General features: G+C 37.6%; 2 protein-coding genes and 3 pseudogenes across 5 annotated transcripts; 2 read left to right on the top strand and 3 right to left on the bottom strand.

The window, feature by feature from the left end:
* The first annotated feature begins 10,587 nt into the window (after positions 1–10,587).
* LOC148854278 (uncharacterized) lies at positions 10,588–12,961 on the top strand. The gene is made up of 3 exons (XM_088982665.1): positions 10,588–11,376; positions 11,522–12,064; positions 12,399–12,961. The coding sequence occupies exons 1-3, from the start codon at positions 10,782–10,784 to the stop codon at positions 12,686–12,688; spliced, it is 1,428 nt and encodes a 475-aa protein (XP_088838791.1). The 5' UTR covers positions 10,588–10,781; the 3' UTR covers positions 12,689–12,961.
* A 2,491-nt stretch (positions 12,962–15,452) lies between these two features.
* On the bottom strand, positions 15,453–29,905 carry LOC148854277 (uncharacterized). Of its 4 annotated transcripts, none has more exons than XM_088982669.1 (7): positions 29,666–29,789; positions 29,508–29,578; positions 29,285–29,339; positions 23,657–23,875; positions 22,114–22,352; positions 20,120–20,268; positions 15,453–16,182 (listed from the first exon to the last, which is right to left on the bottom strand). In XM_088982669.1, the coding sequence occupies exons 4-7, from the start codon at positions 23,836–23,838 to the stop codon at positions 15,946–15,948; spliced, it is 807 nt and encodes a 268-aa protein (XP_088838795.1). In that variant the 5' UTR covers positions 23,839–23,875; positions 29,285–29,339; positions 29,508–29,578; positions 29,666–29,789; the 3' UTR covers positions 15,453–15,945. The 4 variants fall into 4 exon arrangements, with proteins under 4 accessions (XP_088838795.1, XP_088838793.1, XP_088838792.1 ...); XM_088982667.1 differs by having other exon boundaries at positions 23,657–23,872; positions 29,666–29,788; XM_088982666.1 differs by lacking the exon at positions 29,508–29,578 and having other exon boundaries at positions 23,657–23,872; positions 29,666–29,905.
* Positions 29,906–35,769: 5,864 nt separating this feature from the next.
* On the bottom strand, positions 35,770–38,084 carry LOC148854276 (pentatricopeptide repeat-containing protein At2g40720-like; annotated as a pseudogene).
* A 746-nt stretch (positions 38,085–38,830) lies between these two features.
* On the bottom strand, positions 38,831–39,442 carry LOC148854275 (putative calcium-binding protein CML46 pseudogene; annotated as a pseudogene).
* Positions 39,443–42,906: 3,464 nt separating this feature from the next.
* On the top strand, positions 42,907–54,048 carry LOC148854274 (THO complex subunit 5B pseudogene; annotated as a pseudogene).
* The last annotated feature ends 732 nt before the right edge of the window (positions 54,049–54,780 follow it).

Here is a 54,780-nt window from a genome sequence, read left to right as displayed (position 1 = left end):
TGGCGCTATCCAAACGTCCCTGTCTAATCTAATGCATGAGCCCTTCCCATCACCCCTATGGCATTAGACACCCCCTCCCCCCCAACCAGTTCCTTTTCCTCTTCCTAGAGTTGAGTTGCTTGCTTCCATGTTCCATCCAAATCTGAATATCATGTATGTTCCTTGTTTGTTACTTGTTAGTACTCATAGTGAGTGAGTTAGTACTCGTAGTTGAAGAAGATAATTCAGATTGTCAGAACTTGATATCGTTTGGCTTTAAATCTCTTGATGGAATGTGATAGATAATCAGCTAATGAGGAAAATAATAAATCACTTCAGTTGATTGGTATGGATTGGGTAGGCCAACTTGTGTTTGATGCAACACCAAACGCTCCCTATTTCTATTTTTTTTTTAACTTTTTCTTGGCTTTTTGATTTTGATGACCAAGACCCAAGCTTAGCTGGATATTGATGGACCGTGGATGGTTGATTTGATAATTGATACTTTCCTTTCTCCTAAGAACAGGGAATGATGTGAAGGTTTTAACACATAGAAGTGTCAGCCCTTGATTTCATACCACAAGAAGACAGGACGGGGAAAAAATGGGTGGGTGTAGGTGCTGGAAGGTTGGAACTCATCCTTAAAACAAAGAGGAAATAAGAAAGTCGGACAAATTAGTTCTTCATGACCAAAATTTGGCTCTGGATTGGAAGGGAAGAGAGGTTAAAAGATTCTTTTGGCAGATTTGTGGGTGACATCCAAAAATGACTAAATGATTGAATTGTGACTAGCTAGGGAAAAATCAGTGATTTTGATGGGTTTGGAGAATAACTGATTCCTCCAAGAAAACATGTTTGGTGGAAATTATGTTGGGTAGGGCTCTAAATCCAGCCACATCTGAATCCAATCAAATTTAAATTTATATCCAATTGAATCTAGGTTCTTAAGAAATAAAAAGTTAATTACTTTTGAACTTATGTAGATAGAACACATTTATATCAAACACTAAATTTATATAATCATAGTTTTTATATAGTTGAACTCCAATCTTAATGGATGTCAAACCAGGACTTTCGGATTTTGTTGACGCCCTAAATTGCTGACAGGGCAATTTCTAAAAAACATGCAATAGTTACAATATCATTGGTCTGCCATGTCATAAATCAATATGAAATGAACCTCTGATTTGTGAATATGTATCTAAAGCTTTGGCATCACATCTACATCTACAGCCACACATAGAGAACATCTTGATCTATTTATTGTTGTTCAATGTTCTCAATGTGCAGACATGGTGTTATGTGCATACAGGTGTGGCCAGTGTTCTATGGTCAGCAAGTCCACACTTGAATCTTGAAGAATTGGTCAAGTTAAATGGGGCCTTTTATACAGTTTGTACAAATAGCGGATGCCACAAATATATGAGTTAGAATAGACAGAACAGTTCTTCCAAAAACACCCCAGGAATTGTTGCTACTTATTAGGGGGTGTTCTTTTTTCGGATTTTGAAAGGGGGGAAAGTTGGTCAATGGGATTTTGGTTCTCATTGACCAAGAATCTCAATTTTTTTCCTGGTTTATGTGGGGACTATGGAAAGTTTATTTTATTGGGTATCACTTACCTCATTTCCTAGGTAGATAAATAACTTTCTCACATAGGGGGGAAGTTGACAACATTTGAATGGAACAAAAATGCCATTTTTAATAATGGATTTTTGTGGCTAAAATGGTCATTGACTTATTTACATGACAAATAAAAGAACATGAGGAAAAACTTACCCAAATAACTGCATTTACCTAGGTAATTAAATTACCCATTCAACTACATTTATCCAAGTAATTTACAGAAAAACGAACGAGGCCTTATATTAAATAAAAATTAACACATTCAACTATGATGCCGAAAAACCTATAACCAATCAACCAGTATTATCAAAGTGGTAACCAATCAGGTGGTATTCATCAAAATTCGCAAGGGGTTTTAATTGGTGAAAGCTTTTTTTTTTTTTTCTTTTTATCTAATACCCCAATGGCATTTTAATCATTTCTATACATGCTTGGCTTCACGTCTAGATGACTATGCAAGAAATCTAATAATCTAATAATCTGATGAAACCCCACTCTACTTAATGAGATGAACTTTACTATCATGGAGTCTAAAATGAATCAAACCCTAAGTTTCGTTATAAATTTTGAAATCCTGCAGGTTATTTTGGTTATCATGTAGACCTGAACCTGACACGGTAAGGCTCTGAGTCTTTAGTTCAGTTTAAAATGACAATAAAATCAATAAAATAATTAGACAATAAGAGTAAATGTGAATAAATTGAGTGGGATTTGATTGGACAAGCGTCAGATGCTTCCGTGTGAATGGCTTCAGGTGGAGTTAATACAACACTATTTGACTCCTGAAACAAATGTGAAAGGTGCCAAATGACTAGTTGGTAACGTCTCCAGCTGGTTGCAGCGGAGAATTGGGATCGAATCTCGCATGTATCAGAGTTGGGCTGTTGGGAAGGTCATGGGTTTGGAGTTGGGTTAGCCCCAGTTGTGTAGTATTTTAGGGATTTAGGCGTTTAAACCTTGAAGTCTATGGCTTAAAATTTAAGAAATAGATACAAAAGTGAAGAGGTGATACATCTTTCTTTGAAATAACCAAAATGATGAAAGCTTAGGTCTGTGACAATGTGCAAGATGCCAATCAGCTGCTGATAAGATATCCTGTAGGTGATAGCGGAGACTTGGGATCTAATCCTGACTGTACCTAGGTTAGGGATTATAGGTGGGGGTTGGGCTACTCCCATTGTGTAGCTCTTCAAATAATAATAGAAAAAAATCTGTGCCAAGGGATCAAAGCATGACGTGGTTGGAATATTGAGCTTCAAGCTTATTTATAATCTCTTATAATGTCCATGGTTTTTAAAATTATATCAGACCGGATGGTTGGATCAGAAAAACTCGAATCAGTCATTTGTCCAGTTTTATTTTACCCTAAAATAATTTTTTGACTAAAAACTGTTGATTTGGTCAGTGAACTGTTGATTCAGGCGGTTGGCGGTTGAATGGTTGACTCAGACAACAATATTTGGCTATTTTCATTCTTTTACATTTTATTTTTTAAGCAAGATCTCAATGGCGTAAACATTAAATAAAGTATAAAAATATTTTTTAAATGTAATTTGTGTTTATGAGCCTCTTTTATTGGGTATGGCACTAAACTAAAATAATGAAATTATGCAATAGATCACATGTGGTTATAACAAGATTTAGATGATAATGATAATAATAATATTTTCACATAATTAGGATTTATTCCTCACACTCACCTTATCATGCTGCAGCTGCACAAGTTGTACATCAATAACATCTTTCGTACTTGTATGCTTTCATTCATTGGGAAATGTTCCTCTACACGCTGCAGGTGTGGGGCGGAAATCATTACTCATTTTTTGGTAAACGTTATTATCAAAAAAAAAAAATCGATTATTACCAAAAATAATCACTCCCACTGTTTTTGGCACAAGTATATTTCAGCCCTGCTTTAGACTTAATAGTCTTAAATGGGTCTAATACTATTATGCCATCAAAACATTTTAGTCACATTTTAAAAATTGAAAAACCCAAATACATGCTTGGTTTGATTTGGGTAGAGAAAAACCAAAATCAACGAAATTGAAATAACCAAATATCGGTGGCAGACGTGGATAGGTTTGGATTTTATGGAGTTTCACATCAACAGCGACCGACCAACGGGTGAAGTGTTTGTTTGTTGGGTTCCGAACGTGTCTACCTCTTATTGGATCGTCTGAGAATATATGGTCCTGAAACCAGTGTCATTGTTAATTGTTTAGGGGGGATATCGGATTTGTGAACTGCTTGGGAATAATTGATGCTCACTCTTTCCATACTGATTTTTCAAATCCTCTCAGTCTCAGACTGAGAATATGAAAAAAAAAAGAGAAGTATTAGTTAAAGTAATATAACAGTTTAGGTCCATTGCCAGCAATAAGCCCCATAACTATCTTTGGCAACTGCTGACAATATGACCATATTCCTGAATCCTGAATCCTGAAGCTGAGTCGGTAGGGAAGCCACATCTACTGTTATAGCCTAAAAAAGCTCACTCTGACTGTAACCGTGAAGCTCTAAGTCAGTCAGACTGAAACAGTGAAGTTCAGTTGGTAGGGAGCCCTACTACTCTTCATCAGTCTTCTCTAACCACCGCACTCCCTGCCCTCCGACAGTAGTAGGACGGACTGAAACCGGGAGGCTTTACTACTGATTTAGCCTTTAGCTAGCTCAACTGCCGAAAATTATAAAATTAAGATGATGCACTGATCAGCCCCACCACCACCGCATGGATCATCACGATGATGGAACTCCGGTCCGGTGAATTTCCAATCTGTATCAAATAGCTACCTACCTTTGAGCTTGTGATTTTTTTTGTGCAGTGTGCCAATCGCGCTCTCTCTCTCAGAGACTCGAACCCCACCCGCACCTTCCTGTCCATTGAATAGGAACCACGCATAGGATAACTTTGGTTAAATCACATCTTATCATGTAATAATTATACTTGTTACTTTCATTAAAAGCCAAGTAGTAGTAGTCCATCCAGCCAGTACTGGTGTTCAAAGATCGTGTAACCGTTGGCCCTGCTTTGTTTGTTCTCAACATCACAAACACATGGACGGACACATTCGCTTTTCAGCTTACATGCATACAGATGCTGAGATGCGAGAGAGAAAGATAGAGAGAGAGAGAGCTATTCCCTTTGTGTTAGCAAAAGTTCTGTCCCTTCCCCAATCAATGCTAGCATATCTCAACAAAATCAATACTGTCCTTCCACTTTCATCCTCCACCATCTCTGTTTCCTCCTGCCACCATCTGTACAGTTATATAACTTCTTACATCTCCATTATATTGTACAGCAGAGTTTAAAATTCTACACCATTTTCACCACTTTGGTTTTTGACCTTTATTGGTCTCTGATTTTTTTACCTGGCATAAGTACTGTGGAAGACACACGGAGAGATATGATTGATAGTTGTTGCTTATCAGCTAAAAGATGAGTACGGGTTTGGCTAACTTTTCAATCTAATTCCAATTTGGGAGTTGGGACAGAATACTATTTTAAATGTTTGTATGAATTCTATAGATACAACTGGCTCGCTTCTTCTCAAAGTATATATTTCTATAATATATGGCTTTCCCCTTAATTAAAATTAGGGCAATATCTTTTTTTTTTTTATGTTGATTTCCCTTGAGTGACATCAGTTTATAAAAGATCGCCCTTGAAAAAAAAAAAAGAAATTCTACTTTTCCCAATTTTTTTTTGCTGATGGACAGACCAGACCTTATTGTTCAGATACGTGTTGTTTACATCCTGGTAAGTGTAAAACATCATCTTTATTGTCCATTTATAGCATTAAATATTAATGAGCTCATGACTATAGACTATCAAAAACTTAGCAGTGCAACCAACCCTCATTAGCTAGCTTTATGTGGTATGAGAAGTCGGTGCATGACTGCATGCAATTGCATCCCATCACGGAGTTCAGTATGAACTCATTTTATATACATTTTGTCCATCCTCTTTTTTTTTTTTTTGTTATTTAATTTCTGGGGTTTTCATCCAGTGAAAAGTCCACAAACAACATAAGGGAAAGGTTTCTTCTCTCAGATAGAAATCTGGTTGACAATCAGACCTCAGACACCAATCAGATGATTAAAAGCTCTTGTCATGTGAGGGGCTCATATTGAACCTGGACCCTTTTCTTTTCTATTTTTTTTAGTTTCCTGTTTTCTATTTCTAGCTGTCTGTACTATGTGTATTTCCTATGCATCGTAAGCTGTGACTTTATCTAGGTCTTGTATAGGGTTGTAGCTGCTGTTGTTGTGTATATACATACCTGTGCCATGTACTGCACTGTGACTTCATCCTCCTACTCTCCTAAGTATACCTGCACCTGCTACTAGTCTCACTTCATTTCATCATCTACTTATTGTTTGTTTCCTTCCAAACGTTTTCAGGAAACCAGTTTTTTGGTTTTGCTTTTTTTGGTTTTGGAGGAAAACCAATGTTTTACAGAAAAGGAAAAAAATTCTGTTAGATGAGGGGAATTTTTTATACACATGTCAACAACAACAACAACTATATATATATATATATGTAATCATCTCATGCATTTTTTTCTATCAGAAACAGAAAAGCATCACCAACCATGGATGACTGATGAAGGCATCATACATGATGAAGCAGGTTATTCTACCTCAGTCACGCATAGGGACCGGAGATGGGTCTTTATCTAGATGTCATTCCACTGTCTCCAAACAGGTAGTTGGGAAGATGGCATGCACTTCAATGCATGTCCATAGTCCACAGAAAGGGTGGGGGGGAGGGGGTGAAATTAGTAGCTACTACTAGGGTTTTGATGATAAGGGAGACGATCGCGAAACCCCAACAATGAATACACTGTGCAACATTGAAAGCATTGTTCTTGGTAGGTTATGTATCGTTCGCCATTAAATTTATATCGGTCTTAGGTTGTTAAATATGTCAATGCTGGAACATCAAGTACTACAAAGGGTGAAGGATTTAGTACTATTTCGGTTCCTCTTGCGACAAAATATTTAAGAGAGCAATGCTGAGATGACCGTCCATGATCAGTATGGTCCATGGGTCCCTCCATTTTCTATCTATATATCTTAAAAACAGTCTAATTAAGGGTGGAGGCCCATTAATCTTGGGTTATCAATGTTGCGTTATGCAGGCAATTTGGTGTTTTGTTTGAGGTGGTTTAATTTGTTGGAAGCTAAAGCTTGAACATGGATTAGGTAAAGGCGGGCGGGTGGTTCACACCCCACACTGGTTGTGGTTGTGGACCTTTCCAAGAAAAGTTAATCGACTTTATACTTTGAAACGCAAACATGTGTGGTGGGGAAAGGCCAAAGCAATTGATCTTGTGTGTTTGTATGTGCAGTCCTATATTGTTAAAAAGAAAAAAGAAAAGTTTTCTCCTTTGATGCTCTGCTCTTTCTCTTGTTACTTTATGCTTTTGCTTGGGAAATCTCATTTTAGGGGTTGGTTTTGTCTTGTTTTGAGTTGAGGGGGGTGGAGTAGATAGAGTACCCCAATAGCAACAGTAAGGGTAAGAGGCGGTCAGTCTCAGAGTGCACCACCGTGCTTTCCTCTCCCTTTTCATGTAGTTCCAAGGGAACAGAGACCCAACAGAATCTCGTGGAGTAGCCCTACTCTTTATATGGTGGGCCATCCACATCTCTACTCTAAATATTCTTTCCCAGATCATCCATCTCCATCTATATATTAATCAGTATAATTTCATTAATTTTGGGCTTTGCCTCCTACAAAACAAAATGTAAAAAGTAAAAACCTAGTGGTTGCATTGCATGCCCAACCGCCTGCAGAAATCAACCTATAATTTTTTTTTTTTACTTACTTGCTGCATTTGCAATGTTGATGATTCATGATCATCCCCAAAGCATGCATCTTTATTTTCAATACACACATAACATAACCACAACTCCAGCACACGGCTGAGCTGAACAACCCATGAATGTACGTTTATATATACACCTGTAAAATGCAGAAAGATGTACATACCGGCTGCTTATTCATTTGACCTATTACTTACTCCATCTCCATGCATGTACGTTTGTTTATATATAACCCTAAGTGGAGAATACAAACACATTATACATGCAAACAAAATGGGTGAGTAGTTCAGTTCTACATCATTCACATTCAAATTTCTGCTGGCTACCTTCAAAGAAATAGCACAATAGTAGAAACAGTTTGGCCGCATTTTTAGATTCGTAGAGATAATGAGACCGAGGTTTTAAATTTCGGAAATGTTGGCCGTCTTGGACAAAATTGTCTGTGATGCCAAACTTTTTCGTTATATTTTATTTGTTTTATTATGATTTATTTATTTTTTGTATTTTCCATTTTATACGACAAAATAAAATAAATAAATAATCCATGATAAAAAAAAAGTACGAAAAAAATTTCATATTTGGTGTCGGTTGGTGTTTCTGAAGCGAAAATTTCGCCGACATTTAAAGCCATGAGTTATGAGTTATGAAACCTTAAGAAGGAAAGATGTTTGTAACAGTCAGTCAATCCATATCTAACTACGTCCGTTGCAAGCAACTCACATGCAAGAGATTGGCCCTCACGTTCCTGTGATGGGAGGACTGACTGGGCGGAGAACTTTAGGTGAAGATTGCCTGTCACTCTCTCTCTCTCTCTCTCTCTCTCTCTCTCTCATACATGATACACCTTTCACTGGATTGGTGATGGTGGTCTAGGAAGTCGGAGACCGAATAATCTCTTGTCCTTGTCTGAAAGGAAAATAATAGATACCATAAGGTGGTTAAAGGCCTCTCTTCTTTCACCCGCCAACGATGTCATAACTCGTAACTAATCCTCCAAAGTCCAAACAAGATTGATTCTTCATTGGTGAGTGGTGGGGCACAAATTAAGATCTATCCCATTACGTGTGAAGATGATATCTAATCTCTTGTTTTTCCTTAATTAATTCATCACTGAACATCAATGAAGAATTCCTTTGATTCGGACAGAGACCCACCGCCCAGGCCGTTTTGTTTACTTCTTGTTCTTAAAATTATAATTAAGGTAACCGCACAGAAGCACGCACGAGGTTCCAGGCTTCCAGCAGCTTTGAACCCAAATTTGTTTCTTGAGGGATGTTGGAGACAAATGATGAGAGAGAAAGGATTATTTGAGTTCAAAATTCTTAATTTTATCTTCAGAAAATCAACATGATTAGGTTCAGCCTGATCGGTACAACTCAGTTTTAAATGCCATTAATTTTCAGAAACTACGGTTTTTATCCACACCTAGGAAGCTACGCTTGACGCTACGTACAGTTGACTAAAAAACAGATATGGTTTATTCGCTTGGGAACGCGTTGATTATAGCATTAATCTTCAACAAATTTAACGATCGACTGACTGAGAGTGCAGGACAGACACCCAAATGCTTCCTTGAGCATTATCAGAAGGCGTTGCATGCATGCACCTCTTAATAATATTGCCCAAGTACAGCGACCGGAGACTTGAGGCTGGTCTAGCAGTAGCAGTAGGGTAAAAGATCGAGCATAAGTGAGTGAGTAATGGATGGAGATGCCATCTTTTCTTGGGACCTATGGTCTATAGGAAGGTTCATAGGTATGGAGACAAACTGAATTCTTATATACGAGTACCGCCTATTTTGAGCTTTCCCTGTAATGGTTTTTCATTTGTTGGGTCGTTTAGTTAGGTTGTTTTCCATAAGTAGCCAGAGCTACTAGCTTGCTTTTGACTGAAGTGGGTTCTTAGCTCGATCTATGGTACATTCCTGTTGCACTGTTACCTCATTAAATGAAACGTCTGCAATTGGGTTTTCGAGTTAGTGAAAACTGAAAAATTTGAATTAAAAATTCAAACATCTATGTATGTCATATATGTTTATGGAAGTGCAGGCTAAGGACATTTTGCATTAAACCATGAAATACCTTTACTAGTAGTGGTTTCTGGTGGGAATATACAGATATCTTCCCTTGACAGCTTGACTTCAGTTTACTATCTTCCCCTCTTTGCGACAAATATTTGGGGTGGAATAACGAGGAATTTTGATTTTTGAAAGTGATTTTGTTTTGAACCAAGACCAGAAATTCGATTTAATTAGATGGGGTTACTATTTTTATTGGGAAATAATATGATCATATGAAGAGATAAAGGTAATGAGATTGCCCAAAAGTCTTTTGGGCAAACGCTTTTGCCATAAGCACAATCTCCTGGTAAATGGCAGATTATATTCTGAGAGTTCAAACGCTCAATTAGCTGATATTAGCCAACTACTTCACGTGTTCTGTGATATCTATTTACCAGAAGAATGAAATACATGGCAGTTGGTTGCTTGTTTTGTTTGATTGTGTATCTTATGCGTTATATGTGGTATTGGCAGTATTCATTTTGATGAAATAGACAACTCTGAAGTACTTGATTACGAAAACTAATTACATGTATACAAAATGGAGTTGAGAGGTAGAGACCCAGATGGCATTTGAGCAATAAATTTTAGTGGAACGTGTTATTGTGTGGAAAACCAAAAAGGGACAAAAGAGCTGGTGGGTTTAACTGACTCGAGTTTAATGCCTGTTTGGACGATTATAATTAGTCGAGAGGAGGATGTTGCATCTTGTTATTTGTATGTTATGGAGCTTAGATGTTGAGTCTTCTTCAGGTGGTTAACTGAAACCCAGGTTAACTCTCTCAAGTTAAAGGACTGACGGAGATTGAGAGCTAGGTTATTTACTGGGGTTGACAGGAGAAGTTGTGTCAAGCCTCCTATATCGCCTTGAAAAGAAAGGTGTCTAGGCCTGTGCAGGCCCAAGCTAGCAGACAGCACAGTAGTGTTTTTTTTGTCAAGCTAGAGAGAGACAGCCTATAAGGGGGAAAGAGAGAGAGAGAGAGTTCTCTCAGCTTTAACGCGTGAATTGAGGTGTCATTCACACGTGCGAATGATGTTGGGCTGTTACAAAGGAAGAAAACGAATATTATAAAAAAACAGAACTGGTAAAAGAAGCTTGAAATAATAATAAAGGTCAGGGTCAGTCAGGTGGGAACTCCTCTAAAAAGAGTCCAGAGATGAGAAGCCGTGTGGGTTTCTGTTAAAACACTTGTGCTGTTTCAAGCTTCATCTCTCTTCTGCAACTGCTTTCCCTCCCCTTCAATCTCTGTCAATCTCTCCTCTGATTTTTATCTTCTCTTCTCTATCGATGAGGATGACCTTGCAACAGTTTAGCACAACCATCCCTCACCAAGAAGAGGAAGATATGACCAACGACCACCACATGTATGGTAATGCACCAGACCAATCAAATGGTCTCAGCAGTTACTCCTCCACCACCTCCACTTCCTCTCCTTGTTCTTCTTCAATGGGGATGTTTGCAGATATCGGTTCTCTCTCCATCAATCCCAAGTCTGCTTCCCAAGAGAGTAATGACTGTAAAAGCTTTGACAAGGATAACAGGAGAGGTGGTTGGGCTTTTCCTTTTATGGGAAACTCCACCAGCAGCTTGGAGGACCCCCACAACAGTGAGAGTGATGATGCTAAGGTTTCTGAATCCAGTAATGGGTTTGGAGAAAACAATGCTATAGCGCAAGACAAATACAACAAGCACCCCCACAACTTTAATGAAGAGAACCCAAATGTAAATTCAGTAAATGGGAAGGAAATAGATAGCGGGCAGTCAAAGCTTTGTGCAAGAGGGCATTGGAGACCTGCAGAGGATAGCAAGCTCAAGGAACTTGTTGCTCTTTATGGTCCTCAGAATTGGAATCTTATAGCAGAGAAGTTGGAGGGAAGATCAGGTAAGAATAAGAGACTGGCAAAAAGTTAAACCTTTTCAAACCCATAAGATAGATGAATCCTCCTCTACACAGCTTGAACTAGTTTCTGTTTCTTTTTTCTTTTGTTCTTTTCATTGAATTATCTCTTTTGTTTGGGCGCTCGAAGGCAAGAGTTGCAGATTAAGATGGTTTAACCAGTTGGACCCAAGGATCAATAGAAGAGCTTTCACTGAAGAAGAAGAAGAAAGGCTAATGGCTGCTCATAGATTGTATGGTAACAAATGGGCCATGATTGCCAGGCTTTTCCCGGGGAGGACTGATAATGCAGTGAAGAATCATTGGCACGTTATAATGGCAAGGAAGTACAGAGAACAATCTAGTGCTTATAGGAGGAGGAAGCTTAACCAAACTGTTAGTAGACGGTTGGAGGAGAATGGAAGCTTTGCTTGCAGAGATGCATCTACTACAATAACAGATTCTAACTGCCTCAATCTCTACAATGGAAGCTTCAACAACTCTTCTCCCTTCCCATTTGCAACTCTTTTTGGTGGTGGTGTTTCTGGATCAAATGGTTTGCCACACGTGACCAGTGGTGATGATTCGGCTCCCTTTCCTAGACGAGAAATGTTACTTGGTTCTTCAAGCAGGAATAACTTCCCGCCTCATAGTGGGTTTTGTGCGGAGCAAGTCCCCTTTGATTTCTTCTCCGGTGTGTCTCTCTTTGACCACTCTCATTCCATCTGATATTGCATCTCTTTTCTTCCTTTTTTTTTTTTTTTGTGTTTGGGTTCTCAATCTCATCTGTTTTTGTTTTTGCAAGTTCACGATCACGACACACATTTGATTTTTATTTTTTAGAATGCAACCCAGTAGTCCAGTCCGGTTCAAGTTCAGGTTCAACTATTTTATTTGCCTTAAACTGATATGCTTGAGCTGCAACAGGAACCCCCTTTTCCATGTTTATGTGACAAACAATGAGCTTTATTATTTGTTGGTTTGCTGTGTTTTGTATGCTCATCTTTGTTGTTGGTTGCATTTTGTAGGTACTAAGAACCATGGCATGACCGGACTTTTCGGGCAGAACAGGCAATGGGATAGGCCAAGCGATGATTCCTCCACCTTCACTGGTTTCTACACCACCCAGTCACCGGTGATGCCAATGCAACAGTCAGACCAGTATCAGCCTTCTAGTTTCTCGGACTCCACAACATCAACATCCCAACTTTCAGTCACGGAAGCATCATCATCTGTTGCAGACAATAGCCGAGCCAGCCATTTCGAGAGCACCATCTCGCCACCATTTATAGACTTTCTTGGGGTTGGAGCCACATGAAGAGAAGACCAGGAAAAACTGGAAAAGAAAGAAATTTCTACAAGGAGTAGATGTTGAAAGTTGAAACTGAATGGTGCTCAAAAGAAGGCTCCTTTGGCACTAAAGGGCACGAAAAATATGGAAGTTCATCAGTTTAGTAGTGGAGAGATGAGCAATAATATTAGTATGAAGCCACCCTTTAACCAAATCTCCTTGTGATCCACCACCCAGTTTAGATAGCTTATCAAATGTAGAAGAATAATTAAGATTATTGTGCAGAACTGCGGAACCAAATAGCTCGTTTTCTCTTTCTTTCTTCGTCATTATCTTGGTTTCACCGGAGAAGATGACTTTGCTCAATAACATACAGGAGAAAACAATATTAAATAAACTGAAGAAATGTTGGGGAAAAAAAAAGCTAAAAAAGAAGCACCTGATTGAATATCATGTGATGCTGAGCTCCATGGTAGGAAACAAACCCCACCCATTGAAACTATAGCATGACCATTTAAATTAGAAGCCCCATAGTAACCTGCCCAAGTTTATCAGCTTCTGCTCTAAAAAGGACCTGTGCCAGAGAGAGAAAGAGAGAGGACGAAATGTATAAAACATGTTTCCAGCTTGTCAATCAACTGACGGTTCACAGGTTTAGTTGCAGAGATTTGTAACCGAATGGGGCATTTATGGAAGTGAATATCATGCAAGGCCCATAGGAATACTTCTATCACTCCTATACAGATCTTTTTGAAGTGGTCCCTAAACCAAATTAAACATCTTAAGTTTGCCTCCGAGATTGAGAAAAATTGAGCAAAAAGGAGTTGATGAAAATGTTGAATTCAGAGGGGTGTTCTCTGGAAGTTTGTTCTCAGTTATTCACATGAAATAACCCATATTGGAAGTTAAACACGCTAATAAAAAAATTCATAGACCAATGCTGAGATAAGCCTCTCCATGGGCCAAACGCATTTGTGCAAGAGAGACTTTGGCCGTTGGATGTCATTATATGAGATGAGCCTGCAACCATTTATCTCGTCTTTTTGTTTGTAATTGTATAGTACCGTCTCTTCATTCTCTCCTTTTCTTTAACTCTTGAACAGACGTTTAAATGTCATTATATGAGATGATTAGAACCTTTGCGTGACTGACTGTGTTTGACCTTTTTGTTTCCGGGATGAACGATGGATGTTAAATTACTTAAATGTCAATGTGTATAATATGATCCAGATTCGGAAATTAGACGAGAGATCATCCACTGCTCTCTATCAGACAGAAAAGGTGCAAACTTTTAACTAAGCATCGATGCTCAGACTTGGCGTCGATCGCTGTCAGCTTACTTTATTTTCCTTTTTTCTCCTTGAGATGGGTCAGAGCGATAGCTTTGGACCCTTGGGCGACCCCCTCCATACTATTGCTCTTCCTCTTCACTCTTGACTCGAGAGAGACCCTAATAAAAGACCAATGGCAACTTGGAGAGAAACGTCGGGAAACTGGCTCCAGACCTTCAGAGCAGTAATTTGACCCGATACCTCTCAAAATGGTAGGTGCCAGCCCATTTGGATATCTGAAATGGGTCTAAAGTAGGAGTCCGACACACTTTTTTCATGCATCAAAGTCAGAAGACAGAAGTGGGTTACCGTTCTCTCTCTCTTTCTCTCTCTCTCTCTTTGATTTCTGGGGAGAACAAGAACAGGTGAATTGAGGGAGGTTGAGAGAAAGTCACAGATATGGGTGATGACTGACGAGGAAACCAACCAAAGGTAGGTATGATGATGAGGAAGGATGAGGAATGAGGATAAGGTAAACACAAACACTTAACAACCGAACAAAAGACATGGGAGATGGGGCTTCTCTTTTCAAACATCCATTTCTCGTGGCCGTGGGGTCTCGCAAAACTTGGGAGTTGGAGTCGGAGTGCACAGATTCTTGTTCGTCTCTCAACTCTCTTGGCATTCATTCATGATGATGATGGTAACTGTTGAAACAAACAAACAAACAAACATCCTTTCCAGTTTCCACTCTTAACAGAATCCATGCCATCCGCATGAGTTACACACACACACCACACCTTGGAAACTTGTCCAAAACCCAGAGTGGAACCAATGTGGATCCAACCGAACTGATTCAGCCCCGGGCCCCAGGTGAGTCAGACGTGACGTGGAATGATGGTTATACAGATCCATGAATTAGGTGTTCCAATACAAAGCTTGCAAGTTGCATCCTGTGGGAGAATCCTTTGTTCCCGGCTCTCCCAATCATCACCACCTATGACTCTTCTTGCTAAACACTAAGGCTGTGTTTGGTTTGAAAGAAAAGGTAAGGAAAGGAAGGAAAAATACCAAACACAGCCTTTCCCCTTCCTTTTCTTTCAAACCAGACAACACAACCTAACCGTTGCAAGATCTGATAAATTAACCTTAGAAAATCTCTGGAATTTAGAAGACACGTGGCCTTTCCCCATTTGAAGAAATGGCCCATTCCAACCCTCCTCCCAGGAAAATCCCATCCCATACGACCAAGAAAAAGACAAATGACTCCCTCAAACCCTATTTCTCTTCAACCCCATGCTAAGTCTCCCTCCATCTCTCTCGGGGACGTGGGTCATTTTGATTCTGGTTCTCATCTAAACCCAACAGACCCAGGAAATTGACCATTCCAACTCTGTTTCTAACAACAAACCAAACGGACTCTAAATCTTTTAGTTTTCAACAAGGTTCAAATTATAGGAATATGTATCGTTTCATATGATACGTGGTATGGGTTTTCAAACCCACCAAAACGCCAAATATTAAGATATAAAGGCGATTTTCAATAATTAATACCCTTTCTACATAAAGTTTTACAATGAGCAATACATAAAGTTTTTTTTTAATCTTTTTGGCACCAATAAATAAAATTTATCAGAGAATTATTACTTGAAATATGATTTCTAGAGTCTAGACAATAGAAAAACAGGTTACTTCCTGAATCCATAAATAAGGGTGGTTATTCTTGACTGAGGATCAAACCTTTTTATTTTTTATCTCACTGCATCCTGCCAATGCCAACGTTTGATCTGGCACCTGCATCGTTAGGTTATTTCTCTTCCTCTCATTTTTGACTTGTTGATCCCAAAACAAGAAAGAAAAAAAAAAGGACCTTGTTACTCATGTTTTTTCCCCTTACTTGGGGTACCCTTCCGCATTAGTGCCAACAGATCAGACTCAACCCAGTTTAAGTTGGGCTGGGTTCCAGTTGGTCGGGTCTGTAGTGTGTACCCAAACAATCACCCCTTGTCCAAATCAAAACCGCTGCAATTCATAGGTTTTACTCTGAGATGGAAGAGCTGCTTCCAGTTCCTGCTTTCTCAGCATGGTGGTGGAGTGCTGGAATGTTCTATCGTGAGGAACGCTATTTGCTTCCGACTGGATGGGTCTCACTGAAAATTGAGTTTCCACAGCCTTTAAAGTTCTATCGATGAAAGCTTCTCTTGACAAAAAATCCTTCATACGGCATACAAATTCTTCATGATCCCTTGCCTGAAAGTAGTAGGTAACCTAACATTAGCAAGTTAACCACAAGCTAGTATCAGAACATCACATTTCAATTTTCAAAAGCCTTGTGCAATACGGTGATGTGCTGAGCTGAGCTGCTAGCCTATGCCTTGGACGGAAAGGACATATGCTTGCGTAGGTTTAATTAGCTCCAGAGATTGCACAATGACCAACCCACCAAAAAAGATAAAAAGAAAAAGGGCACCACCACACGTGCACAGAGACAAACAAAAAATAAAAGAAAAAGGGACCATCAGATGACTCATCAAGAACCGGATGAAGGTACCATTGGCATTGGACGACTACCACTTGAACATATATTTACTATCGAGACACCATGCTCTGATTTGATTCTCCCTATTGAATAAAAACAAATAGAGCCAGTATCTCAACCCCCCAATCATAGAAGAACGTACAGGTTTTTTCTTTGGTTAAAACAGAGCGTACAAGTTGATGAATACAAAACCCAAACTGTATATAGATTTAAAACTTAGAAATAGACATAACGATTTGACAGAACACATAAAATTAGAATTTCAATGCTTGGAATGTAATGGTTTCTCGACTAATGTAATTGGGACATGATGGAATACACTGGGATCTAAGCCAGGGCTTTAGATCCTTCAACAAAATCCACTGGATTATTTCTTTCACCTCAAGAATGAATAGAATCATAGAAAAGGAAGCGGCTCCACAGTCAGGATTATATAACCCCTATTCAATTAGATAAAACATTCCTTCTAAACACTTTTTGAAAAGGGTCCACAACACTGGCTGTAGACCGTGGTACCACTTTATTTGACCTATTGCAACTAAACATTTACTTGTTGAATGAAAAATTTCAGTCTTGCGAAACTAGACTCTTGTTCTGGTCCACCCATATTCATTTATGGTCTCAGACATGTGAATGTGTTTGAAACATGTCTGGTACAAGCCATGGTTCAGAGTATGCAGATGCTCAATAGTCAAACTATCCAGATGCTCAACAGTCAAAAATTGAGTACTGGGCATTTAATCACTTTGATACTCCATTATTTTCTTCTTAACTTCTTAACCACAAAAAAAAAATGTTAAGATGAATATTAACATTTGAAGCTATTAAATAGTTTTAAGTATTCAATCTTCAGTGACCCTGAAAACTGATATGTATCATATGATATTCAATGAAATGTTGCAGTACTTTGAAATTTATTCTATGTACATCTATGTATGTAATCAGGTCAAGTCGGAGCTTTCCTACTTGGTGGGCCGCTTAGAGACCATCTGAATTGATCAAACTATTCAATCTTCCAATTGACATCATCCCTGTATCTAGTGTGTTGTATGAGCACAGACATGAGAGTTGAGATAGAGTCTAACCCATGGACACATCTACTGAAAAGTATATATTATAAAAATAGTTCATATTTTTCAAACTCTAACATTTACACCTACAAAAAGTATTGACTTTGTTACTTGGTGCATTTGATAGGAAAAAGCAAGGTTTTTAAAATCAAATCGGACAGAAAACCGTTCTGGGTCCGGTTCCTGGGTCAAACGATCCGACTGTCCAGTCTGAATGAATGGCCTGTTCTGACAGAAAAAGAAATTAAAAATGGTCAAAAACCATTATCTAGGTCAACAATTTGAAGGTTCAACCACCCAAAAAAGAAACCGTTCTAGGGTCTAGTTCCTAGGTCAAATGGTCCAACTGTTCAGTCTGAATGAATTGTCCGTTCTGACAAAAAATAAAACAACGGCCAAAAACCATTGTCTGAATCAATGGTTCAAAGGTTTGACCACCCGGGCCAGTGATTCACTGACCAAATCAATGGTTTTTGGCCAAAAAAACGGTTTTGAAATAAAACGAAACTGATCAAGTGATCGATTCCCAATTTTTCTGGTCCAGTCCGATTTTGAAATCCATGGGAAAAAGTGGCATTCATCTCATACATTAGCTGTTCATTTATGTTGCCATGAGATATTAAAAAAAAAATGATATGTAGCAGGGTCCAAAAAAAATCGTGGAGTGTCAAGATTCGATGCCTGTCCAATATGGACAAGTCATCCATTCAGGAGAGTCTATGCAATACTGATTGTACCTCTGCTTTTATTAGCATTATTCATATAATATGGGTGCATCTATATGCTGAAAAGGTATGATATTTGACCAATCAATACCTCCCGAGGTAAACTTTGATGAATACCACTCATTGGTTACCACTTTAATGATATCGATTGGTTGGTCATAAGGTTTTCTGATACCATGTCTTTCCAATATCATAGTTGCCTAAAAAGACAGGTTTATCTTGTACCATGATGTAAGGATGGGTTCAAATTCGGCCTATCAACAAAGGATGGCAAGAGGAATATGTAATGCCATTTTGAGCAATGTTTTAAAAAACGATTCAGAACTAGAACCGTTCTGGCCATTGGTTTCTGAGTTGACGGTTCAATCATTCAGTCTAAACGGACAGCCCATTCTAGCAAAATAAATTTAAAAAATAATTAAATTTTAAAAGCGACAAAAAACCATTGAATGGGTCAATGACAACTTCCCAGGTCAACAGTTCATTGATCAATTCAACGATTTTTTACTAGGAACCGGGTTTAGGATAAAATGAAACCAATAGCCTGAACGGTTCCCAAGCCAAACAATCTGACCATCCGGGTCAAAGGTGATTCGAAAACCATGATTTCGGGGCTCAAACCAAAGTGACACCTGGAAGATTCGTCAGTCATTCAGCCACCGCTAAACAATCTGAATAGCAGACTAGCTCAATTCAATACAATACAATACAGTAATATGATAATATGATATGATGTGATATGTGCATAATGTTAGATTAGAATGCAGTAATAAGTAAATAAAAATGGTGTAAATTTATAATAGTTTTAAAAGAACAACAAACCCAGATATAAAATCAATTAAGGAAATGTTGCCTTCTCCATCCTCCCAAATTTCTAGCCCTGTCATCAATAAATTCTACTTATCGAACACCCAGTTTAAGGGTGTGGCATGACCACATGGCTTTTCATTTTCGACTATATTAAGTTGGAAATGATCTAACACATAGGATTAGGATCTGATGCCCTTTCAATTCAGTTTGTAAAGGCTCATCTTGGGAAGTATATTTGTGTTTATTTGCATTTGTACTCTTCCCAAACTGAGCCCCCCCAAAAAAAAAAATCATAAACAGTATATATGATAATTGCAGTTAAAAACACATTTTATCAACATATAAACAGTTCATTATTTTACTGTCAATTTTATTAAGGTTATATTATCAAATTTAAGTTCTAAGTTGTTATTATCATCGTTAATCATAGGTGTTAAATATAATTGGCTCAGACCTGATTGTCCTGATTAATAATTGGGTCGGTTCTGGGTGATTCTTGTAGTCCCAATTAATAATCAGAGTGGGAATGGTACACCCTGCCCCGAACTAGACCTGATCCATTGACAGCTCTAATTGACTATCATTAATTCTAGACAAGGTTCAAAGTATCGATACAGAGCGGCTATTGGCCTGTATCGGTCCTTTTTTTTTTTAAGTTTTATTTATTTATTTTTCAAAACCAGTTCAAAAGGGTTGGTTTAAGTCCCAGCTACCCTCTGAACCAGGCCCTGACCCGATACAACCCCTATAGGGGTGTATCGAAAAGGCCCCAATACGGGCTGATATGTAACAATTTTTTGAACCTTAATTCTAGGGGATGCAAATGCAGGAGAATGCACACCTAAGCATATAGAAAAAATATGAGCATTTGCACGAAAATAATGCAGACAGAAAATGGTCAGTGTGATATATGTAATACCTTCGATAAAGATTTACTTCCAAATAAATTTCATTTTTCCTCAATTTTTCCTCATATAAGTAACAGTACAAACGAAGAGAGAGAGAGAGAGAGAATAGAAGGGAATAGAGGAACAAGAGCATACCAATCGATACTTTGGAGTCCGCATAGGTAGTTTCAAGTAGGCCATGTTTCTTGCCTCATAATCCCATAAAAAGGAGGTATGGTGGACCCACCTGTTTTTTGTAATAGATTGGGCATTGCCACCAAACTTGCGGTTACCGAACACATAATCTAGAATCAGATGAAAACATATTCATATCAGAAAAAAAAAAGTTATCTTCTTAGTTGTAATTTCTTTGGTCAAAATACCAATCACCTACTTCAAGGAAAAAAATTAAGAGCACAAAAAAAAAATCATCTAAACATTATCCCAATTATATATGATCGGCTACATGAATCCTGTTTTGGCATTCCGTTCTATTTAATGATATCCATTGTAAAATTACGAGTGCTTAAATCATTTCTTACTATTTCAACCCATGGCCTTTTTGTTCTGCCCTTAGCCCTTCTAGCCCCTTCAACTTGTAACTGATCGTTTTTTCTACTCACCCATCTCAGCATATTTATTATTTTGAACATGTTGTTTCTTGACTGCCCATCACGCTGCTGCATACAGCATTATTGACCTTCCATCTATTTTATAGAATTTTCCTTTTAATCTAATGGCTAAAAGCAATCATTTTGAGTAAAAGAAAGGAAACTGTGGCACCATATCTGATGGCTATAACAAGGACCTGGGATTATAAAATATATTTAGGATTTTTAAGCAATAAATATATTTAGGTAGGACACCAAACTTCTATATTTTAGGCCACAGTTAGACCATTTTATCTTGGCATGTCAGAAACACATCGACACATTCTTTTTATATTAATCTTAGTTTATCAACTATGCCTTGTTTTCAACTATTTTTATACTGTTTGTCAACTAATTCTATTTACTTTTTTCACATTCTTATTATACCCATCTACAGCTTCATATAAGGAGTCTACAAGGGTAGTTTCAGGTGCATTCATTTCCTACTTCATGATCTCATAAAAATATGTATGGCCCACATCCTCTGGTTTTTAATTTTAGGTTGAGCATTCCCACAAACTTACTGTTACCAAAGACATAATCTAGCACCAAGATGCATCCTGTCAAAGCATACTTGCCAAATATGCATTTCTTAGGTCATTAATTTTTTTATTTAATCAGTCTAACAAAGATGAACAGGATTAATTCTCATGCTCGAACAGATTCACAGAATTTAATAAAGTGAGAGCTAATCAGTGGAAATGTAAAATAAAAACAAATTCCTCCATATAAATTAGTGTTGTGAAGAGAAACGCAAAAGAGCAAATAAAGCAATAATATAAAGAGAGCATACAAGATTTATGTGGTTTGGCGTGTCAAACCTATGTCCATAGAGGATCCCTGTGAAATTTATACTATTTCTCAATCAACTGTTACAACCCTAGCAAGAATGCTAGTATTTATATCATTAAATTAGGGTTTCTTTTCAGCATCCTAATCTGGCTACAATTTAAATTGCAAATATTTCTAAAATACCCCTGTACAAGAATTGTATGAACAAATTTTGCACAGGCCCCCTTCTACGGGTGCTTTTTTTTTCTTTTCTTTCTTAATACAAGACATTCATCATTACTTATTTTTTTTATATAAGATAATTATGTCAAGCAAATTATTTTAGATACATATTCCAAAATATTAAAATAAGATACAAAGATGTGTTGACTTTTCAAGTTGTATCTTGTGGTGTCTGACATTATTGTGTCCAATAATGATCTACAAACGCACATGTCAAAGTTACATGCTGGTAAACTAGAAGAGAAACTCAGAAGAATAGATTTGGAGAAAAGAAAAGATTCCCTAACAGAAGTTGAAAATAACCAGTGGACCAATGACATTTGGTGGCAGCAAAGTAGAAAAATAAAACCATTTACCTATCTTTCTGTATATAGTTCTTCATCACTTTTAATCAACTTATTACTTGAATATTTACCCTCGAAAGATACAAAATATAAATAACATGGTGATAGTACATAAGGGATTTACTAATTCAGAGCTATGTACCATTTTCACGTAGGTGGAAGTGACCAATCCCTTGAAACACTTCATTATATAATGTGCTACTCCAGGACATGATTGGCTGAGGATATGGCTGTACACCAGGAACAGCATTTTTATTACAGATGAAAGTGACAAATAGCGTCCCATGATCAACAATGACGGTACCTCCACCGCTAAACCTTCTTACAACAGGAACCTGATCTTGCAGCACAGATCTAACTTCAAGAAGCTCAGAGGGTTTCCTACATAACCAAATTAGCATGATCAATTTCTTGCATATAAATACCTGAAAATATGAACCCACTACTTGACAAGGTAGAGTAAGTTTGCACAATTTGTGCTTCACTTGAACCATGCCAATCTTAAGCCCTATGCAGTCACAAGAGTAGTTAAGTTTGTAATAAGGAACAAGAAAACCATCACTCAGCCAAATTCTGTGTGATCACTGACTGATTTAGTTCAAGAATAACTTTGCCAAGTCATGTCACTCCTTTTTTTGGTAAACACTCCTTTATTGGGCACGTGGACAAAATAAAATTATTTAGAATTTTACATCTTTCCAAGTTACCAATTATTCTTTAAAGATAATTTATATGTTATCCAAAACCAATGATTCATTGGAGAGAACAAATCAATTTTCCTGAACCATGGTCTTGTAGCATGACAACTTGGGTCCATATCACAACCTTTCCATCCTTGGGATGGGGAAAGAAGCTGAAAGTGGATGGCCATGTAAATAGGGGGACAATCCAGTCAATTACATGAATAACACAACAAAGCTTGCATTGGCTGGCATGTTGGGGAAAGAGTTTGGATTAACGTTAGCTTTTTTTTGAAAAATAAAAATAAATTCATTAAAAACAAAAAGAGATGTCTCAGCTAAAACAAAAAAAAAAAAAAAACTGCAGCTTTGCACCTAAAATACAGTTTATGAGAACCATGAAAGAGGACAAGGATACTCAATTAGGGCTGGATTATAGCAGTTCTACAAGGACAGGGGCTGAATAAATCTCTTAGATGTAAAGATTTAATGATGAAAGAAGACTGCGACACATTTGTGGGTTGGTTAAATAAGAATGATACGGGCTCTTGGAAGTACAGATCCTTAATGAAGGAAACGGATCCATAATGTGGGTTGAGTTGTTCCATTGCAACCTGGGTGACCAGGGTTCAGATCTTGGAAACAGCCTCCCTGTGTATCTGCAGGGGTAAGGGCCGTAAGGCTGTGTACATCTGTCCCTCCCAAGACCCTGCATTGGCAAGAGCCTCATGCACTTGGCTGTCCTTTTTTAATGAGGGAAACTGAGAGGTTGGCTGCAGAACCATGAAGAAAGCATAATTGGACTTCAAGATGCATATGGATTAGCAAGACTGGTTCTCCAAGAAAGTATAATGTAAAGAAATTAGGTAGAGTGTCTAGTATGAACTAGGCCAACATCTATGGTGCTAAGCACATTGTTGTAGATATACTATTCATTTATTCATATGAATAAAATTTAACAATTACTGATCAAAGAATAGAACCAACAAAAAGGAGCAAATTTACCCTGAAATCCCCATGACAATGGTGGGAATATTTGTTCCATCATTGATGACACACCAATTCTCTGATGAGGTCCGAAGAAGCTGTTCCTCCAAGTATAGTTGATGTAGAATGGGTGCTCCTTTAAATCTTACAATATTCATCAGTGGAAGACCAATGCTTCTAGCTTGAGATATAGTACTCATTGAGCAGTAGGGTTCAGTCAGATCAACTTACTATCTGCTGATAAAAAATAAACAAATAAATAAAAGACAAATAAAAGAAAGAAAAAAGAATCCACTCACTATAAACTGATATGCGTCTTTCTTTGAAAAGAAATGATCACAACAAGGATTCACAATAGACCCTCTGTTTTCTGAAACTTGATATATCTATTTGCATGATGACATTCATCAACAACAAAAAGGAAAACCAAACAGAAATTCTTGAGATATTCTACTAATACATGAAACATAAAGGGTAAAATTACTGGTAAAACAAATGCAATAGAGTCTACAATAACAGATTTGCTTCTTTTCTCTTTGTAGAGGAGGAAAAACATTCTCAAAAATGAAAATCAACATAGAGATTCAGCAATGCCACAATGACAACTTTAGAAGAAATGACCAAACCATCTCCTCATACCTCAATTTCTTAGTTTGAAATCACACCTCCAATTCTTCAAGTTACACGGCAGGGTGGATACCCAAGATATAAATCTACTAAAGCTAGCAAAGTGGAACTTTAAAGCATAAAGGTGCACAATTAAACCTCAGATATGAAGATTCTCTAAGGAATATTACCTAATACTTGGTTCCCAACCCAACTCAACAAGCCAAGCCATTGAATTTCATATTTCTGGAAAGCTAAGTGTAAGGTTGTGATCATTTAGAACAGAATTTGGCCAGAGTTTTATTGACTCAAGACTCGAGAGCACTCAAATTATGACCAACCTAAAACTCCGTCTAGTTGCTGGTTGAACTTGCAAGCATCTGATGGCATTTTGTGCATCACTAATCTCATAGTATCGGTTTCTTAGGGAACAATTTGAATGTTTTTGTTTTTATTCATTTTTTAAATTGCCACATCAGCAAAAAAAAGTTGTGTTTCTGTTTTGAGAAGCAAAAACAAGTTGGTTTTGTTTTAGAAAACAATTCATGTTTTTCAAACCATCAATATGAAGGACTTTAAAATAAAAAACAAATTTTGGAATACAAATACTGTATGATTTATGAGATCATTGAGATGACGAGAGAACATTTTGATTTCAAACCAGAAATTTAAGAACAATTTTGTGGAAACAAAAACACATATACAACTAAGAATGTGTTTTATATGTTTTTGTTTTACAAACCAATTTATTTTTAAAACAGATGGTTTTAAGTTCTAACTTGTTTTAGGAACTCACTACAAGAAAAACAATTTACATCAAAGAACACCACTTTAGTTGCATCCAGGGCTCAACAAATCTAGTTGCATGTCCCAAAAACCAAAGCCTACTTTGTTAAAGTCTACTTGTCTTTACATGTGAAATAAGAAAAAGAAACGAAAGCAAGATATTTTGCTTTTAAAACTGGAAAGACGTTTCTTATATACAGATTTCAACAGCTCAGAAATCAAATTTGAGAGTGGATTGAAGACCAACCCATCCATTTACAGCCCATAACCAATAACAATCCAAGGGAAGTGAACGGAGTTCTTGTGCTTGGGTCAGATTGACAGTTTTAAGCTTAACTTTGATGGCTGCTGCTTGGGTAATCCAGGTAAATAGGGTTAGATGTGCTGTAAGGGATGAGATTGGTTACATCTTGCTAAACTTCTGTGGTGCAGTTGGAATTGGTATCTCATTAAGGGCTGAATTGGTAGCAGTGATTGACGGACTCAAATTATTGGCACAACAGAATTAGAAGGGTGTGATCATTGAAGGTGACTACAAAACAGTCATTTCATGGCTCAGTTCTGAAATAGAACCAGCTCAGATATTCAGATTTCTGGTTAGAGAAGCCAAAATGCTGGGAAGAAACTTGAACTGCTTCAAGTGGGTTTGATGTTGGCTAATTCTCTTGCATAATAGTTCAATTAGAGATGATGTCAATTGTCAAGGATGCATATGGGGAATGCCTGGGCCAGGGGTCCAATCGTAACCGGTTATGTTTTTGTCTAAATTTGTGTGATCAACTATTAGCTGGCTTTGTACCTTAGGGCTGAACTTGGGTGGGCTTGGGTTGAGAATTTTGTCAAAATTTGAATGGGTCTGGCCTGAAAGCCCAAGCTTGAAATGCTAACTCCGGCCAACCTGAGTTGCACCCCTATTTGTACCTTCTCTGCTATCTCCTTTGGACAACTAGGGAATCTTTTTCTTCATATTAATAAAATTCTGTTATTCACCAAAACAAAAAGCAGTCCATTCCATATACAAATTAATCGGTTGTAACCCAACCTAACCCACCTAAGGCTGCAAATGGATCGAATTGAATCAAATATAGGTAGATCCAAATTTGATTTGTTTATATTCAAATTCAAAACAGATATTATCCATCAGATTTATATTGGATTTGAATTGAATTCAGATTATAATTGGATATTGAATAGTAAAAATAAACTATACTAAAAGTGATCAAGATATTACATATTATTAATAAAATGAACTAAAAATCACTTTGATGTTGTATTCCATGAACAATACTTTTATGAAACTTGAACCTATGACAATTTAGTAAAAATACAACATTCAAACCATCTTTATTAATGGACACAATATATTTAAGTCTAATTGAACTGGAATTTATAAGATTGGATAAGGCTGAACCCATATTTGGTCCAAGTTCACACGTAATGGGATAGAATTCAAATTCAGAAAATTGGATATTGTTTGCATCCCTAAACCCACCCATTTTGATCCGCTTGCCCAAGTTAACATTTTTCTTTTTCTCTATTCTATATTTCTATTCCAAGTGGCACAACCAGTTCAGGTCAACCAGTGTACCTGAAAATGATAAATTTAAAATAAAAAGGAATTCTGTCCCCTCTTCTGGCTGCCAGTGGCAGAACCAGGTTGGGTCATCCATATACCCAAAAGTGACCAAAGAATTTAAAAGCAAAATTGCTAAAAAAACAAAACACGCACACACACACACACACACACACACACACACACACCCAAAAAGAAGCAGAAAATGTGGGGAAAAAAACACAAATTGGTGGAATTTAGACAACTTTCTCTTGGCATTTTCAACAAAACATATATGAAATATGAAAAGATATAAGTTTTTTTACAACTGTAAGGTAAAGTATTCATTTGTGATTAAAAAAGTGCAAAATTCCCCTGTACAATGAGGCTCTATACAAAGGATATACATTCAACTATTGTAACTTTACATCAAAATCCCTCCCATTATGAATTTACAAAACAATTAGACTTATCAAAAAAAAAAAAGTATTGTAGCTTCTTGCTTTAAATGCTTTATGATTTCCCATCCAAGAATACACCATGCCCAACACCCTCTTTATAGTCTCCTCAATTGCACTGCTTTCCTTCAAATATCCAAGCATTCCCCTCTCCCCACACTACCCGGAATATAACTGCTGGGGCAATTCTTGATGCCACTTTGCCACCTACATTCAAATCTTTTAAATCCCCAAATTCCAGGAAACTCCCAATATTGCCCAGGAAAAACATCTCTACCCCAAATAAGTCCATTTTAGTCCATAATCTATAAGAAAATTCACTATGCAGCTAGAGATGGTCTATTATTTCTTCATTTATGTGGCACATAACACACCTTACATCAGCCATTTCAATGCCCCTTCTAATCGCATTGTCTCTAGTTAAAATTTTGTTAAAATCTGGCTTCCAAACAAAGAAAGATAGTTTGGATGGGGCATTCCTATTCCAAATTCTTGCACTTGGAAAAACAGAGGTTTCATCCCTAGCTAAAATGCTGCAAAATGATTTGACAGAAAACTAGACTGATTTCTCCATACCCCACATTCTCCTATCCTCCCTTTCCCCACTCAGCTTTTTATTATAAATTATTGCAAACAGATTAATGGGGGATAACACTTCCTAATCATTCAAAATCCTAAAATTTAGGGATCCCATATCCTGTTTCCATTTTACATTTGCTGTTTCCACTTTTCATTTGCATATATTCAGCCCCTGTTGCATCCTTATTTACAGCTATTTCAAACAGCCCGGGGTAAAGTTCCATAAGTAACCCATCCTTCACACAATTGATCCTTCCAAAACACTACCCTTTTTCCATTAGCAATTTCGTACTTAATCCCTTCACGAACTATGGATACACTTTCTAAATTCCTTTCCACACTGAGCATCCATATGAGGCTCAAACCACATCTGAATCCCAATTTCTGTTATTATACATATATTTAGCTACTATTGCCCTTCTCCACAGGCTGTTCAATTTCTCATTGAACCTCCACAACCACTTCCCTAACATAGAAGAATTCACCTCCTTTAATTTTTAATTTTCTTATCCCTGAGCCACCCGTCTCTTAGCCTTACATACTTTCTTCCAAGTCAGCAAGTGGCATTTGGCTGCAACCTTCCACCCTCTCCACAAAAATTTCTCATCTTCTCCAAAACATCAGCTATTTTTGCCAGGATGGGAATAATGACAGGAAGTGAGGGTTCTTTTTCAATTTGTTATTAATTTGTTCATTATTCATTTAATTTGTTTATTTAATTATTAGTCATTTCACTGATTTGGCAAGCAATATATAGATAGAAGCACTGGATTAAAGAATACTTGGAGTAAAAAGGGAGTTTGAAGTATGATTGAAAATATCACTCGTGGCCATGGATTTGGTTGTTTTAAAAATTCCTAGTTGAAAAACTTCCAGACTTCAATGAGCTATGCTGGGTGTTCCTTACTCAATTTGAACTTGCTAAGCCCAAATAAGCAGTGTTGCAAAGATATCTGACTAAATGACTGACCACTTTGTGAATGGATGCATCATGCATAAATTGAAAGGACTGGACGTTCAGTTGGTCTGGATTTGTGCATGCACTTTAAAAGCTAGCGAAAATAATTTCCCACTTAAGCTAAAAGATGTAGCGAGATATGTAGTGAAAGGCTATTAAAGATTAAACCATTTTGTTCAGCCATTTTAGTTGTTACAACCCTTAATTAACCAGTAGAAAGTGGGTAACTAACTCAAGAAAACAAAAGGGTTTACCTAGTAGAAACACCCAAGCTAAAAAGACAATTCCTGGCTCAATGAAAATCCCCTGATGTTCCCACCTGACATCTAATTTCCTGTAATATCCAGATATCCAAAAAAAGACATGGAAATTTGATATGGGAGTCCAACTAGAACTTTTCTTGAAAGCCTGAGCTTGTCTCAAAAATATTGGGGACCCTAAGTATATAGAACCCACCACATACATGCTAATGTCGTCCATTGCTTCCCTGGTAGATTTGGGAAAAGGGGACTTCGCTATTTTAGTTGACTGAAGGCCCTAATTGCAAGAAAAGTATATCTGCATTATTGTGTGTAGTAAAAAATGACAACTAAAAAAGTTGAAGAGCAGATATGCCGACTATTAACAATAAATGTTTTTTTTTTTTTATGTTTTTTTGATAAAATTTCAGTTCTTTGGATATGCTTTGTAAGAGGAAGCAAACGTACCAGCTGAAGAATCCATTGAAAGTCCTTCGAACAATAGAGGCAACCATAAACGTCCCTGAAACAATATTCTTATAATTAGATAAAGAAAGAATTAAAATAAAACCAGAGCAACCTGCATAAAAGGAAAGAACTAAAATAGGATTGGATGAATGCTGGAACAAAATGTAATCATGGTTGGAGAACCAGGATTTCTTTACTCCACATGCTTCTCTGCAAAACATACCAGTGAGTAGCAGGCCTTCTCTTACTGCTTTGTCACAGAATGGACATAAGGACGAACTATGCTCGTATTCACTTGAAAAAGTAAACGATATTTTAGCAGTCCCTTTGCTTTTGCTAAAATCGGATTTAGCAGAGAAAAAAATAAAACTAAAAATATACCTGGTAAATCTCCAACGAATTGGATTTTGGATCTCTCCAACAAACAACAAAGTTGATAAGAGTCTCGGTTCCCTGAGTTGAGAAGATTCAACAACGAACAGCACGAAGTTGAAAAGAATCTCAGGGTCTGTTTGGTTTGTGATCGGAATCGGAATGGAAATCCCTTGGAATCGGAATCGGAATGGTCTATTCCCCGTTGATGCTGTTTGGTTCATCAAGAGGCTGGAATCGGAATCAGCCATGATTTCCAATTTTGCCCCTAATAAAAATAAAAAAACAGAAAATGCATGAAAATACCAAAAAATGCAGAAATTACAATAATTTTGCAGAAAATTCAGAAAATTGCATGAAAATACTCAAAATTTGCAGAAATTGCAAAAAAAATGTAGAAATTTTGCAGGAAATTGCAGAAAATGCATGAAAATACCTGAAATTTTGCAGAAATTGCAATAAAATCAGAAATTTGCAGAAATTACAATAATTTTGCAAAAAAATCAGAAAAATGAATGAAAATATCAGGAATTTTGCAGAAATTGCAGAAAATTGCAAGAAAATCAGAAAATTGCAGAAATTACAATAATTTTGCAAAAAAATCAAAAAAATGAATGAAAATATCAGGAATTTTGCAGAAAAATCAGAAAAATGAATGAAAATATCAGGAGTTTTGCGGAAATTGAAGAAAATGCAAGAAAATCAGAAAATTGCAGAAATTACAATAATTTTGCAAAAAATTCAAAAAAATGAATGAAAATAAATGTCTAAGATGCTAGTGAAACATTTGAAATCATTACATAAATATGTCTCTGTGTGTGTGTGAAGATTCACAGCATCATACATATGTACACACTGTCATGAAAATGTAGTGTTAATAGGAACTTGATGATTGGTGAACAAAAGGGTGGAGTGGTGCACATGCTGAAGATGAAACTTAGACCAAACAGAGTCCCTAGAGGTGGGAAAGGTTGCAGAAAATTATTGGAATTTAAGATTTTACAAATTACAAAATCAGATAGGACACAAAAATTGTATTTCTTGAAGTTCCTGTAAATCTACAGGGATGTTAAATGAAAAATGAACAAACTCAAAAGTACAACTGAGAAATATAAATATGTAATGTTTAAGTAAAAATATCAGGCAAAGCTACTTTTGTCAATCACCAAGAGAATTTTACAGAGAAAGAAATAATAAAGTGCAAGCTCCCCTACCAAAAAAGCAGTAAGGGAAATGAGCCAATGCATATTCCAATTTCCTTTCATCCCAACTTAGTGAAACTTTAAGAGGTACAAACATCTTTATCTAGACTCAAGTCAAGTTTGGAAAGTAACAAATAAGGGTTAACCAGTGTATATCGAGTTGTAAAGATATGACAAAAATACGGTAGAGGAATGGATGGACAAGTTGTTGCATACACAATTTACACCAAAAATCAGAATATCCAACATGACATTACACTCATATACAGGTATCCAGATTTCATAGGTGACAAAATGTTTAACCATTAAACCATGCAAGAGACGCTTTTCAACTTAACCTGCAAAACAATTGTTTTCAACAAATACCATGTAAAGCATAGAGAATGCTGCTGACTAGGGCTTCTAAGAAAACCTTGTGCCAGAAAAGCAATTTCTGAAGTTGAGAAATGGAAATATGTGAAGGACAACCACTCAATCAGGATCTTGACCACAAAAGGAATTAAAAAAGGCTAATACCAATGTTGGAATCTCAGGTGGAATATCCACCCTGGATCCCTGGTTTCCAGAAAGAAGCATTGTTGAACTGCATTCTCTAGTGGATTGATCAGTCAGTTGTTACCTAACTGATATATAGCCCATGATTTGAGAATGTAACTCTTGCTCTTACTGGGCAACCCAACAAAATGATCCCACACTAGTAATGTCAAAGTGGAATAGATTCTAGAACATTAACCAAGAATACGTTTGATAAATATAACCAACTATATTACACTACAAGCACCAAACATAGCTGACCAACCACAGTGCAACGACTACAAATGTAAGGGAGTTACGGTTTTACAGGATTCCACTAACCAAATGGTTATTATCCTTTCATTATTGTGGAACTAAAGGGTGTTACAGAAACCATCTAATTAGTTAAGTTTTTGCTGTCATATGCTTTGAGGATCAGGAGTTGGGATAATAAGTCCTACACCTACAAGGTGAATACATGTCTAATATTAGAACTAAGAATTAAGCATGAGATTTCTTTTCTACCTTTCACTTTATTCACGACAATCCTCATTTGGAAAATGCAGACGGGTTTAATGGATGATGGAGTAAAACTTGGATTATTGGGTTCATGGATGGCTCTCTTTCTAGTATTTGCAGCAAGGAAATTCACTCAACCCATTAAGGTATGCTTTTCATTAATCAAATACTCAGTTGGCAAGCCCTGGTTACCTTTCAACTTAGATTGCATGGCATTCTCTAATCTGCCCTTGCTTCTTGAAGGATGACATTGATGACAAGTCCATCTTTATGTTCAATGCACTTCGAAAGAGAAAAGAAGGCATTGCTCGAGAAACTAGAACAACAGAAGTTAATATCTGAACGTTAATTCATGAAGGACCAATTTATTCCAGGTAGCTGTAAGAAGAAACCATGATGCCAGATTTTCTAGGTACAGGTACTGTTATTACCTCCTAAGATTCTCAGAGATCCTTTTGTCGCATTCTGTTATTGATTAGTGTATTAAGTATCTGTTTATCTGGTATTGTCCTTGTTATTGAAGCTGGATTTATCTACTTTGCATTTAGAATCCATATCCTTCAGGTCAACTAATGTATCATGAACCTCACGAAATACTGGATTTTTAGCTTCTCAGTGTAGTGTACATAAAGACCCCCCCCCTCCCTTAAAAAAAAATGAAAAGAAAAGGAAAAAAGAAATAGAAAAAAGTTTCCGAATGATTTTGTGCTTCCATGTGGGATTTAGGTGCTATTTATACCCTACACTGCAGGACATTGTATAAGGGTATGTATACCCCATTCGTGGGATTGAAGATGTGGCAAGTTATGTTGTGACTGTTGAAGCTGAGCCAATTGGGTAACAGACCACTGTTTACCATCTACAACATCTAGTAAATCGCAAATATCTTGAAAGAAACCATAAAGGAAGACTTATTGGGGTTGGCACCAAAGGACACAAAGAGTCAATAGTAAAGAAACAGAATTAGAAGCAGCAGACATTAAAACCAAGAACTTCAAAGTTATTTATTTATTTATTTATTTCCACTTATTCTCTTCAGATATACAGTGATATACATAGAGAAAAGTAATAGACACGCCCTTCGTGAACTGCCCAAAACCATTTGCCATGTGGCATTCTAAAACTAGCTGCCTAAGAAATACCAAATTAATAAACAAAGGTTTTCTAAAATTCCAAAACAATTCAAACCCTTGGTGGGGGATGCTGAACTATACAGATAACCTTCTATATCTCCAAGACTTTCTCTAAGAGATATTCAAGAAATAGCATCTGCAGCCTGTGAGTTGATATGATAAGCTTGCTGGCTTGATCTTCATAAGTTTGACCTTGGGTTTCCACAAGTTGCATCTAAGCTTTTAGAATATACTATACAGTACTAGCCAGTGATAGATAAAGCAAACTGTTGCTAAATGGAGCAATTTTATCATATGCAGTAATATCAAAGCCCATGAATTCTGCAGTAGATTATCATCCTCTTCATCATAATGAGAAATTTCTTTGTCAAGAAAGATAATTAACCCCAGAAAGCTCATTCTTTTGAGCTTCCTTTGATCTGATCCTGAACAAGTTAACAGTGCTGAAATAAACAGAAAAAGTAGGAAACTTGGAGACTGGACTGAAAATGAACTGGATGCTTTTTCTGTTCTTTTGAGTATTTTGTATCCTACATTCTTCATGCTCATTTTATATTTCATGGCTGACTTCAAGAGAACAGTCCCTTTCTTCTTCGTGACATTATTCTCAGTACTATTGATTGTAATAACAGGCCAAGTAAGTAGAGAACCTACAAATAATTTAACTGGTCGTCATCTGTCAAGTCAACAACTAATTTAATCTAGTTTCTGAAAACTTTGGCATTCCTAGAAGTCTAGAACATTAGATTAGTCTGGACTTCCTCTATTCCTCTTCGAGGTTTGAGATTAAGCAATGCCATTGAACCACATTGCTAGAACAAAAGGGACAACCGGACAATAACGCAAAAGGTATTCAATTGAATGGGTGATATTTTCAGTCCAGCCCGGAAAAAAAAAATGTTTTAACCTGTCCTGAACCGATTCGGACTCAGGCTTGAAGGCCCATTTTAGGTCCATAAATTTTTGGGCCTGGGCATGGACCTAATACTTATATAATACATATTATATGTATAAAATAATTTTTTATATATATTATATGTCAATATGATATAAATAATATATTTAATATTTTATAAATGAAAGCCCATAATCCAGCTCAACTTGGCACATGATCACCCATATCTATGCTAACCTTTTCATCATTACAGCTTACAAACTTACATGCTTTCCATGCTTTTCATGCTTTCCATTTCGAACCTAAATGAAACTTGATGAGGGGTGATTTGGCACTCTGCTGACCTAATGACATGTGATATCCGTTTTTGCTGCTTGGCATCTCAACACCACACGGATAGTTGCGTATCTCGCTAAGTCAAGGAGACGCATCCTAGAATCAGTCCAGGGCATCTCGGCAAGGCGGCTAGCAGCACCTCATCTATGGTAGACCTATGGTATCTTGTCATTATCGGTCCAAAGGACCTCGGTGTGAGGAGTGACCTCCTTCGAGGACTTGCTGACCTATGGTACCTGTTAGTACCGTTCCAAGGGACCTCAGTGTGAGGAGTGACCTCCCTCGAGAACTTGCTGACTTGATTGAAGTCTAGGTGGCGATCTGCGAGACGTGCTTGCTGACCTCCTCCATGGGCATCTCATCATTTCTGGGTCCTTTGGAAGTTAGCTCCCACACCGAATATTCTGGAGAAAGGCACAAAAGCCTAGTTTGCATGCAAAACTACCTTCAAGGACTTTGGACCAATCAGCCAAGTCTTCCAGGAATCTCGGACGCGGAGTGTGGAACTCACGCCAAACAATGCCTATATAAAGGTCTCACTTCCAATTTCAGAAGGTATGTGCAATTTAGCTCTCACAACTCTTTAATTCTCTTGTTTTCTAGCTCTCAATACACTCATCGTTGACTTAAGCATTGGAGTGCCCACCGGGAAAGCATCCCAAACACTTTGATCTCTCTCTTCTTGCAGTTCGACCAGATGACCTACTCAGCCCGACGTCCAAACTGTCTACCAGACCGCACAACATCAGAACTTTCAGTCCATCTTAAAATATGTTTGAATCAATGTTTCATAGATACTCCATGGTGGTGGTGGATGAAGTGCCCATATCCAAAACACATTGGATTCTTAACACTCCATGGGCTCTTAGTAAACACTTAGATATGCCATTTTCCTTCATCTACTTGTTCCATCTAAAATAAATAATTTGACTAATATATATATATATATATATATAAAATGAATTGAATGCCATTTTTTTAAAACAATCATTACGAAACATAAAGTTTTGGAGCTTTTGCATGGTTATTTCATGTCAAATTTTGGAAAAAAAGGACCGTTTTAATGGTTTATACTTTTTTATAGACGTATTGCTGAGACGTCAAATTCTTATTCCCATGATCCGTGTCCAATCATGGACACCGGCTTGAATTGGACAATGGATGGTTTTGGATCATCTATTTATCTATCTATCTCTCTCTCTCTCTCTCTATATATATATATATATATAATGGTGTGGATCCATTAATTGTTGGTTGTTTATAAATAATGAAATAAGGTCAATTGACTTGGGGAAGGAGTACAAATACAAATAGATTTTGATATTTTGTTTTATTTTGTATGTATTTGTATATTTATACTCCTTTCAAACTGAGCCTAAGGCTCCGTTTGGTTGGAGTACAAATGCAAATTTGTAGAGTGCAAAACAAAAATGTTTGGTTCATGTGAGTGTAAAATGGTTCAAGATTTACACACCCACTTTGCACTCGGCTCATTTGTTTTGAAAGATGCAGATAAGAATACAATTTTTGTGGATTTTTGGTATTTCCATCAATGCAAATACAACTGTTTCTTGCTACCAAATGGTGTTCCAGCTACTCCCACCATTAAACAAATATAAAAAATAACAAGCTGCCCAAGCATACAATGGGCATACAACTGGCGTCTTGGTAAAAAATAACAACATAAAAACAACCAGCTACTCCCACCATCAACGCAAATACAACGGTCTCTTCTACCATGTTGCTCCCATGTTGTGATAATGGCACTCCAGGAAACAATATCTCGTTCAGTCATGGAAGAGAATACTCGAGAAGCATCATAGATATCACTCTTGATTGGACTCATCCCATACATGCTGATTAAAGCACTTCCAACAAAGGAATGCAACTCGAATCCTGCTTTTATGATGTAACCATGGATCTGCTTCCCTTGGTTCAGTGCTGGAAGTCTTGTGTAAGCCTGAAGAACAACTACCAAGGTGAATAGACTTGGTTTTACAGACTTTGAAGAGCAGATCATATCAAGAAATAAGCATAATGCTTCCTCCCACCTCTCTGATTCAGTGTAACTGGATATAATAGTTGTCCAGCAGACCTCATGTGGAACATCCATCTCTTTAAACACCATGATTGCTTCTTCAACAACTCCGCATTTAGCATGCAATTCAATAAGAGCATTCCCAGTTCCAAAATTAGAGTCGGAATCAACAAGTGTTTTAACAATATGAGAATGGAGAGCTCTGCCTTCTTCCAACTAATGCAGATTAGCACAGGCTCTGAGAACAAAACTTATTGTGGAATGACCTGGTATCAGTCCTAGCTCCCTCATCTTACAGAACAGTTCTAGAGTTTTTCCATCTTCTGAACCAAAGGTTAGACCTGCAATCATGGCATTAAGCATATCTCATTCTTATGCCTGACCTCAAGAAAACATTTGTAAGCATGACAAACCATCCCTGTACCAACATACATACTGATGAGAGCATTCCAGATAAAAGAATCCAATGCAAAGCCAAACTTGATAAAATTGCAATGCACTTGCGAACCAACTCCGTAACCTCTATATTTGAACACAGACTAAATGCATTAGCAAAGATAAAAGGGTCAAACTTATGACCTTCCGAGACAAATTGGCGAAACAAATGCAGGCCTTGTTCAACAACCCCACTCTGATGGAAACCGGCCAGCAAAGAACTCGAGACCACATTGTCCTTCTCTTCTAGTTCCTGGAATACTTTATAGGCATCCTCCAGGAATCCCAACTTGGAAGAGGTGTCGACAAGGGCTCCACCAACAAAATTATGGTTATCCAAGCCTACCTTAATAGTACGGCCATGAAAAGACTTAACCAGGTGGAAATTCCACAAGTCTGTGCATGATTTAATAAGAATAGCATAAGTAAAACATGTCGGTGATACATTAGAATGCATCATCTGATGAAAAAATGGCTTCCTTAGCCTCTGATACCTGAACACAACTATCAAGCAATGTATTCCACAAGGCCTCGGATCTTTCACTCAGGGAGATTCCATTGAAGAGCTTACGAGCATCATCCATTTCCCAAGATTTTACATACATATTGAAAATAGAGCTATTACAAAAGAAGCACAGTTCAAAGCCCGATTTCAGTGTTTGACCATGAAGAACTTTTCCCGTTAGCAAATTGCCTGTAACTCCACATGCCTTGAGTGCCACTGAGAACCCAAACTCGTTGGGCCACAACCCTGAACGACACATAAGAGAAAACAACTGCAGACCAAGGTTGTTGTAACCGTATTGTACATAGGCTGAGATCATGCTTGTCCAAGAAATCAAATTTGGTTCTGGCATCTCGTCAAACAGTAGACGAACATTCATCAGCTCCTCACAAGCAGCATACAAACGGAGAATGTTGTTCTGTACAAAGGCATCTCGATGTAGACCGCTTTTGATGAGGGTTGAATGAATTGAAGTGACTTTCCATTGTTAACATCTCTCAGACCACTGAAACGCTACAAAAGTGAAGCACACTCTTGTAAGGAAAACTGAGGTCTATGGTTCTCAATGTCGGAGAAGCTATTGATGGCGCGAACCGTTCTCTGAATCCCAGAAATGCATTTGTTAAAATGAATGAAAAGATTTGTACAATTCAGTTTTGCAGAGAGGATTTCTCTCTGAAATGGGAAGGAAAGCCAGAAACGATTCACAAAGATCATGTTCGAAAAGGTTCATCTGTAGGTTCCTGAGTAACACTTCCTGGTCCAGTTTCTAGTATTCGATAAAAAACTGGTATTTGAATTTTCAGGGAAATAAACGAAGTAGGGGGGTGCAACTTCTGAGAAATCGTCCATGCCGTATACGGATCAAACGGTGCACAATCAATTGTGAGAAGGTTTCCAATCCCCTACTGAAACCGCATTTGTCCAGTTCAGCAGAGAATCGCTTCTACCGGAGAAGACGACCTGAGAACGTGTTAATAAACCCTAGATGGACTCACCCGCGTCGCAAATGTTTGGTTGATACGAACCACTCCCATTTTTCTTCAGCAAATGGTTCAAGCCTGTGAAGAAGAAGAAGGAAGAAGAGATTCGCGAAGCTTTAGAGTCGCTCGCCTCTCCTCTCTCTCTCTTTTTTTTCGAGAGCTTTGGAAAAACTCAAAACCTATTTACTTCGACCGATCATAGGGAGCAAATTTTTCTTTCCTTTTTAAAAAGTAATAAAGTATACAGATTTGCATGGAAAATCGATGCATTTTTGAAACCTAATCAAATGAATGCAAATCTGAACCGGAGTACAAATCTGCAACGGTTCAGATTTATACTCCAACCAAACGCAGCCTAAGCTGAAAGAAAAATCGGCACATACCATTACGACGGGTTGGTCATTGGTGAATGACGATGAGATTCGGCCGATTCAGCAACGCGTTTCACGTACAGCGCACACAAACTTTACGACTAACACAGTATGGGGGAATGAATAAACAAACAACGTAGAACTTAATTTGATTAATTAGCGTCATGGCTTAAATCGAGGTAGCAATATTTCAAGTAAAATTAGATGGAGGTTTTGCTGATTGTTTTTTACAAAAAGAATATATTCAATAGAAGCTGTTCTCCATGAATTTAAAAAATTCACTGAAATCTATCCGCCCATCTCCGTTCACATCAAAGGGTTCAATCATCCTTTGGCATTGTTCCACCTCTGAGCCTTCCCTGAAACCCAATCTACAGAGAACCCTCTGCAACTCCCTCGCATCTATGAATCCATCTTTGTCCTCGTCAAACACATCAAAAGCATTCTTGACTTCATCCAAGCTTGGATCTTTATCCTCGAACAATTTTGTAATCTCGTTCAAACCTAATTTCTCCTGAATCATATCGCCGTGCGGGTCGAAAAACAGCTCCAGCTTCTCCATAACCACCTCAATATCTCCTTTGCATAGTCTCCCATCATCAAGATCTACTTTATCATGAAACTGCTGGCTTGATGATTCATGGGTCTGACATTTCATCTCAGATGAGCAATCCTTTGATTTACCGGAGTTAAGGTCGAAGAGAAGTACTGATTGGAGGAAGGAGAGAAAACTTGAATGGAATAATTCTGGAATTCTGAAGACCCTGCAGTTCATAATTCTGTGAAACAAGATGTATTCACCACCGACAACTAATAAGTATCGTAATAGAGTGCTGATGGGGGATGTATTCTCCATGTTAAGATAGTATGAATTGGCCTGGTGATGAGAGGAATGGAGGATGAAGAAGAGAAAAGGACCATTGAAGTTAAGAACTGTCTGTCTAAATGGTGATTTAAGTAATAACATGCATGTTGTGTACGTTTGGGGATGATAGAATTTTCATTTGGAAGAGGAAGGTGCCTGGTGAGATTCGCCAAGTCTTCGTGGGAAAGTAGTAAGATAAACACACAAAGTGATGAGAAAGGATAAAAACAAAAAGGACATTATTAGATTTGGTCCTGGGCGCAACAGAAGAAATTTCTGGTTGGAGGCTTGGAGGAAGGAATGTAATTTCGTAGGTAGGAAAAGCGATTACTTTAATTTATAGGAATGTGGCGGATGCCACTTTTTAGGTTTTACTATTGGTAGGTGGTATATTTTTCTTCCCCGACCCTGGTGTCCGGAGTCCAGTCGTGGTAAGGAATTGAAAAACTACGTCGTAGTTTCTTCGGTGGAAAGTGGAAATTGTTGAATTCTTGCAGTTGCGTGGGGTTTGCTGCTAAGTCGTGTAGCACAAGGGTCAAGGGAAGAGGCGGGCGGCCCAGACCCCAGAGATCCTTCGACTGTCCTCTGGACCTCTGTCCCGTCCCGTGAAGGCAACTATTATTATGTTATGGACGAACTCGGTTTCAGTGGGTGTAAGACTCGTTCGAACTCTAAAGACTGTTCGAACAGTATTCCGATCTCATTATGAATTTGTGGTTTTGCACCACATCAAATCAACTCCTTCTCCACATGCCATGTCACTTGGAAGAAAGGCCCGTCCAGGGAAAGAGTTTCCAATTACAGACATTGAAGAATCAGGACTTTATTTATTATTCCTCCAACGTTTGGTCTTCTTTTAATTTCTGTATGCAGTGGTTATGGTTAGTGAAGTGGAATGGGATGAATCATGGAGGTTAGGTTATGCTGGCATTCAACCAACTCGTGATTTGAATATAATTGAATATGAATGGTTGCACTTGGCAAAGCATATACGTGTAACTCATTTCTTTACCATTAGCTGAAAAACTGACAAATTTATAAGTGGCATGAAAGATAAAAGAGGGACGCGTTTTCGAGCTCGCATCGTCTGTTCCCTCCAATAGAAAATCGCCACGCCACCTTTTGTATCTAAAACTTAAATTTAAACGGAGTTTCAGATTTAACGACCGTCTGGACTCCAAAACTCATTTTAATTTTATTAACCCGCCCAACTCCCCTCTCTCTTACCCACTTGCTTCTTTCTCCTCCTCCCCTCTCTCCCTTTTTCTCTCCCCCAGTCTGCCATCTCTACAGGTGAACCCGCTGATCTCCCAGTCCGTCATTTGCTCCATCGACGATCTTTCTCACCATCTGAGAGCTAAGAGGATAGGTCTTCCATCCTCTCTGTATCGCTTCGAGAAGCAATCTTCCCCACACTGAGTGCTAGAGCTGATAGCGTTCCAAACGTTGCTATCAACAACGATCCTCCCTGAACCACAGCCACCCATCTTCCAAAATGAATTAGCAGCTGACAAACCCTAGAAGCTGCTGCTGCCTTCACTGAAGTTTGATCTCCTCATCTTTGAAAAGTTGATCTCCTTGTCCGACTTTCTCTCCCTCTTACCCTTGGAAACCATTAGCTTGGCAATGCTGTTGCGGCAAAATGGGCAGGCAAGCATGCAGTGTGAATCATGCAATGCGCTCAAATCTGGTGGCCACAGTCTCTGACCTCGATTGTCCAGACTTTGTCAAAGCATATACGAAACTATTCGGTGTCGCTGGCCTGCATGAGATGATTTTTTTCCTGACTAAATTAGATTGCAATTTGCAAGGGCATTGGTTACTTAGGTTTCTCTTTTGATGTCCTTGAAATTAAATTTCACAGAAAGGCAAGAGTCAAGGGTTCATCTTACCAAGCTTTTATCCTATTTAGTATTTAGCAGAGACCCAACACACTTGCTCTGCTCCATGAATCTCCAACTGAGCAATTTTCCTATGGATTTGCTGATTCCTGCCAAATGTTCAAGGGGGAAGAGTGTGAATCATGCATGACCATATATATAGGCAAGTGATCTATCAACATAGGCTCTTATTATGAGAGGAAGGGAGCTTCCAAATTGCTGCATGACTGTAGTGTGTGAGTTCATCGATATATAAACAAATCCTGAAATCCAAATTGAATATATGATCAAATGAACGATAGATTTGGTTAAGTTGAAGAGTTTCATTTGAAGAACAGCGATCTCTGTCTTCCATTAACACACTTTGTCAGTGTTTGATAACCTTGAACAGTTTCAAGGACATTTCCCCCTTCCTGTCAGAGAGAATGTCGAGAGAGCTGCGGTTTCAGTGGCGATGATTGTAGGGCGGTTCCGATGGCAGTGGAGATTCAGGCACTCATAGGGGCTGTTTGGTGCTGTGTAGGGACGGTGGGGAGGGAGGAGAATGAGAAGAGAAGAGAGAGGGAATGAAAAGAGAGAGGGAATGAAAAGAGAGAAAGAGCTGCGGTTTCAGTGGCGATGATTGTAGGGCGGTTCCGATGGCAGTGGAGATTCAGGCACTCATAGGGGCTGTTTGGTGCTGTGTAGGGACGGTGGGGAGGGAGGAGAATGAGAAGAGAAGAGAGAGGGAATGAAAAGAGAGAAAGCAGCTGCAGCGTTAACTAGATTTCATAAAACTTTGTGGAGTCCAAACCGTCGTTAGTCTGAATTCCGTCAGTTTGAAAGGTAAGAGGGAGAGGGTGGAGTTTTCCATTTTAGTCTACTGGGGACAGACGATGCGAGCTCCGCGTTTTCCATGTTTGTCTGTTTCTTGTTATAGGATACTTTTTGTTACTTGTATGATAAGCAACAAACCGCTCATACTCATTCGTGGAAGTGGCTAAGAGGCGGTTTGTTAATGCCCTTTTGGAAGGTCAAAAAACATCAACTTTTAGGTTTCCAAAGTGAGTCTCTTCTATGGATACATTCCTTGAGAAGACGTACCGTCGCTACGTGCAGCAACATGCATCTGACCCACCGTCAGTAGTAGTGATTCAATGATTCACATCCTATCCAGTTCGGCAACAGTAGTCTTATCTAGATTAGATTAGATCATCTTGCTTGTTTTTATCTTATTCTATTGCTCTTATCTTATCTTGTTAGTAGCTTATCAGATTATGATTAACTTATCTTATTCTTAGCAAGATAGAACTGGAAGTCTCCCTATTCAGCAAGGAGATTCCCTTTAATTATGACTCTTGTAATCTCCTATTTAAGGAGACCCCATTATTGAATGAGGATATCAAATTTTCAGTCAAGAAAGAGAGTAAAAGGAGAATTCGGTGATCTCTTGGACAAATCACCCTCTAGGACGCCAAGATAGGTTCAACTAAGAAGGGGAGGAACAAGGGAAAACAGGAACTTTTCCCTGTGGACTGACCCATGACGTGATCCTATTCCCGGGCCCATAACAACTTGGTATTAGAGCCAACCGTCATGGGAGATTTGGAGCAGCTATCATCCAGGGTCCACGAACTGGAGCATAGGCTCGTGGAAACCAACGTGGAGGTTCGTGAGGTCAAAGATGATGTCCGGAAGCTGCGACGCTTGCTGGAATCGTATTTATCTAACAAGGAGATGAATCCAGAAGGGGCTGTAACCACAAACAACCGCCGACCAGACTTGACGGAATCGTCCGGCGAACAACAGGTCGTCGCCCCGGTAGCCGCAGTCATCCCCAAGTACAGTAGGTTGGAATCCTCCTCGTACAACGGCAACGGAGACCCCTTAGGCTGGCTATATTGTTGTGAGTAGTTTTTTCGGAATCAACGGATAGGTGACCGGGATAAGGTAAATCATTCTATATTGCTAGAAGAGGATTGTGCTAAAGCAGAAACAGAACGTGCTAAGGCACCGGTAGATTTCACTACATTGCAGCTCCACAATTTGATGTATGAGAAAGTTCAAATTGTGAAAGCCATAAAGGTGCACAAAGATTTCAAGTCAAAGTATCTAGATATTGAACTTGTGCCTGAGGAAGAGTTTTTCAGTTCAGCCCCTCAAGATATTAAAGGATTTGTACTATCAAAAGACAATGCACACGACCTGATGCTAAGGGGGCTTAATTTTGAGCTTTTTCGACGAAAAGAACTCTACAAACTTCATGAGAAACTGGAGCAACACAAGAAAAGCCTTATGGAGACCATTGCACACTGAAAGAAGTTCCTTTCAAGTCTCTCGAAAATCTCTGAAGAAAGCATCATTGCCTGTCCAACACCAACTAGGGGTTCTGCATACAAAGAAATTAAAGCAGCATAATTTAGCAAAATTACTGCCACCTCCACTCTATGATTTACTCACAATTGCTAGCTCAGAAGGAGGCATTTGGGGAGAGTATTGAATTGGAAATTATAGGAAGCATGAAGGATGCTCAAGCCTTTGCCCACCAGCAAGCAATTAAGGACAATGGTGTTTCTACAAATACAGAAATGAATAAGTTGGAGGATGATACGCCTGATGAGGAAGAGAAGGGCCAAAGAAGGAGAAAGCGGCCAAAGAAGGTTACTGGAAAAGAGAACCTTGACCAATCAGGAATCTATCGATCTCATCCTCTTAAAATCATCCTTCATATACATGATGATGAGGTTCCAAATCCCAAGCCTGCAAAACTGATTACTCTGAGGTTTGAATACTTATTGAAGTTGAATGGTGTATGTGTTGGGATTGATGGCTCTCAAGAAGGACCTCAGAACAACATCTTATGCAACTTGTTTCCTGATGATATCGGTACCGAGCTTCCCCATCAGTCAGCTAAGTTCTTTGTTGGTGTTGCTATTGAAGTCTTGGTAGAATGGTGTAATTTGCCATCGGCCGAAGTCACATGGTTCCCATTGGCAGAGTTCCATGCCACATGTCCAGAGTTCGAGCTTGAGGACAAGCTCGTAGTCCAGGAGGGGAGTAATGTTATGGACACATTCCTCAGGAAGACGTACCATCACCACCGGCAGCAACAGGCACCTGACCCACTGCCAGCAGCAGTAGTGATTCAATGATTCTCATCCTACCCAGTTTGGCAACAACAGCCTTATCTAGATTAGATTAGATCATCTTGCTTGTTCTTATCTTATTCTATTGCTCTTATCTTATCTTGTTAGTAGCTTATCAGATTAGGATTAGCTTATCTTGTTAGTAGCTTATCAGATTAGGATTAGTTTATCTTATCCTTAGCAAGATAGAACTAGAAGTCTCCCTATTCAGCAAGGAGCTCCCTTTGATTAGGACTCTTGTAATCTCCTATTTAAGGAGACCCTATTATTGAATGAAGATATCGAATTTTCAGTCAAGAATGAGAGTAAAAGGAGAGTTCGGTGATCTCTTGGACAAATCACCCTCTAGGATGCCAAGATAGGTTCAACTAGGAAGGGGAGGAACAAGGAAAAATAAGAGCTTTTCCCCGTGGACTGACCTGTGACGCGATCCTATTCCCAGGCCCATAACAGCCTCAAAATGTTTGAATGGCTGTAAGTTAACCAGTCATTTGAATGCTACTAGTCGCGTTTGGCATGTCTTTCCATACGGGATGTCAGTTGTTTATAAGTTGGTTACGTCTTTTATTGTTTGATTAGGAAAGATCTAGTTGTCAAACGACTTCACCTTGAAATGACACAAGAAACATGATTCGAGCTGATTTTAAGACATTAGAAATGAAGATTTTCGCCTTTTTTGTCGTCTTGTTTTCATGTGGAAAAGTGACCAAGCGGTTTATGGACTATCAAGATCTTTATGTAAAAGCCCATTATGTCTTTTGGCTGTCAGATTTAAAAAAAAAAATTCAAAAAAGGCTTATCAGACAATACCTTAATCCTTTTGAATAGTGCCTATCAGATTCTTTAAAATAAAAAATCATGTAAAAGCATGGCATACATGATTTTTGTTTTCAAGAAATCCATGTTAGTTTGGGAGGGCTGAGCTAAATATCAATTAAGTTAATTCAATTACTTTGAACACATTCTGAATAAGCAATATCAAAAGACTGAAGCGAACAACCCAAAAAATTGATTGACTGATAATTGATTTGGGCTCTTTGGATTTTTTCATCAAAAGCTGTCTATGTAAAACCCACCTTGGAAAGCTAGAAGCCATTGCACTGTAACCTTTCTAAATGAGCTCTAATTTGTTAGCGGTTAAAACCAGTTGAATTTAGCTCAAATTTCACCGTGATCCTCCCAAATGACTTTTATGAATAAATAATTTAAATGATAAAATATTCAAGTAGGAGTTAGGAGCACGCCATGACGGTCATGTCAATACACACCCGTTTTAAATTGAGTTTAAACCCTGAAGAAATGAAAGTCAACAAAATAATTAAAATTAACAAATAAGAGAGGCTGGTGAATGGGACATCTATTTTGTTATGTATGTCATTCATTTTATAACATTACCTCAAGCATCAAATTATATTAAAAAAGATAAAATCAGATGCAATCAGCTCACCCAGGAATAGTGGTTCAAAATACTACATACATTGGTGAGGAATAGGGATATTCATGGGTCAATTTGATTTGGTTTCAAGCTTATTTGGCCAATCCAATCAATTTGGACAGATTAAGAGTTAGTTACTTAAAACTGACTGACCAATGTTAAAAATCAGTCAATTCAAATTGTATTAGTTTGGGTTAATTTTTTATTTAGTCAATTGGTTTAAAAAATATGGGAATGTTTTCACCTTTCATATTAAAAAATATAAAATATTAATATGTATCTAAGTCGGGTTGGATTGATTTACAAATGGCCAAATGAGAACCAACCCAACCTCTCGGGTGCGCATAAAAGCAGAATAGAAACCGGTTGAAATAATTAGAAAAACGACTAACTCAAATCGAATTGGATCAGGTTAGTCGATCTCATCAATTTGATGAACAACCCTAGGGATAATTCCGTTTCATTCATAGATAACTAGTGTAAGGGCAGTTATAAGAAAGGATGTTAATTTACACTACAATTAAGGATGGTCAAGAGAACTGTTTATACTGATTTACCATTTTTTAAGTTGAGCTAAGTTCTAAATCTAGTACAACCCAATTTTATGTTACTCGAATGTTCTCTCACTACCAATTGATCGATGGCTCAGTTGGCACGTGAGTTGGTTTATTCCAATATAGACATGGATTTGATTCCCGCTACGACCTTCTTTGGAGAGAAGAGGTTATTAGTGTAGTGCTGCACTACTCATGGGGGATTCAGATTTCAGACATAACACCAAATACCAAAAAAAAAAAAAATTAAATAGGAAATTTTATTTATGAAAACTGGGAGGGGGATATGACCAGGCACTATAGAAAACAGGGTCTACCAATCAATAATAAAAACAATACAAATTAATAATATCTCTTAATATTTTTTCCTTGTCATTGTAAGTAAAATCTGGCTTATTTGTGTTATGTGAGACCATCTTATAAAGTGTATATATATAAGTAGTTTTTGAAATTATGTAGTTTCCCTTTACCAAAAAAAAGAAATTATATAATTTCTTAAACATAAGTAATTATCCATTTTATCTTTTCCCTTTCCCATTACATACACCCACAACATTAGATAGCTTGAGACCTTTTTTGTCTATGTCTATGTTTTATTTATTTGTTTTAGTGAATGGGGAATGGGGAATGGGGAATGGGGAATGGGGGTTGGGGTGGGGGCAGGGATGTCAGTCATTGAGATAGTTTAGCATCATGAACAAATTCCGTTGTTATGTACTTATGTTCATATGATGCAATTTGGTGGTCACAGGGGTTGGGCAATGCAATGGAATCCTATGTAAAGATGTTGCCCACAATCATATATATGGTTAGGTTTGGGTTAACGTGGACATCAGTTTGGGTCCGTATTTATCAGAGAGAATGACAGTTCAGCCTAGGGTCAAAATTTGTAGGTTTAAAGTACTGTTGGGGTAGGTGTTAGCTCGGAATTGATGCCAATTTACGAGCGGGCATTGGTGCATAGAGTGGGTTGTTGACATTTTGAATGTTTATAACTCTGTAGTGGAAATCAGAAATCTGCATTGGGCTTGTCCGTATTTTTCCATATTTATTATTTATTTTGATTTGGCTTTCAAATTAATCCAATCCATCTACTTTATTAGAAAGAGCCAAGAGGAATAAAGGGGTTTAAGGGGAAATGATGAATTAGTATACTAGGGGAGAAATTACAAACATTGACGATTAGAGAGAGAGAGAGAGAGAGAGAGAGAGAGAGAGAGAGAGAGTTAATGATGATCTTATTGAAGAGAGTAAGTAATGGATCTTATTAGAGAAAATTAAGATTTAAGACCTAAGATTGTTTTATTGTGACTTGTTATATTTTAATAATTAAATTAAAAAAATAATGACATGTTAGAAATAAGAGGAGATTAAAGATAGGGGTGCAATTTGGATTGGCCAGAGTTAGCATTTTACACTACTCAAGCTCAAGCTCTATGTCAAACCCATTGAAAATTTGACAAAACCCCAACACAAGCCGGCCCAAGTTGCACCCTTAATTACATAAGAAAGAGGGAGGCCAAGAATTCTCACCTCAATGCTCACAAACCTCCTCTCGTATCTCTTTCTCTCTCTCTCTCTCTCTCTCTCTCTCTCTCTCTCTCTCTCTCCATGATTAATGTTTATATCTTTTCCCCTTTCCCATCAAATCTAGGGATGGGATCTCATCCGATCCAAAATCTGGTCTTACTTTGTCAATTTTGGATATTATTGGATTTTTGGATCGGATATATATATATGTGTGTGTGTAATTATTTGTTTATTTATAAATATGTTTATATTACATTTTTGTAGATTTGTTATATTATTTAATTTTTATAAAAAACATGTTTATATATATTGGAAATAGTTGAAAAAATACCTATATTTTTTGTTTTTCTTTATATGAATTGTTACATATTTTCCTTTCAATAATTTATTAAAATTTTCAGAAATTAAATTGCACTGGATCATAATCAAATATCTGACACACTAGATTTGGATTCAAAGCAATGTTTATATGACCTGATTGGATCAAATTAGAATTTATACTATTGGATTGAAGTTGGATATACTCTATTTTGAATCCGGATCTGGTTTGCATCCCTTCAATTATATCATCTTAACCCATTTCTTCTCTCCCTGATAATTCAAACGGGTATAAATTAGGGAAAAATTCCAAATTAATACCCTGTACTTTAGGGGTAGTGTCAAGTTAGTACTTGAACATTAAATCCTGCCATTGCACTGGATCATAATCAAATATCTGACACCCTAGATTTGGATTCGAAGCAATGTTTATATGACCTGATTGGATCAGATTAGAATTTATACTATTGGATTGAAGTTGGATATGCTCTATTTTGAATCCGGATCTGGTTTGCATCCCTTCAATTATATCATCTTAACCCATTTCTTCTCTCCCTGATAATTCAAACGGGTATAAATTAGGGAAAAATTCCAAATTAATACCCTGTACTTTAGGGGTAGTGTCAAGTTAGTACTTGAACATTAAATCCTGCCATTGCACTGGATCATAATCAAATATCTGACACCCTAGATTTGGATTCGAAGCAATGTTTATATGACCTGATTGGATCAGATTAGAATTTATACTATTGGATTGAAGTTGGATATGCTCTATTTTGAATCCGGATCTGGTTTGCATCCCTTCAATTATATCATCTTAACCCATTTCTTCTCTCCCTGATAATTCAAACGGGTATAAATTAGGGAAAAATTCCAAATTAGTACCCTGTACTTTAGGGGTAGTGTCAAGTTAGTACTTGAACATTAAATCCTGTCATTGCAATGCCTAAACTTTCAAAAACTGTCAAGTTGATCCAAAACCATTAACAGGTGTTAAGTATCATATAAAAAGATAAAAATGACCTTCATTTATCATCTAAGTTTCTTTATCTACCACACTCACATAAAACGCTCTATCAACACCTTGACCACCGCAGGGTTCAATCTTAAAAATGACCTCCACTGATTTGAGCTCCTCTATGTAGAGTTCGACTAGAATTCAATCTTCAAAATAACAGAAAGCCCCTCGGAGTTAGGCTCCCTAGAGATATGGATTTGAGCTCTCACTTGACCTAAAACGAGTGCCTAAACACATTTTCTTGTCCTATATAAACTCACAAATTGCAGTACTGCAGAAGAATTTTGTTTACTGTTTCATTTAGAGCTTCTTCAGTGTCAAACCTACATGAAACAAGAAAAAACACTTGGTCGTTACTTTTTTTTAGCACAAAAACAAAAAGCAACGCTCTAATTAACGCTAAATTCACCAAGGAATTTAGGCCCCGTTTGGCATCAATTTTAAGGATTTTCTTTTCAAAATCCTTTTAGAAAAGAATGGATTTTGAGAATTTTCATAATGAGAATCACCAGTCTTGTTTGGCACAGTCATTTGATTCCTATTTCTCAAAAATAGAATTATGTTTGGGAGCAACTAATTTATTAGAATCAATTCTCTAACCTATTGATAGATAAAACCATTTCTATTCTAATAAATATAAGTTCAAATATAATTACATTGCACTCTAATTCGTTTTAAACATGATCAAATACATATAAAAGAAAAGATACCAGCTCCTGTGTCCACACATGTTTATTTTAAAATTAAAATGATACATATAATAAATAAGAAAATGTCCAACAAGCTGTGATCATACAAACTCGCATGCAGTGATTGCAAAAATCCAATCCCTCCTTGGAAATTGGTTTTGGTGCACTTCATCATGTACGATGGCTTCTTCTTTGGGCATATATTGATCAACCCAGATGAAATCATTTTTATGTGCCTACTTGTGAATTATGGTATAATCAATGCGTATCTTTACTAATGACTATCATTGGTTGCAAATATTCAAAGTGGTTGCAAATATTCAAAGTATGTTGGTTGCTTGCTTTTCTTAATATTTAAAGTATATTAGTTTGTAGTTTTGGTTGGATTACAAGTTTTCACCGTAGATGGGGTAGCTGGAGTGCTTGGCCATTGAAGGAGGAACATACAATCTGACAAACCCCAGGTAAAGAATCCAAACTTGGTCGGGAAAAAAAAATTTGGAATAGCAAGAACCAAACCTGGAAAAGTTGAGTGCTAACACTTTGTTCTTTATTTCTTTCGATAAACACTTAACTTGTTTCCTCACTTTTCGGAGAATTGCTATGACCTAATCCCAAAACCTCCCTTGTGAGACGAATTGCATTTGTTTTAATAGAATATATCCAAATGTCTGAAAAGTCATTGTGAATAACAGGTGAATTACCTTCTTTCTTCAACTCTGGATCAGATAAAATAGTCACTGCAACTGTTTGTCAAAACCTTCCCTATGAATTTAATTGGGAAATTCTAGTACCCATGGTAAGGTTTACCCATTATTTGTGATAAAATACAACTTTGTTTTAGGGTTATTTTAGTCTTTTCCCTTTTTTAAATCAGTGTTTTTTTCTCTATTCTCAAGCATTTGTATACAGGGTAATAATGTAATTTTACCTTTTATTATGAATTAAACATTCTAGGCGGCAGTTCTCTTCTTTGACAGAAACTGTATAGCCCTATTCTGTTCGACCTTTCTTCTTCTCCTCTTCTTCTTCTTCGTCTCTTCTCCTAGGCTCATACCAGGAGATAGGAGCCTTCTTTTAATTTATTTAATTAAATACAAGCCTGATAACATGGTATCGGAGCCTGGTTGATCGAGTTTCCTGATTGCACCAGTGAAGGATGCCTGCAACTGGTTCGGTTGAGCTTTTATACCAATACGAGAAGAAAGGAAGGGGAAGAACCTAAAAGGACTGATCACCCAGAAGGTTTAGAGGCTTCTATGCCTCAACCTGCACCGTTGGTCGACTGTTTGGTGGTGGTTTAGACTCCCTCTATTTGGCAGTTTGAAGAGGGACTGTGAATGTGAAGTTCAGCTAATTATCGGTTGTGGTTAATGTGTTTGGTGGGTTATCTTCTAGGAATCAGGAGGTTGGTTGACTCGTAGAAGAAATTTTTATGTTGATGTTCCAGGTTTAGGGGTGGCGGCTATGCTATTGAAGTTTCAAAAACAATAGTCAAGTTGGTTGAATACTGTTGTTGAGTCAGGAAGGTGCTCATCTAGGGAGAGTGTTGCATAAGTAACTAATGTCTACCTCTAGCAGTGAATACAAAACTAGTGTGATGGTACAACCTGATTTCAAGGTTGTACAAATGATGTCAGTTAAACTTAATGGTACTAACTATGTACCATGGGCAAAATCGATGGAGGTAAATTTGACAGTGAGAGGAAAGTTAAAATATATTAAAGAAAACCAACCAAACCTAGGAGCTACAGGGTATGATGATTGGATCCAAGAAAATGCACTGATTATGACATGTCTTTGAACAATATGGAACCTCATATCAATGTGAACTTGATGCTCTTTGACACTGTGAAAGAAATTTGGGAACATGCTAAGCAGTTGTATTCTGTACAAGACAATGTGACTAGAATCTATCAATTATATCAAGAGTATTTTCAATTACAGCAAGGTGGTAAGAGTGTGGAAGAATACTATGCTTGTTTGAAGAGTTTGTGGAATGAATTGGATTCATATTAACCTCTTTCAATTGATCTCAAAGTGCAAAAACAATAGAGAGATCAGTTGGATGTGGTACGTTTTTCTTTCCGGATTGAGGTCTAAATTTGAACCAGTGCATGGCCAAATTTTAGGTAGTAGTGACATACCTACACTATCAGAAGTCTTCTCTAGAGTAAGAAGGGTTATGAGTCCACATACAGATAGCTCTCCATTATTAGAGAAGTCGGCCCTAGCCACAACCAAAGGTGGTAGAGGTGGCTCACGTGGTAGAAGTAGCTATCCCAGAGGTGGTAAAGGGTTGTTGTATAAGAAAGAGGGAGAACTTTCCTTGGAAGGATACACAGATGCTGATTGAGTAGGGTCGGTTATTGACAGAAAATCAACAATTTGTTACTGCACCTTTTTGGCAGGGAATTTGATTACTTGGAAAAACAAGAAGCAGAATGTGGTGGTTAGGAGTAGTGTTGAGGCCGAGTACAAAGCCATGGCCCACACTACATGTGTGTTGGTGTGGTTGAGACAATTGTTACAAGAGATGGGAATGTTCGACACAACCCCCATGAAGCTATTTTGTGACAACCAGGCTACCATTCATATCTCTTCCAATTCAGTGTATCATGAGATGATCAAACACATAGAGGTGGATTTCCACTTTGCTAGAGAAAAGGTGGTCAATGGAGAAATCATTACCCCACACGTGAAGTTTGAATATCAACTAGCTAATTTGTTTACCAAAGGCTTGAGTGGTGCTCGGATGAAATACATTTGTAACAAGTTGGAGTTGTGTGATATATATGCTCCAACTTGAGGGGGAGTGTTAAAATACAGTTTTTTTTAGGGTTATTTTAATCTTTTCCCTTCTTTAAATCAATGTTTTTTTTGTCTCATATTCTCAAGCATTTGTATACAGGGGTAATAGTGTAATTTTATCTTTTATTATGAATTAAACATTATGGGCAGCAGTTCTCTTCTTCGACGGAAACTGTATAGCCCTATTATGTTTGACCTTTCTTCTTCTCTTCTTCTTCTTCTTCTCTTCTCCTTCTAGGCTCATACCAGGAGCCTTCTTTTTATTTATTTAATTAAACACAGACCTGATAACAATTTGGATACAACATTAAGGTGGTGGTGGACAAGATTGTTGTTCCAAAGATACCCTTGTCTTATATAATCTAAAATTATATGGACACAATTAAAAATAAGGGTGTCAATGGACCGATTTTGGGTTGGACTCTGTCCAAATCAAAATCCATTTGGATGGATTGGACGAACCAATATGACATATTGGATTGGACCTGGTCCGTCCATAATAAATTTATATTGGATTGAGCCAATATCTGGTCCACTGATAGAAGATAAAAACATAGGTGTCAATGGACAAGATTTGAGTTGAAACCAATCTAAATTAGCAAGAAATTGAATCGAATGGATAGTCTCTTGACCGATCCAAAATATTCATTAGACTAGATTGGACCAGGTCCATTTGTAATAGACTCACATTGGACTGGACCGGATTGGACCAAATCCAGTCCAATTGACACCCCTAGTTAAGAACATGGTGAGTGGAAAACTTGGCATAGCCTATGAAAGCGTATGGACAACTTGTACAAAATCTACAAAAGCGAATGCCAACTTATTTGGGTTGACAATAGGGTGGCATATCTCACTAGATTTATTTCTCAATACATTTTGTTGGATTTTCGTTGATTTTTTAAAGCTATTGTTCTTGGAGAAAACCGAACCTGTCATGAGTGTTTTTTTGCTTTTGAGGTTTTGTATTTGGAAGTTATTCTTGATTTTGAGTATGTATTATTTGAAGGTCTTTGATATTGTTGCAGATGAATTAATTGAAAACTCTATCAAGTTTATCTTTTTCTACCCTAAAACATGCATGCCAGAAAATTTGAAACAGGGATTGGTTGTTGGGCGTCATTCTAGAGGATTTGGTATCATGGTTCTGATGATGATTCTAAGGTCTCTTCATGAGCAACAGTCAATTTATTGGGATCAAAAGTTCCATAGGACTGTAACAGCCCATGCACCTTAAACTTGCAACAATAAAATTGATTGGGATCAAGAGTTTCATGCCTATGCGTTAGGAGAGTGACGACGGTGCTGGAGAGGACCGGCGGAGAAAGAACGATTGAATTGAAACGATTATCAGACTAAAATGCAAAGAAAAAAAATGACTGAAACTTAGGTTTTAAATGTGGAGAAAACAAACCTAATTTGAAATATTTACCTAAGATTATGAGGAAGATGGGTGTTAACGTACACTAGAGAAGAATGGCAGAGAGCCTTTGCAACTTGCAAGAAGATGCAAGACAAATTGGGAACGAGAATGAGGGTTTAGGTCAAGATGCTTGTAATTACCGTAGCACCCTTACTTTCACGTGTGACTCTTATCACGTGTTCATTTTTTAAACAATGATAATGCGAGAATGACTTTGACCGAGAATTCTTATTCTCTAAATCCGGGTTTTTTCACTACAATGAATTGGGTTGACGAAGGGGTTTTTGCATCCCGTTTCGAATGAGAAATGGGGGTCGGGCAAAACCAAACACGATTGTCATTCTCAGAATCACGAAAGTTGCCAGAAACGATTCTCTGGAGTGATGCCAGGGCCTTAGTTTCTTGAAGATCAAGAAACTAAACAGTGTTTTACACTATTGACCTAAAAACAGTTTAAGATAAAGATCATACACAGGAATTGTGAATTTTCTTAATTGTATTGATCCAAGGAGATATTCACAGTTCCAATTATTGGAGCTTAAATAA

This window comes from Nelumbo lutea, chromosome 4 (assembly GCF_056320005.1).
Source record: "Nelumbo lutea isolate HS-2025 chromosome 4, American lotus-T2T, whole genome shotgun sequence".
NCBI lineage: Eukaryota > Viridiplantae > Streptophyta > Magnoliopsida > Proteales > Nelumbonaceae > Nelumbo > Nelumbo lutea.
The sequence above is the reverse complement of the archived record's forward strand: the minus strand, read 5'-3'. Positions and strand labels throughout refer to the sequence as shown.

Bases quoted from the DNA above. Each gene is read 5' to 3' on its own strand.
- LOC148854278 (XM_088982665.1), top strand. From the start codon at position 10,782: ATGAGGATGACCTTGCAACAGTTTAGCACAACCATCCCTCACCAAGAA. The intron at 11,377-11,521 runs GTAAGAATAAGA...GGGCGCTCGAAG, and splicing joins GAAGTTGGAGGGAAGATCAG to GCAAGAGTTGCAGATTAAGA. The intron at 12,065-12,398 runs GTGTGTCTCTCT...TGCATTTTGTAG, and splicing joins CCCCTTTGATTTCTTCTCCG to GTACTAAGAACCATGGCATG.
- LOC148854277 (XM_088982666.1), bottom strand. From the start codon at position 23,838: ATGAGTACTATATCTCAAGCTAGAAGCATTGGTCTTCCACTGATGAAT. The intron at 20,269-22,113 runs GTACATAGCTCT...ATCTGATTCTAG, and splicing joins CTTCCACCTACGTGAAAATG to ATTATGTGTTCGGTAACCGC. The intron at 16,183-20,119 runs GTATGCTCTTGT...TACTACTTTCAG, and splicing joins GGACTCCAAAGTATCGATTG to GCAAGGGATCATGAAGAATT.